The sequence below is a fragment of the Henckelia pumila genome, chromosome 1 (genome assembly GCF_033568475.1).
Source record: "Henckelia pumila isolate YLH828 chromosome 1, ASM3356847v2, whole genome shotgun sequence".
NCBI lineage: Eukaryota > Viridiplantae > Streptophyta > Magnoliopsida > Lamiales > Gesneriaceae > Henckelia > Henckelia pumila.
In genome coordinates, this window is record NC_133120.1 from 165747382 (window position 1) to 165819470 (window position 72089).

General features: G+C 35.3%; 2 protein-coding genes and 1 long non-coding RNA gene across 4 annotated transcripts; all 3 read left to right on the forward strand.

The window, feature by feature from the left end:
• Positions 1 to 10836: 10836 nt before the first annotated feature.
• LOC140874879 (QWRF motif-containing protein 7) lies at positions 10837 to 29955 on the forward strand. Of its 2 annotated transcripts, XM_073278343.1 has the most exons (5): positions 10837 to 11557; positions 12923 to 13159; positions 19125 to 19217; positions 29401 to 29511; positions 29803 to 29955. In XM_073278343.1, the coding sequence occupies exons 1-5, from the start codon at positions 10940 to 10942 to the stop codon at positions 29866 to 29868; spliced, it is 1125 nt and encodes a 374-aa protein (XP_073134444.1). In that variant the 5' UTR covers positions 10837 to 10939; the 3' UTR covers positions 29869 to 29955. The 2 variants fall into 2 exon arrangements, with proteins under 2 accessions (XP_073134444.1, XP_073134445.1); XM_073278344.1 differs by lacking the exon at positions 19125 to 19217.
• Positions 29956 to 31549: 1594 nt separating this feature from the next.
• On the forward strand, positions 31550 to 33572 carry LOC140876306 (uncharacterized). The gene is made up of 3 exons (XR_012148738.1): positions 31550 to 31714; positions 32605 to 33010; positions 33299 to 33572. It is a non-coding gene; the product is annotated as an uncharacterized lncRNA (long non-coding RNA).
• A 28165-nt stretch (positions 33573 to 61737) lies between these two features.
• On the forward strand, positions 61738 to 69977 carry LOC140879259 (cysteine-tryptophan domain-containing zinc finger protein 3-like). The gene is made up of 11 exons (XM_073282942.1): positions 61738 to 62283; positions 62921 to 62993; positions 63084 to 63217; positions 63306 to 63707; positions 63919 to 65192; positions 65660 to 66096; positions 66185 to 67491; positions 67719 to 67876; positions 68387 to 68547; positions 69027 to 69181; positions 69447 to 69977. Exons 1-11 carry the CDS (start codon positions 62152 to 62154, stop codon positions 69663 to 69665), a joined length of 4452 nt encoding a protein of 1483 aa, XP_073139043.1. The 5' UTR covers positions 61738 to 62151; the 3' UTR covers positions 69666 to 69977.
• Positions 69978 to 72089: the final 2112 nt, after the last annotated feature.

Consider the following 72089-nt stretch of genomic DNA (forward strand, 5'->3'; position numbering starts at 1 on the left):
AGGGCTTGACAACTCCAAACGAATCTGTTCAGATACAAGAGATTGATCAACAACAAAGACCAACTTACAATCCAAGTTTAACAACTCAAAAACGGTTCGAAACCCTCAAAACTCAAACCGACGGCATAACGGCTATAAACTGAACAAACCGGCAACGCAGACAGCAGTTCAATACTGATATCAACTCAATTCAATGCTAAAACCACAACAACAAGACAAACCCAACAAATCTCAAAACCCACATTTTCGAATAATACTTCCAAAAATCATAACAATTCCGAACGTCGCTCTAATTCAAAACCGACAGATAATAAACGATCAGAACTCTGTAGAGAACAACATACTCGAATCTCAAACGATTCTAACAACATCCAAAAACTAGAATGTATCCGATCGTAGAAAAACTTACGATATAACGGAGCTCTCGCTGCAGTGATCGATAATCTGCCTTCAGAATTAATTTCTAACGGACGGATCGAGCTCGGACTGGACTTTGAAAGCTCAAAAGCTCCAAGAGGCGTCTTCAATGGAGGCTCACGGTTGGGAGGAGGAAGGAGGTGACTTGTGAAATAAAAATCAAGAGTAGATAATATATAAAATCAACTATTTGCGTTTTAGTCCCTGAAATTTCCAAAATTTGCAAAAAGGACCCTGATCAAAATCAAACCGGCTCGAGAACTCTGTAATCTCTGATTAACTCAAATAAACTCATTTAAGATAAAAACGGGGCGTTACACCAATTCATTCTCTCAAACCCTTTTGATAATTATCTTATTAAATTATTCCCTTTTCTCTTGCGTGAATACTTCATTAAATTGAGCATTGGAGTGGCCAAACCGAAAATCTTTCGAGCACCTCACTAACTTTTCCTATTTGATGGTGTACGGAGACCACCTTTCTAGGGAGAACACTTACTCTATCCGGGAGCTGAGGTTGTCTATACTAACCTACACACTTTTCCGAGGTGACATCAAAGTTGATTTTATTCTTGGGATATATAGAATATTATGCTTATGAAGTTTGTTGCATCTTTGGAGGTTGCTCACACACAGGATATGCTACCTAAATTTTATGTAGCTTATAATAAATTACATCCGTTACAATTATATATAGTATTTCCTTATTATTATTTTTTTGTCCCAAATATAGTTCATATTCTACATTTACAATTACATTTTTTGGGTTTTACCAATGCACCTCTATTAATTATCTTTTGAATAATTAAAATAGAGATAAAATAATAAATTTGTTTTTGCGATTATTCTTTAATATGTGTGGAAAAACAAACAAGTCCGTAATTCTAAGGTGAATGTACACTACAACAAAAACTATCTTTCGCAACGCGCAAATTGGCTTTCCGCAGCGTGCAGTGCATCCTGCACAATTCAAAGCTGTTGAAATTCAAAACTATTGACAGCGTACATTGTACACTGCAAAAAATAAAATCAAAAGCGCCCATTGTGCGCTGCGGAAAGTTTCATCCGCAGCTCGTATTGCACGTTGCGGAAAATAGCATACGCAGTGAGCAGTGCGCGATGCGAAAAGTAGCTTCAATAGCGCGTAATGCACGCTGCGGAAAGTCGTGTCCATAGCGTGCATTGCTCGCTGCAAAAAATTGCATCAATAGCGCGCAATGCGTGCTGTGGAAAATAACATCAACAACGCATTGAAAAAAGATGTCGACAACTCAATATTTCATCATAAATAGCCTAATATAATGCAAAGGTAACAAAAAAATCAATAAATTAAACGAATAAATGAAAAAAATTTCAATTTCATTCACGAAAATAAAAGAACCAAATCTTTACAACAAACTAAGCATAATTTCAACTATAATTCACTCGCAGAGTTAATACAAGTGTTTCTTCATCATACTACCCAAAACACGATGCAAAATATCTCAACAAACTAGTGACACATAACAATAAAGATCACTAGAATCTATATCAATCACACAAAACTAAAAATTTGGATAACCATGCGACGGTGCTTCCTAATGTGTCATCAAGAACTCGCATTTCATCATTTGGTCGAATTAGGTCCACTTTCTCCACCAAATCTTATCAACCCAAACTTTCCAACAAGATCCACCAAGAACAACGTGGTGCACCTACAAAGCAAGTGGTTTCAATGAAATTGTAAGTAAAAATTATTAGTACTATGAAATAAAATATACATAAAAAACAACATTAAAAAATGTGACCTTGGAGTCGATTATGTGTGTGTGTGTGTCCAATTTATTAACGATTCACAAATTTCACCCAAACCAAAAATCTCGGGAAACTTAACTTTCATATTCTTTTTCTGTTAGGAATCAATCCGGAAAATTGAGAATTCACCACACAAACGATCACACAACAAACAAGAACAATAATCCCAGAAAGCAGATGAACCCAACACATACAAATCAAACACACCACTCACGCGAAAGAGATTAAAGAACACAAGTATTTACGTGGTTCGGAGAGCAACACAACCACTTTTATTAATCACCAACAGAACAATCCAAGCTCAATCAACAGAGCTTATTACAGAGATGAACTAAGATAAACTCTCAAGCTAGATACAGACACAACCGCACAATCTTTGCTTAGTTTTCTCCTCTGAAATCTCTCTTTCTTCTCTCTCAATATATTCTGAAGAATTTTGATTTTTTGTTATTCTTGTTGCGGCCAACTTCCATCTGTATTTATAGAGAATTACACCGACTTTTTTCTTGGGCTTAGGTCAACAGTAACTTACGGCCCAGTTATAAAGTCAACATGATCCAACCCGATAAGTCTTCTCACATCAGTCTGATCTGCTCTTGTACTACGTTCTGCGTTGATCTGCCTTCAAGCTCACAGCTTCTCGGACACTTCATCTGACTTCTAACCAAGTCACAGTACTTGAGCAATAGATCTGCATTAACTCATCCGAAGACTCATCTGACCATCACTTCGATCGGATCCCAGTATTCGATCTGCACCATGAGTTCATCTGATCACTGAACTCATCTGATCTGTACTATTTGATCTCATCTCATCTCTATTCTTATTCAATCTGATAGAAGCATACATCAACAATCTCCACCTTGATTCTTTCAGGTTGAATGCTTCTCTCCATCCTAGCCTCCTTGGCTAATTTCCAATCACCGCATTGACTAAGTCCAAATATTTCTTGAACTTAGCATACGGCAGTGACTTTGTCATAATATCTATAGGGTTTTATTTTGATGCTATCTTCACAAGGATAACATCTCCTTTTTCAATCACATCTCTGACGAAATGCATTTTCACATCTGTGTTTCGATCATTCATGATAAACTTGGTGTTTCGTCAAGTGTATTGCACTTTGGTTGTCACAGTGTACTACAATTTGATCTTGTTTTACACCCAACTCCGCTATCATTCTTTTTAACCACAATCCTTCCTTTATGGCCTCAGTAACATCTATGAATTCTGCCTCAGTGGTAGAAAGGGCAACCACTGACTATAGATTTGACTTCCAGGTGATCGATGTGCCATAAAAGGTAAACACATATCCAGTCAACGAATTTATCGTGTTAAGTTCCCAGCAAAATCTGAATCCACATATCCAACTATCGGATCAATCCCAACTTGTTATTTTTCAAACTTCAACCCCAGCACAGTAGTATTTATGAGATATCGGAGAATCCACTTTAGAGCTTCCCAATGATATGTACCCGGAGTAGCCATAAATCTTGACACAACACTGATTGTGCATGCCAGATCAGGCCTACTACACACCATTCCATATATGAGAATCCCCACTCCACTAGCATATGGAATACCAGCCATCTTCGTCTTGTCTTCCTCACTTTCAAGTGACTGATTCGCAGATAGCTTCAAATGTTGTCCCAGATGGGTCAAGACAGATTTTGCTTGATTCATGTTATATTTTAGAACAACCTTCTTCAAATAGTTCTTCTGACTCAAATGAATCTCCTGCCTTTTCCTGTTTTTCATTATGTCCATGCCCAAAATTATCTTCGCTTCTCCCAGATCTTTCATCTCAAACTCTGAGTTGAGCTATTGTTTCAAGGATGATATTTCTGTCTTACTTTTACTTGCAATCAATATATCATCAACGTAAATCAGTAGATACAAGACAACCTGCTCCTCATCCTTCTTCAAATAGACATATCTATCATATCGGCTTCTCACAAAACCAATACCAATCATGAACTCATCAAACCTCATGTTCTACTGCCTCGGACTTTGCTTGAGCCCATACAATGATTTACTCAATAAGCAGACCTTGTTCTGTGTTTTCTGATGTATGAAGCCCTTTGGTTGTTCCATATAAATGGTTTCTTCCAGGTCATCGTGTAGAAATGCAGTTTTCACATCCATCTGCTCAAGCTCCAAGTTGAGCTGGTTCATCAGTGCTAACATAATCCGGATTGAAAAATGTTTGACCACTGGAGAATAGACCTCATTAAAATCTATCACTTCTACTTGACCAAAACCCTTTGCAACCAATCTTACTTAATACTTGATCTGAACTGTACCAGGAGTTCCTTCCTTCTGTTTATAGATCCACTTGCATCCCAATGTCTTCTGAGCTTCCGTCTGTCTACTAACGTCCAGGTTTGATTCTTCTCAAGTGAGTTCATCTCTTCATTCATAGCTTCAATCCACTTGTTTTTATGTTTACTCGCCATAACTTCATCATATGTATTCGGCTATGTATACTCCACCTCCTCAGCTACTGTAAGTGCATACCAAGCCAGATCAGCTTCACCAAACCTCTTAGGAGCTCTGATCTCCCTTCTGGTTCTGTCCCTTGCAAGATTATAAGTACTCAAATCCTCTGTTTGATCAATCGCTGTCACATTCTCATCTTGCATTTCTTCTGACCCTTCATCTGACACAGAAGACTCCACCTCAAATGGTAGTTTAACATTCTCACTTATCTGACTGTCCTTTCCATCTGTATTCATTTTATATCCCAGTTTGGATTCATCAAATTTCACATCCCTGGTGTTGAAGCACTTTGGACCTTTTGACTCCAGGTTCCAAACCTTATAACCCTTCACACCATCCGGATACCCAATGAATATAAATCTGGCTGACCTTGCTTCCAACTTGTCCTGTTTCAGATGAGCATATGCAAGACATCAGAATACCCTCAAGTTTGAATAGTCTGCAGGTGTTCCACTCCACTTTTTCATTGGTGTCTTGAAACCAATCGCGCTGGATGGATATCTATTGATCAAATAGCACGCAGTAGATAATGCTTCTCCCCAAAAGGACTTAGGTAGAGAAGCATTGATCAACATACATCTGACCCTTTCCAGAAGATTTCTGTTCATTCTCTCTGCCAGGCCATTCTGCTATGGCGTTCCTGCCACTGTTCTGTGTCTGGTAATGTCTTTCTCCTTACATAGCTTGACAAACTTATCTGATAAGTATTCCAGCCCATTATCTGTTCTCAGGTGTTTAACTATTCGATCACTCTTGTTCTCAACTGCCAGAAGTCATTCTCTGAACTTGTCATAAGCTTCATCCTTAGTCTTTAAGATGAATATCCATACTCTCCTTGAGTAATCATCTATCAAAGACATGAAGTATCTGCCTCCTCCATGAGTTTCTGTCCGAGAAGGACCCCATAGATCTGAATTAATGTAGGCCAATGGTTGCTCAGTTGTGTGACTTCCTTGACCAAACGATACTCTTTTTGATTTCCCAAGAGCACAACTATCACACAACTCCAGTGATTCGATCTTATCTCCACCTCACAGACCATGTTTAGATAGCTCATGTAATCCCTTCTCACTTACATGTCCAAGTCTCAGATGCCATAACTTGGTTCTGTTCTGCTGTTCCTGAATACTTGCTGTACTTCCAATAATCGTGTCACCTTGTAGTACATACAGAAGGTTTCTCTTGACAGCCTTCATAACAACCAGAGATCCTTTATACACTGAGATACTACATGCTCCTGATTTGAATGAGTATCCTTGAGCATCAAGTGTTCCCAGTGATATCAAGTTTCTCTTCAACTCGGGCACATACATCCCCTTGGTGAGTACTCTGGCAATCCCATCATGCATCCTTATTCTGATATTTCCAGAGCCCTTTATTTTGCATGACTAATTATTCCCTAACAGTACCGTGCCCTGATCGGCTTCTTCCAGCTTTTCAAACCAAGATCTTATAGGACACATGTGAAATGAGCATCCTGAATCCAGTATCCACTCGTGGTTTTGATCATCTCTAGAAACCACCAATACTGTTGCTGAGTCATATCCATCTGTAACTACGGCCAGTGTACCATTATCCTTGGGTTTTTCCTGTTGCTTCCCTTTCCTTTTCGGAAAATCTCTTCACAGATGTCCAACCTTCTGACAAGCATAGCACTTCATATTACCCAAGTTTCTGTTCTGGTATCTTCCTTGACTCTTCGATCTGGATTTTGGCATGTATTTCCCACTGTATGTCCTCTTATCACTTCTGCCTCTCGCCATAAGACCTTCTCCATGTGATTCAGTGTTTGTGTTTGAATTTCTCTGAAGTTCCTTGGATTGATAGCAGACATAACTTCTTCTAATGTTATCGTCTGTTCTCTTCCATATAGCAAAGCATCTCTGAAATTTTCATATGCTTTTGGAAGAGCATTCAGAAGTATCAAAGCTCGATCTTCGTCCACAAGATTTACTTCAATATTCTCCAAGTCATCCAATATTTTGGTGAATTATTTGATCTGGTCTTCAAGGTTCTTCTCATCCTTGATCACAAAGGAGTACAACCTCTGTTTCATGTACAGACGGTTAGCCAGGGATTTCTTCATGTATAGATTCTCAAGTTTAAGCCACACAGCCGCTGCAGATTCTTCTCTGGCCACCTCCCGAAGAGGTCTATCTCCCATACAGAGAATAATTGAACTGTGTGCTTTCTCGAGCAATTCATCCTTGTTCTTTATATCATCAGACATCTCCTCCTTCTTCTTAAGAGCTTCCACCATTCCTTCTTGTATCAGGATTGCCCGCATTTTAATTATCTAGAGCGAGAAATCGTTCTTGCCCGTAAACTTCTCAATATCAAACTTCATTGATCCCACCATCTTTGCTTAGTTTTCCACGGACGGCGCCACTTGTTAGGAACCAATCCGGAAATTTAATATTCGAGAATTCACCACGCAAACGATCACACAGCAAACAAGAACAATAATCTCAGAAAGCAGATGAACCCAACGCACACAGATCAAACACACCACTCACGCGAAAGCGATTAAAGAACACAAGTATTTACGTGGTTCGACAATGAATTTTTCTACGTCCACGGGAGAGCATCACAACCACTTTTATTAATCACCAACAGAACAATCCAAGCTCAATCAACAGAGCTTATTTGATGGACTAAGATAAACTCTCAAGCTAGATACAGACACAACCGTCACAATCTTCGCTTAGTTTTCTCCTTCGAAATCTCTCCTTCTTCTCTCTCAATATATTCTGAAGAATTTTGATTTTCTGTTATTCTCGTTGCGGCCAGCTTCCATCTGTATTTATAGAGAATTACACCGATTTTCTTATTGGGCTTTAGGTCAACAGTAACTTACGGCCCAATTATAAAGTTACCATGATCCAACCCGATAAGTCTTCTCACATCAGTCTGATCTGCTCTTGTAATTCGTTCTGCGTTGATCTGCCTTCAAGCTCACAGCTTCTCGGACACTTCATCTGAATTCTAACCAAGTCACAGTACTTGAGCAATCGATCTGGATGAACTCATTCGAAAAATCATCTGACCATCACTTCGATTTGATCCCAGTATTCGATCTCCACCATGAGTTCATCTGATTACTGAACTCATCTGATCTGTACTATTTGATCTGATCTATTCTCTATTCTCTATTCTTATTCAATCTGATAGAAGCATACTTCAACAATTGATTGTTAGGAATGATCAACCAAAGTCCCACATTGAAAATTTAAGAGAAAGATCATGGATTAATATATAGAATGATATCTCCATTGGTATGAGGCCTTTTGGGTGGTTCCAAAAACAAAACCATGAGGGTTTATGCCCAAAGTGGACAATATCATATCATTGTGGAGATATCCAGATTTCATTGATCTAGCAAATGGCGCCGTCTGTGGGAACAGAGTCATGGTCTGATGGAACCAATGTTGGGTGGAATCCTCGGAAACTCAAGGAGAAAAAGTTTTAGGCTCCGATTAAGATCCGTGAAAAAGCTCTCGAGGGGACGCTCCTGGTAATTCATGTAAGGCGTGTGCTGCAACGCATTGAAGGTGAGTAGGCTCGATTGGAGGGACGGATTGAGGGGAGGCCTGGTGAGACTTCGTTTGAGGGGAGGATTGTTAGGAATGATCAACCAAAGTCCCACATTGGAAATTTAAGAGAAAGATCATGGATTAATATATGGAATGATATCTCCATTGGTATGAGACCTTTTGGGTGGTTCCAAAATCAAAATCATGAGGATTTATGCCCAAAGTGGACAATATCATATCATTGTGGAGATATCCAGATTCCATTGATCTAACATTTTCGGAAGAGGACTATGAACCTGTGGTCTAATAAAATCTCTCTTCAGTTTCATGTACATCATGCCTGGACTTATACTTTTATTGGTTAAGATTTGTGGAATACATATAGGAATTCGAAAATTTTGTGAAAATAAAACTCGAAATCATGAGATAAAAGAATGAAAATAAAAATCGAAATCATTTTGTGAAAATTTCCCAACATTACATGAGAACGGAAATGATCATGAGATAAAAGAATGGAATCAGATTTTTTTAAAAAACATCATTTACTTTCCTGCTGCACACACACATATGCATGCATAATCAAGTGCAAGTCGAGTACAATAATAACTAAAAAGTCTCAAAATTTTCTTTGATTTCTTTGCGTTAAATTAAATAACTTCAACTAAAATTACATAGTACATCGCAAAACAACAATCCAAGTGCTACTGCACACTCACTAATCGTGCTATAATTTGTACATAACAGGTACCCTAAAGAACAAATTAAACTAGATTAGAGAAGGGGTTATTCAACAAAACAAGAACCCAAAAAAAAAAAGATTACATGTAAATTAGTACATAAATATTTTCCAACGATACTTCTCTTCCCAGCAAAGAAGCATAGTAATGCACATTCTCATTATGTAAAGCTTTCCTCTCATCTGTCTCACCATTCTTTTCCATTTTCCAAATCCCTTTGCCATAATTTATATCTTCTGATATGCAATTCTTGATCTCTGCTAAATATGACCCTTTACTATTTTGTGTGTGTATGTATAGAAGAAAATTTCATGGCTTTGAATTGGATCCAAGCATGTTTCAACAATTTTGGGGACACCTTGTACCCTTGCAGTGCAGGAACATTGTGTTTCGGACCAGTGAGTCTTCTTTTCCCATTAATTATATATTTCCAAGTTCAAACTTGATTCAAACAGTACAACTTATTATATCAATTAATACTCACAAATATTATTACATTTCCAGCTAGTGCAATTGTGATATTTGTTATGTTTTCTAGCTTGAACATAATTATTACATTTCCAGGTTTTCAAGATACTAGATAGATATATGTAGGGCCTTGTAAATTTTGGGACAATTTTACATTTAACCAGAGCCTAAAATGAGATGTTCTAGGGTCCAAAAATTTAGAAACAAGATTTTATTATTACCAATCAGGTAAATACATAAGCCCGAGAGACGAACAAAGCCCGACAGAAGCACAAAGTACACTACTGTAGCTGCCGTAGAATTCTTCCTCAACACCACAAAATTCTTGTCATATCGATAACCAAAAAAACTGAGAACTGACCTGCTTCTTCGTAGTGCTCTTTGTGGCTTCTCAACATGAAGAACAATTGGTGAAGGCTGGCCTGCAGCAATAGGGTTACCGAAATTAAAACAAAAATTAGGGAGAAAAGAGAGGGTTTCGAACAATAAGAAAAAATTGGGGAAAACAAAAGCTATGTGCGAGATGACTTCTCGATTTCTTCTCTAACAAAAGCCATGTGCGAGACGATGGATATGACTTCTTGATTTCTTCTCTATCGCGCTCAGAAGAGATTTATCAGAAGGTGAGATAGATTTCTTAAAATCACGTCCCCCGCAAAAGAGAGAATATGAGAGCATTTGGCGCCTTATGAGATTTGGGAATTATAATTTATACGGGGGAAATGTCCAAAGACGGAGTACAAAACGCTGTAGAAATTATATTCTATTTCACAACTATTGATGGTGTGCCGCGCACTGTAAATTTTCTAATTTTACATCATAAAGACAGCGCGTTGCCCGCTGTAGATATTAAATTATATTTCATCACTATATATGGTGCGTTGCACCTGTAGATACTAAAATTTTACAGCTCACAAAGTGGCATGCCGTAAATAATAGTATTGACAACGTGCTATTAATTTACTATGTTAATACCATGCTGCGAAAAGTAGATATTTTTGTAGAGGTAGTATCATGATTTTGAGTTGGGATGTTAAAAATGTGTGTACATATAAACAAAACTTCTAAAAAAGGGTGACCCCGTAAGGGATCCTATTCCACATGAGTGAGAGACTCATTGGCTCATGCGAGGGTTAAATCGAGAGATGTGCACGAGCGGCAGGGATCTGAAAGAGGGAGCAATTAACATGGCCAACCCCTAGAGCATACCCCACAATATTTCAGCAGAAAATATGCTCTCTACGAGAATCGAACCCACGACGCACATATAAACAAAACTTGAATAAAGAAAGAGTGTGTCGGAACCTAACACAAACCAATAGTCTCTAGTTAGTGGAGAAGCAAAGCCCTTGATAACGTGCTCCCAACTTCTTTTTATTTAGATTTGACTTTAATTTGGTTCGGTATATGTATTACTCAAATCACTTTCACATACATATGTACTAATATACATGCGTGCTTTATTCTTCTGACGAAGACTTCTATTAAAACAATGGACAACGCACAACGGCGGAGGCAGCAACTCGCCGCCGTAGCCGGTGGAACCTCCTCCCCTAAGCTTGTCCGAAGCAAAAGCGGAGGCACTGTGGTCCAAGTCGAAACCTTTATTTCCAAATTTTCCAGAACCAATAAAGGAGAAGAAAACTCCAACACCTCAGTGAAAAAGAAGAATAAACCACCGGAAACCGCCGCAGGCGAAGGTGGGTTCGTAAAGTTTCTGCCACGGGCCAAGAGCAAGAGCGAAGCGCCGCCACCGAGGAAGACGAGATCAGCTTCCACTTCTCCTTCCGCGTGGGCCTTGTCCCCCGGCCGATCTTTGACCGGTTCTTCAATAGCTGCGGTGGCTGCGGCTGCGGCTGCGGTCGTGGTTCATCAAAACTCTCCGGCAGCGGCAGGAGCTTTGGCTCTGTTCAAATCTCCGGCGAAGGGGCCGGGATCGAAAAGCGGGGGTGTTGCCGGGGTGTTGAAGTACTTGAGACACAAGAAAGTTTCGCCGGTATTGGAACAAGGGTACCATCAGTTTAGCGTGATGTACAACAGGTTGCTGCAGTGGAGGTTTGCCAATGCTCGAGCTGAGTCGTCGATGGCTGCTGTCAAGAAAATTTCTCAGGTACTCTGTTATATCTTATCCAACTCAAATATTATTTGTACCTACCATAATTCAATGTTATCTAATAAACTTATCATAAATTTTAAAATTTGATCAGTTTGAATTGTTGAAAGAAAACATATATAAGAGTAATGTAACATCAACGAAATAAATCTTTCTAAATTATCCAATTGGAAAAGGTGTATTTCTGGTTAAGTAACTAATTTTCTTATGTTGGGATTTTGATCCTTTTGTCAAATTTGATCATTTTTTTCCGCATAATTTTTATATTTATAATTTTAGTCATTTTTTATTGAAAGTAATGATATAACACCATATGCATAGCGCCACATTAGCACATATCACAAAAATTATTATATTTTGGTTTCAAAGTAATTTTGTCATGTTGCGATTTTTATTCTCTATATTATCAAATTTCAGCTTTTTCCATATAATTTTTATTTTTAGCAATTTTAGTCATTTTTTTTTTATTGAAAGTGCTGACATAACACTATATGCATCAACGTGATCACATCAGCACTAAATACATTTCATGTCAACGCCAAGTCGAAAGAAAAAAAAAGACTAAAATTGCAAAAAAAATAAAAATAAAAATAAAAACAAACAAACAAAGATAATCAACTAGAATTGAAATTTGATTACATGGAGAACTTAAATCGCAAAATAATAAATATATGATTTAAAACAATTTTCACTTAAGTTATTCTTGGATATAGAAGAATTTTAAATTCATGAATTTTAAAATATAGTAAAAAGTAAATTTTGTTATTTAGAAAAATAATATCATAAACTTGAAGTCCACTATTTTTATGTTTGCGTAGTACTTCATGTTAATTAGAATGAATTTCAAGTTCCTCAATTAATATTGTTGTCATCTAAAATAAATTCTACTTTATATAAATAATATGTAAATAAAATTTATGGATTTAGAATATAATCTATTATTTTACTTTTGAGCATAAAATACAATCAAAATCAATGAATGTAAAATGTTTCTATTCAAGCACAACCTTAGCTTATTTAATACTAGTATATCATCTACCATTATTCTCCTGAGCTTTCACATCCTTGGATGGAGTGGAGATCACATATTCGGGGTAGGACCAAACATTGGGTTTTAATATAAGAAATTTGACCCAACATGATTAAACGGCTTCAAGAGTCGATTTTTGTGATACAATCACCGATCTTACGTACCCAACTCATGAAAATATATATTAGTGTTTACCGCGGATATAGAATCGTAAGAAGACCTACTCTTGAGCCGAATATCAATTGAATATGGTTATATCAAAAAACATCGTATAAGTTTAAAAAAGAATAAAGTTTAGTGTTATTAATTTGTGAGATATGTTTTTGTGGCAGAGAAAGGTGTACAGTGGGTACGCAAGAATTTCAAGAATCCGGAACGTAATCGCGGAGAAGAGAAGCCAAATCCAAAAGCTGAAGCAAGAGATCAAATTGAATCATATTCTGAACTCGGAGATGAGTTTGCTGAACGAATGGTCCAGATTACAAGCTAAAAACGCAGAAGCAATTGCTAGGGTTTCACGAAAAATGTCAGCCGCGTCAGTTTGCCTCCCTCTCCTCCATGATTCTAAAGTAAGTGAAAATGAAATATATATACATATATATATAGATATATATGCTTTTTTATAAATACTAACCACGGTACACACACATGTCGTGTGTATCGTAATATTTGAATTTTATGATGTGTTAGTAAGATATAAGATAAATGATCTTCATGAGTTTCTGAAAAATAATAATAATAATAAAAAGATAAATGTTGGAGTTACATAAGTTCAGATCCGATCTCCAGCACCCTACGGTGCAGGAAAACTGTGTGCGACCACTAAAACCCGGTAGTGGGTTTTAGTGGATTTTTTTTTTTTTTTTTTTTGCACCACTAGAACCCACTACCGGGTTTTAGTGGTCGCACACAGCTTTCCTGCACCCTAGGGTGCACGTGATCAAAATTATACATAAGTTTATGTGAAATAAGAAAAAAGAAGACAAATGTTGGAGTAGTGGGGAAGCCGGAAGACGTAGGAGAAAGGAAATGGGTTGTGCCTTGTTGGTAAGGTTTGGGATGACGTGGAAAGATATTTCTCAGCGTTGTAGGTTCGATTCTCGTGTGAAGCATATTCGCTGCTGAAATATTGTGGGGGTATGCTCTCGAGGTTGGTCATATTGCTCCCTCGGTCTCTGCCACTCGTGCACATCCCTCGATTTAACCTTCGCATGAGTTAATGGACCTCTGACTCATGTGGAATGAGTCTCTTTCGGGGTCAATCCTTTTTTTTTTTTTAAGGAAATGGGTTGTTGTCTTTCTGAGTTAGTTTTTTTAATGTTAAATTTCTATTATACCCTTTTTATTTCAAGAACACGACAAAACAAATAATGGCATTTTTGTCCACCCACATTTTGGACCAAATTCAATTAGTCTAATGGATTCGTGTATTATAAAATAGTAAATATAGTAAAAATAAATTCTAATCTCTTACTATTTATTAAAGCTAAGCATCATATAAAAACTAATTGGTGTCATTGTCTGTTTTTCTATTTACCAAAAATACTTCTCTACCACTTTCTTTTAATTCTTCTCACGTTACTATATCTGCAAACACATCAATTTCTTAATAAGAAGATTTTTCTTCTTCTTTTTATGTTTTCAAGATAAACAAACATAATAAATATTAATTTTTTTATTACGTGTTCTAATTAGTTCTATTGCTATGGTTAGGATTCCCCGAAGCTTCTTATAGGTTGGTTTTATTTTTTTTTAATTTTTTCTAGGCTAGAGTTGACGCGGAATTTGAGCGCAAAAATCAAACTAAATGTTCAAAAAATCAAAGATTATAGCGTTAAGACCATTCTTTTTAACCAATTAGATGATAAAAAATTATATATAGGTGAAGTCATATGATCAATTTTTTCTTTCTAAAGTTATAATAATAAGCAAGGGTGTCAATAGACTCAATACCATATGTGTGTAGGGCTGGGAAAAATACAGAAATGTCGTCATACCGTCTATATTGTACCAAAAAAAAATCGTATATATCGAAAATTTCGGTACGATATCAGTATAGGATTTTCAAAATTTTGGTATTTCGGTATACCCAAAAAAAGTCGGTATAAACGTTATCGGTATGATACCGCGTATACCGACATTTTAAAAAAAAACAGTTTAAAAAAATTGGTATATACGATATCATATCGATACCGTATCGAATTTCGATATTCGGTACGGTATCGGTATCGGTATCATTTTATGTCATATCAAAATTTCGGTATACCGACCGAAATTTTCGGTACGATATGTGGTATTCGTTGAATACCACGATATACCATACTGAACCACCCTATGTGTGTCGCATATACGACATTTTATAGTTTAAATTCTTCTTCCGCTTCCTTTGAATCTAATCACTACCACAATTACGAGAATTTTAAAGCATGGTCAAAAAAATATATAATAATAATATTATTTTTCGAATTTTGTTTACAGTGAACAAAAAATTGTATAGGAAAGCTATATCTTTTTAAAAATAAAAAAAAAATTCGGGATAAACAGTCATCCTTTCTCACATGCACTCAAGTTCCACTCTTGCTACAATATGTATAATTAAATAAGAAATAATATAAAACATAGAACCATATATAAAATCATAACAATATATATATATGACATATATATATATATATAATGCATGTTTATGAAACCTTTTGATTATCTATTCTAATTTATCACAACCATATGATACTATTAATATTAATTGTGTTTATTTGTTTTAATAAATGAAGGATAACATAATTAATAATGACTAATCATATGTTTAGTTGCAAAATTAAAAATAATTATAAAATTAACTTTAAGCTCGTTACTAATGCAATTTACAAATGATTTTTAATCTTAAAATTTAGAAGGAATTATAAATCTGTACATGGTGAAAAAAAAATTATTCTTAAATTTAATTCATCAAACTAAGCATATTATTATTTTTTTCATAACCATTTTATATCCTATCAAATTATATTAATAATCACATTTTAATTTATCCTTGCGCAATCTCATCTCTCGAAATAAACGCAAGTGTAACTAATGAAACTACATGATATTCAAAGTGTATATTTGTGACTAATCAAATAATAAAACTACAACAATCGAAATAATCATCACTTAAATATCACTCTTCATGTCATTTTAGTTGCAAAAAATTTAACTAAGTTTATGTAATTTTAATTAGGAAAACTGAAATTTTAGTCATATATGTTTGTCACTTTACGATTTTAGTTCTCTGTGTTTTCATATTTCAATTTTTGTCCTGCATGTTCTAATTTTTGACAATTTTAATCTTTTTTTCTTCGAAAATGCTTACGTGGCACTATACACGTGAGCAGGGGCGGAGCCAGGAATTAATCAAAGGGTGGCTAAAAGTTATGAAAAGTCAATATATAAATAAAATTCATAGAACATGTAAAAAAAATAATAAATCAAAAATAAGATGTTAAGTTTTTTCCTCTTTTCGAAATAGGTTGATGGTTTTCCATTCTCTACAAAATAACTCGTATTAAGCAACTAATTAAATTACTAGTAGCTACATAATCTCAAACACTGCTAGAAATAAGTAATACAATTATAAAGAGAATGAAGATTCAACCAAATTTTTTATAATTATGTAAATAACAAATAGTCATAAAAATTTAAAGTCATACAAATATTCATCTTTATAGGAGTAATCTACTAGTTTATCTACAGATTTATATTACCCTCCTTGAAAAATAACAGAAACACAGAGTAAATGGTTAGTTTCTTTATGTACAAAGTGGACCATATCAAAGTTCAAGTTTGAGACTTCATATTACAGGGGACGACAAGACTCAACAAGCAGAGGAGTCTCATATCAATTTACAATATTTACTCATATCAATTTAGTGATTTACAATATTTATAAAATATGAATCATATCTAATACACAATTGAATACACTATACACATTACACAATTACGCACAGAAAATGAGAATCCAACATCAATTCATCAAAATAAAATATTTACCGAAAACTAGCAACATAAATTATTAAATTAGCAATTTAGTATAGTAAGCTGTAATAGGATACAATTGATATTGATTATTGAAAACAACAACATAAACTAGCATAATACACAATTGAAAACAATACCTCTTAACCTCTTAAAACAGAAAATTGGAAGTCAAAGAAACAAGAAAATTGGGAGCAATAAATCTAATTTTAGTTATATTTAATTTCTTAATCTTATAATTAGTATTTTATTACCTTATAATATGAAGTACTACAACTCCTCAATTCATGAAACCCACTGGCACCTTCCGATTTGTGAAAGAAATAAGGGGGAAAAGCAGATCAGGTCTTCGTGGCCGTGAGGGAGAAATAAGAAAGAAAAAAAAAAAGAAAAGATAGTGACTAGCTTTTGTCGTAGTGTTGTAGTGGAGTGGAATTGTGAAAAAATGGTATTGGGCTGGGCTACAATTTATTTGGGCTAGGGCATAATTTTTTTTAAAACATATATATAATGTATATATAGACTCTGGGCCAAGGCAGGCCTGGGCCTTGTATCCGCTCCTGCACGTGATCTCCACATCAACACTATCTTGGTGTCACATCGAAAAAAAACTAAAATTACAAAAACAAAAACAAATGTTGCGAACTAAAACTGAAATCTAAAAATATAAAGTAATGAAATCGCAAAGTGACAAACATACAGGACAAAAAAAAAACAATTTATACTTAAAAATTATTATATTCAACTAACTTTTCTCAACTGTTAACTACACTAATCTATTAAATCTTTCTTGCATGGTTGATCAACGATAAATATATGTTAAAACATCAACTAATTAAACAAACTTCTTTACTTTGAAACTATGTTGACAGAAATTTGAAACCCACTTCTGGCATCATATTTTACGTACCAAATATTTAATTTTTTTTGGGAGATCCAATCAAAATCGACTCCGAGGCGGATACCTGTTGCAACCCATCTTAGGTCAAGCCTGATATGAATCTTTATGAGAATGATAAACAAACACGATTGTAATTAAATCGCACCCTCAAATCAATAATCAAAAGATTCAAAATATTTTCTTCATCTTTGAAACAAGTAAAAACTGGCAGACAATCACAGAAAATAAAACAAAGGATAAAATTTGGATGTCCACCTTTAATCGAAAAACTATTAACAATAGAGATCACGAAACAATTGAAGCCAAAGAAAACCTTTAGATAACTTGTATCTGACAATCTTCAATGAAAATCAACTGACAAACGTTTCAAAGTGATTAAACTTTGAGAAAGTTTGATTTGAAAACTCAAAGCAAAACTTTAAAGAAAATTCTTGAGAGAATTTCAATATTTTTGTATAAATTGATCTCAATCCTTATTAATAAAAATAAACAATGTATTTATAGTTTACAATCAAAAATAAAAGATATAACAAAATATATCAAAAAATATCTTATAGAAAGTTTTCTAGTATACCTAGAAGACTCAAAAATAGGAAAATAAAGCCAAATTATAAAAATATCGCGCACACATACAACATGCTGAGTTGTGTGAGAGAGTGCAAGCGCGGGCGCGCGACAAGCATGTGCGGGCACACATAAAGTTTTGTCCTGCTCCTTCAAAAATTAACTCAACGCACGGGCGCGCATGAGCGCACGCGAAGTAGCACGCGTGGTAGTGCAAGACGCACTGTTTTCTCGATTTGCTTTGATATTTTTTTCACTTTTTTGTCTTCTTTGGACTTCAATAATATTATAACATTCTCCAAAACGATCTTCAAGAATTCCAATGCTTTTTTGATAATCCATCATCAATAATTGAAGTTCTTCCTTAAAATTCTTAGCTTGACCCCTATTAGTTGGTCCTCTCGGCATCTCAAATGGATCCTTAGCTACTTGATCAACATGCGAGTCATTCATGATCACATCACAGCCCCTACGCATTTGCGCTGTGCATATATGCATTTATACGTATTTGATCATAAAACTCTTCATTATTGAATTATACTTTAATTTGACATGAACTTTGATACAATTTATCATGAACACAAGATTAATTTTACGAAATCAAGCAAATTAAAGTTCATTATATATATGTGTGTGCGTTTATCTATTACTATTTAATAAAGTAAGATGGTGGTATATAGTAACTAACCTTATCCAATAAATAAATAAACAATTTAGCAATTTCAATTTATTTTCATACAACTTTCGCACCATTTCATACTTCACGTTTGACATATTTTAATTTCAAAATTAAAAAAACTAATTTTCACATATGTTAATTACCTACTTGAGATTGGTTTCTTAATAACTTTTTTTTAAAAAATAATAACTTTTATTCATAAATTATTTTTTAATCTGATAATTTGATAAACATGCATTTCATGCGCAAGATGCTAATATATATATAAACACACACGAAGAGGAGTTGGTTTACTTTAAGTGATTTTATTTAAATTTTAAAAAAAACATGTAATGATTATTATTATTTTCAAAAAATCATTTATTGTTTTCAATAGGCAGATGCGATGACTCTGTGCGATGCCATGTCAAAGGCCGTGAGAGTGATGGATAACATAGAAGCAACGATTTCTGGCAGCATGCATCTGCAGGTATAATTTAGTTAATTACGACATTTACCTTAAAACTAGTACAAAAAATATAAATAAAAATAATTTTTTTAGAAATTAATTAATATAAATTCGATTTCAGGACATTTAAATTTTTTCCACACGGTACGTAAAAAAAAATTAAAAATTCCGCACGGTAATTTTATATGTCTCATAATTTAAGATTTAGTGTATTAGACTTTATAATTTAGTGATCCATGCAGAAATTTAGCTACGTCACTTACGATGTTTAAATATAATTCAAGTTTATATACCTTATAGGCTATTATAGTATTTTATAAACGGTATGTAATAGCTCATTTCAAGAATAAGATGGTAAGATGCTCCCAATGGGTTATTCAAGTTGGTGGAGGCTATTGCGTTAGTCCGTGAGTTTACTCAGTGCACACCGAAAGGTAGCGACTGCAGTTTCCCACGTCATTAAAAAAAAAATAAGATGGTAAGATATTAGAAGAAAATCAGATACTTAAAGAAGTTGATATACTTCTATCACAGTTATGAGTAGGTTTTTTGTGGAATGAATTCGAGATAATTTCCAATAAGGTTTTAAAGAGACTGGCTTCGAAAATTTTGAAATTGTGGTTTGTGTGATAAATGTTGGAAATTTTGAATCTTAATAAACTGAAACTAAGTATAGAGAAGCTCGAAAAAGGAAAATAAAAAATTTTAAAAAAATGGGTGGCGCCTAGGCGCATGAAGCACTTCTTCACGAAAAGTTGAATTCTTTTTCGAGTTTTTCTGATGTCATTTCATCTGAATGACTTATTTTGATGGTTCTTGTCAGTTATTTGAATCAAGAGACATACTACATGATAAAATGTCTTGTCTCTGTAGACAAACAACTTAAATATGAGAATCAAACAGCATTTTCACATAGAGATTCTCAGATTTTCAAAGCATATTTCTGCATTCATCTTGCTTCTAATTTCCTTTCTACAAAGAGAGTTTATAATTTTTTTGGTTTTGGAACTTGTGATTTATTATGCTATTATCACAAGTTAAAATTTGTTGTATCTTGGGATTTGCCATATTCCGCCAGCACCAAGAGCGGGATAAATCTTCTTAAGAAAATCGTGTTTAACACGAGCCTAAACTTGTTGAATCCATTTCTGTTTCTCTACCATATTCAAATTTTCCTAACACCCACAACCTTTAGAAGATTTTTATGAAATTTGAAAATGGCATAATCGTCAACAACTAACGTTCTTGCGACGCATGGTGAAAAACTAAAAAAATTTAACTGTGTAGACCTCAAAAGATGGCAACAGAGAATGTTGTTCTATCTCACAACTTTGAGTTTGGCCAGATTCTTGAAAGAAGACCCCCTTCCATTCCTGAAGATGAAGTCGGTCCTCATAGGGTCTTAAAAAACACTTGGAACCAGATTGAATTCCTTTGAATGAACTACATCCTGAATGGTCTTGAAAATGCGTTATACAATGTGTATTGTCAGGTCAAAATCGTAATGGAATTATGGGAGACGCTTGAAAGGAAATACAAAACAGAGGATGTTGGACTTAAAATTCATCATGGAAAATTTTCTGGACTTCAAGACGGTAGACTCCAAATTTTTGGTGAGTCAATTACATGAAATACAAGTACTACTGTACAAGATCCATGCAAAGGGGATGAGTCTGAGCGAGTCATTTCAAGTTGTTGTATTGATTGAGAAATTCTCTAATCTGTGGAAGGATTTCAAAAACTACTTAAAACACGAGAGGAAGGAAATCATGAAACTCGAAAATTTGATCACTAGACAGAGAATTGAGGAAGATAATCGGGATACTACGAGAAAGACCAACAAGATGGATGCAAAAGTTAACATTGTGGAGTCAAGTAACAAATGGAAGAAGAGAAAGTTTTTGAGTGAACAACAAGTACCAAAAATCGAAGAAATTCAAGGAAAACAGTTACAACTACGGAAAGCCAAAAAATATGGCAAAGTAGTGCAGATGCCTAAATAAGGAAAATGAACAAACGAATATGGTTCAAACAAGGTTAGTACCTTTTGATTTATCTGAACTTGTCTTAAATGCGTGATCTTCGAGACGAATTTGGTGGACAACCCAAACAAAAGGTGGGTTGATACGGGTGTTACCCGCCACATATGCTCTGACAAAGAAATGTCTCTACATATACTCCAATATTTGGGAGAAATATTTTCATGGGAAACTCTGCTATATCAGTGACCGCTTGAATCGATTGGGACTAGCAAGTGCACTAAGTCAAGTTATAATAAACTGGGTTTTGAGTCTGGGTATTCTCACAGAGACCGATATTTGATTAATAAATTCAATTATTATACTTAATCTAGAAAATGTAATAAAAAGGGATGTGATGAATTTAATAGAGATTAAATTAATGTGTAACTTATATTTTAAATGAATAAATAATTAAGAAAATATTGTCCAAGTAGAGTTCTAAGGGAGAATTCAATTCAAATAAAATGGCGAAAACACACGAAGGTACCAAGCTAATGTATCCATGCACGTGGCACAAGTTAGGATGTATGTCTGTTCTTATCACGGTGCATTTTCCTATTCTATTCAACAATCTATTTTCTAGACTTATTAAACCTATTCAAGTTGGAAGGATTAATTGTTTCTATTTAGTTCTAATCAAATTTTTTTTTTGAAACAAAATATTCATAATTAAACACCATAAACTTTTACATCGGAAATTAACGAAATTGAGGGAATAACTCGACCTTCCTGACTAGTCATAGAACCAGCTGCCCTAGCGAGACTATGGGCTGCATAATTTGCTGATCTACGAACAAAAGCAAAGGAACAAAAGGAAAGTTCTGTTGCCAAAAATAAAAAATCATCCACAATAAATCCCAAACTCGAGACATCAAAGTTTGGTTTCTTCAAAGAATCGAAAATCACCTTAGAATCCGACTCAACAATAATATTTGGAAGATGTAGCTCTTTTAGCTAGATTAGTGCTTCTCTTATGGACAAAGATTTTGCAGAAGTCGGGTTGAAATCACCTGGAATGCATCCATGTACAGCCGCTAGAACCAAGCCAGATTCATTCCGGACTAAGCAGCCAAACCCCACATGAGGAGGATCCTTGAAAATTGCCGCATCAACATTAAATTTAAAACAACCAGGTGGCAGATTAATCCAAGAGACGATAGCTTACTGCTGCTCCAAAGCAGGATGATGGGCAGAGCTTGGATGAGAATTAAGCCATTGAGAACGAAGGTCCATAGCTCATTGGAATATAAAAATTAGTGTTTTCGATCTCCAATTCCAGACCACGTCGTTTCGGTTCGTCCAAATACTCCAAAAGAGCACTGTCACAATCTCAACATCTTCATAGTCCTGGCACTTAACCATTGTATTCCACCAATTTATGAACGAAGATGTTGAACCCACAAAGCTACCAATGGTAGTGAGCTGCCAAACACCTCGAGCCATTGGGCATTGCACTAGAGCATGGAAATCCGATTCCGGGGCATGGTGAAAAAGTGGGCACTATTCAAGGATATCCACTCGCTTACGCTATAAAGCTATCATCGTGGGTAGACAATTGGAGAGGAATCTCCAAAGAAAATTCCGTACTTTTGCGGGAGTATTTAAACGCCAGATTTTGAGCCGGTCAATATCCAAGACGCTGGGGTTAGCCAATTGCCGAGAATGAATCAGATTATAACCACTTTTCACATTTTATAAACCTTTCTTATCACCCATCCAAATCCATGTCTTCACAAGTCCTCACACTTAAAGGGATAGAAAGGATTAACTTTTTATCCCTCTCATAAAAAAAACTCGTCCAATAGATCCAAATCTCAACTCCCGGTATCCGATAGCCGCAAGGAGCTTACCTTGGTTGTCTGCAGCTCCACATGATGGTCCGAAACAACAATGGATTATCTCTATCTGGTAACCATGGGTCACCCCAAACATTGACAGAATGTCTTGTCCCAATACACAATCTTGCCTCTTGTTTTAATAAAGGTTGTGAAGTCATAATACTGCGCCAAGCATAACTTGGATTGGCACCAACTTTAGCATCGAGGAATGTACTAGGAGGAAAATATCTTGCCTTGACAGATTTAGACACCAGGTAATGAGGCTCTGAGTAAAGTTTCAACACTTGTTTTGCTAAGAGGGCCAAATTATAGGAATGCAGATTGCGAAATCCTAAACCACCCTTGGTCTTATGATAGGTCAGCTTTTCCCACCTAAGCCAACGTAAACCTCCTCGACCATTACTCGAATATTCATCATCCTTTCTAACTCCACAAACAACATTAAAGGCAGCAGAAAAACCCTCATCACATAATAGGGAAGAGCCTGGATCTCTGTTTTAAGAAGTAATTCTTTACCCTCTCGAGACAATAATTTATGTCGCCAACCTTGCATACGACTCCATGTTTTTTCTTTAATAAATGAAAAAACTTTTGTCTTGCGTCGACCAATAATAGAGTGGAGTCCGAGGTAAGCACCATGATCATTCATGTATCTCACACCAAGTGAATCATATGTAAGAGACTTTAACTCATTCAGAACGTTTATGCTTAAGGACAGAGAAGATTTGGCAAGATTAATCTACTGTCCTGATGCTAATTCATACTGCCGGAAATGGTATTTAATATGTGCACCTTCCTCCACTGTTCCTCTGAAATAGAAAGCTATCGTCCGCAAAAAAGAGATGGGAAATCAACGGAGCAGAACGAGCCAACCTTAACACCATGGATGAATCCTCTCCTAGAATCAGCTTGGAGAAGGGATGAGAGTCCCTCTACACGAAAAAAAAAAAAAGAAGAGAAAGGGTGACAAAGGATCACCTTGACGCAGAACACTTTGCGGTAAATATGTCCTATATCGTGACCATTATGCACCACTGAGTATCTAACCATAGAAACATCACAAACTCAATTCATAGGCTATTAGAACCCAGCTTCGTCACCATATTACGTAAAAAAGTCCACTCCATACGATCACAAACACAATCCATCGGCTAATCAAACTTAAATGCATTCAATAACTATGAAAATTTAGTTTTTCAATCGAAACCGCACAATGAAATTGAATACTATTTCTAGTCGATTTAACCTTGTTTTAATTGTTGAAGTGAGGTTATAATCAATTCTTAATCTTTAGAGGCAGAATCAATCAACAAATCATGAAAATAATTATCCAAATCATTCACAAAAACAAAATAAACAATCAATGATTCGATGATAAACAAAATATCTTAAACATAAAACCACGCATCAAACATAAATTAGTCTCGGCTCAATCTCGTGGCCTTAGTCAAAGGAAAATATACTCCATAAACATGAACATAGTTATTGCGATCATTTTTAATATCAAAAGAATAATTAAAGCACAAAATTTAAGAAAATCGCACCGTGAAGTCCGTTCTTCAGAAGTGTTTTCTCCTCTTCGCTGCCCTAGCAGCCCAAAATTTCTGAAAACGTGAAGAAGAATATGCTCCTTTCTTTCTTGTGCCCTTTTTTATTTATTTCCCTAAAAAATCCATTTAAATTGTGTATATATGGGGCCTTATATTTTTGGATGGAATAAATTTTAATTAAAAAAATAATAGAACCAACAAAATCCGAGTTTCAATATTTCGCGTAAGTGCAAAGGGAGGCACGCTTAGGGGCACACTAGTCTGGGTCCTAGTGTGTGTGCTCAAGTGATTATTTTTAAATGAAATTTCTTCAATCTAACTCCCATGTAACTTCACATATCTTCTTTGGCCTTCTTGCTCAACTTTGAAAATTCTTCTTTCGACTCTTCCGGAACTTTCACGGGCATTGCTCATGCGGCAACCAATTTTTGACATGTTGTGGTGTTTTCATCATATTTTTTAGTTTTAATCATAACTACACAAAAAATAAGAATTTTCATTAATTACCATAAAACTAGGATGCATAAAGGCCAAATAAGCACAAAAACAACACAATTTCAAGTGCAAAATGACATTACTTTTTGTGCTTATCACTCAGACACACGTAGTATTAAAGATAACATCGGGAATGGAAGTGACACTCGTGGATGTGCTTCATGTTCCTTAAAAAAATAAAGAATTTGGTTTCAGGATAGTCTTTGGTCAAACATGGTGTATTTGAGTCTAAGAAGTTTGTATTGACAAAGAATAGTCATTTAGTTGGAAAAATATCTCTCGATGAGATCTTTTTCAAGTTGAATGTAATTGTGGTTTACTGCCACTCTAAAAGCAATAATATTAAAGATTCTATTTATTTGCTTGATTGTTTTAATTTATGGCATGCTTGTTTAGAACATATAAATTTTAATACTTTGCGACGTTTAATGAATTTGGATTTATTCCCTAAGTATAAAAATATTGATCCAAGACATAAATTCGAAGTATGTGTTGAAGCAAAAATGACCAAAGTGTCTTTCCATTCTATTGAAATATGTACAACTCATGTAGAATTGATTCACACCGATATTGGTGACTTACAGTTTCTGCAAACTAGAGGAGGTAAGAAGTACTACATCTCATTCATTGATGATTGCACGAGGTATTGTTATGTATATCTTTTCAAGGGTAAAGATGAAGCACTTGATGCATTCAAACCTATAAAACCGAAGTTGAAAATCAACTTGATAAGCGAATAAAAAGGTATTCATGGTGATAAAGGAGAATACAAAACTCTATTTGATGAGTTTTGCTCATCCTTGGGCATTATACATCAAATTATTGCTCCATATTCGCCTCAATCTAATGGGATTTCCGAAAGGAAGAATCGAACTTTGAAAGAAATGATGACGCTGTGTTGATAAGTTCGGGTTACCCCAAAACTCGTGGGAGAAAGCAATATTATCGGCTAATCACATATTAAACTAGATTCTCGACAAGAAAAATGACAAGTTGCCATATGAATTGTGAAAAGGTCACAAACCTTCCTACAAATACCTGAAAGTGTGGGGGTGCTTGGCCAAGGTTTACATGCCAAATCCAAAACAACTGAGAATAGGACCAAAGACGGTCAACTACATATTCAATGGTTATGCACATAATAGTAGTGCCTATAAATTTATAGTGCACAAATCTGAAATTTTTGAAATGAATAAATGAATGACTATTGAGTCAAGAAATGTAGAATTTTTTGAAAACATATTTCACTGCAAATAGAGGAAGCAAGAAAATGATATCCAAAGAACAGTAGAAGTGCAAAATAAAGATTCCTCTCGAAGATATGAACCAATTAATAATTAACACTTAATTGAATTGGCAAGTAAAAGCATTTTTCATGCAGAATTTTTTGGTCAAAAGAAAGACGATTTTGAAAATAATGATCCTAGTCCTAGTAAAAGAACTAGAGAAATTTTGAACGAGAGTTTTTCACAGAAGAAAGAACATTGATGATGTAAAAGGGCTAGAACCGTGAAGTTTTTTGGTTCATATTTTCTTACTTATATATTGGAAAATGAACCAAAGATCTTATAATATGCAGTGTCTAGCCCCAAAGCGTCATATTGAAAGAAACCATCAATGCTAAAATGGAGTCTGTTATACAGAATCACACTTGGGAACTGGTGGATCTTCCACCAGGAACCAATACATTGGGATGCAAAAAGGTCCTTAAAAAAATAAATCGATGGAACAATCGAAAAATACAAAACTAGATTGGTGACTAAAGGATACAGACAAAAGAAAGCCTTGACTTTTTTGATACATATTCACTAGTCTCTAGAAGAACTTACATTCATGTACTCATTGCAATCGCAATATTGCATAACCTTGAGATACACCAAATGGATGTCAAAACTGCATTCTTGAATAGTGAGATAGAATAAAATATCTAAATGGATCAACCCAAAGAATTTGTTGTCGGTGTAAAGAAAATAAAGTGTGCTGACTCGTTAAGTATTTATATGTGCTGAAACAAGCGCCTAAGCAATGACATAAAAATTTTGGTAAATTCATGTTTTCAAATGGATTTAAGATTAACGAGTGTGATAAATGCATCTATATTAGGGGCACGAGAGATTCTTATGTGATAGTATGCTTATATGTTGATGACATGCTAATAATGGGAAGTAATGAATATGTTACAAATGCAACAAATAAAATGTTAACCAAACATTTTGACATAAAGGATTTGAGCATTGGAAATGTCATACTAGGGATTAAATCTCTAGAACTTCAGAGGCAGTTTTCCTATTTCAATATCATTATGTTGAACTGTCTTGACGAATTTTAAGTCATTTGATTATACTCATGCAAAAACACCCCTGGAGATGAGTGTATACTTAAGTAAGAAACATGGAGAACCAGTTTTCCAATTGGAATACTCCAGAATTATTGTAAGTCTCGTGTACATCATGAACTGTACTTGATCGGATATTGCTTGTGTGTTTAATAAGTTGATTCGGTTCACGAGTAATTAAAATGAGGTTCATTGGAAAGCTTTGACACAGGTGCTTAGATATCTAAAGCACACCTTGGAGTATAGATTGTATTACACAAGATATCCTACGGTTCTTGAGGGATACAACGATGAAATTTTAATTTTCGATACAAAAGACTATAAATCCACCAGTTGCTATGTTTTTAGCATTGGTGGTGGAGCGGTCTCTTGGAGGTCATCAAAACAAACTTTCATCATTAGATCTACAATGGAAACTAAATTCATAGTACTTGATAAAGCCGCAAAAGAAGCAGAATGGCTTAAGATTTTTCTAGAGGAAATAAATGTTGGTCAAAACCACTTCCTCCAATTATGATACACTATGATAGTCAATCCGCAATTTTAAGGGCATATAATACTATGTATAATGGTAAGTCTCGACATATTCATCTAATAAATAATTTTGTGCGACAATTGATCTCAATTGGAGTTATCACAATTGATTATGTAAAATCAAAAGATAACTTGGCGGATCCACATACAAAAGCATCGAATAAATATCAATTGTATAGCTTGTAAAGTGGAATTAGCTTAAATTCTACAAAATAAAGGTCTCATATTAGTAACACAACCTTGTTGATTGGAGATCCAAAAATCTTGTTTCAATGGAACAACTAAATTATCAGAACTTGAGTAAACACTCAGAAAATTCTTCCAACCAATTCCTAGTATGAAGAGTTTTGAAGCCTACCTATGTAGTGAGGTTTAGTTTTGAGCATTTAATGGTTCCTTTCTTGGAAAAGGCAAAGTATGGTAGAATACTCTTATAAGAAGACCAACTATGTAAGTGTGAGAACGGGTCATCTCGAAGAAATACTTATGAAGACTAGATGTGTTTCATGGACAAAACAAATACAACCGGATAAAACAAATTGAAATGAAGGGAAGTTTTTGTATAGGTATTGTTGTATGGTTTTACACAAACCACTGCACCAAAAAGTTCAAGACATGCATCATGTTCACTTCGTGACCTAGTAATTTCAATAGTATTCTAATAAGAAAAATTTTGAAGCTTATAAAAATAAGGGTGGCGCCTAGGCACCAGAAAGTGGCATCTAGGCTGCTGGCTTCGGAAGGGTGGCGCCTAGGCGCCTTAAGCATTTTTTTAACAAAAAATTGTTTTAGAGTTTTTCTTATGTAATTTCATCTAAATGACTTATTTTAATGGTTCTTGTCAGTTATTTGAACCAAAAAACACTTCACATGAGAAAATATCTTGTCTTTACAGACAAACAACTTAAATATGAAAATCAAACATCATTTTTATATAGAGATTCTAATATTTTTCAAATCATATTTTTGCATTAATCTAGCTTCTCCTTCTTCTTTCTACAAAGAGAGTTTATAACTTTATTGGTTTCAGAACTTGTGATTTATTGTGCTATTATCACAATTTAAAGTTGTTGTATCTTGTGAGAATATTTTCGTATTCCATCAGCACCAAGATCGAGGCAAAATCTTCTTAAAAAATCATGTTCACGACGAGCTTCAACTTGTTGAATCAAATTTATGTTTCTCTGTCATATTCAAAATTTTCTAACACCCACTCACACGATAAGATGCTTGGATTTATATTACGGTAATAATAAATTGAAATTTATGGATAATATGATTATTTTTAACTATAATTGTTATAAAACTCAAGAAAAAGCAAGATAGAGAAAGGATGTAGAGTCGTATATTTTGCACTAAAGGGTGTGTTAGTACCGATACGTATTGTGTTATGCTGATTTCAAACCTAATTCTTATATTTTGTTTTTCAAGGCTGAGAAAGCATGTTTTATGCTACTGGAACTTGCGGTGTTGGTGAAAGAACAGAAGCAATTATCTGAGGAATTGGGAAACATTATTAATGCTGTGGTTGCATCACTAGAGGTAATTCAGAATCAATTTTTGTGGGACTTTAATTGATTTAAATTATATTTTCTAAGTTTTGGTTTGATCTTGCACTAAAAATTTGATTTATTGTCATGTCAGCAAGAAATTTGATGTCATATATATCAGAAATTATTTTTCTCATCTCATTTTGAAAAAAATATAGGCTAAATTGAATCAAATATATGCTAAGAATACACGAACCATCAAAGCTTAATGCATTAAGATCAAATTTTGACAATATTTTTAAAAAATAATCACAACAATTGATTATTTAACATTGATGTGCAGGTTCAGGAGAAAAGTTTGAGAGCTCACCGTATTCAACTAGCGAAGGAAGTGAATGAAATTAATTAACTAGGTACAAAAAAGATTAATACACCTTAACCATAGTATTGATACATTAAAACTATTACACGTTTTGTTTTGTTTTGTTTTGTATCTGATTGGGTTCATCACATTTAGTTCATGATGATGTTTTTTTGATATCCCAACTATGGTGTATGTTTCTTTTGATTTGACCGAGACAATTTTGAATTTTTGAACCATTATGTACCCAAAAAAATAGGTAAATTTTGGATTTGTTTTGACCCACGAATTTTGACAATTGGGCCTCACATCGAAAGGGCCCTATATTTGAAGAGGTTAGACAAGGTTTAAGCTCAATCGAGACAAGTATTGGAAAAAGTAAATAAATAGATAAGGCTCGAAAAAAATTTGTTAGAATTTAAGATGGGTGTATTTGGTTCTTTAGCCCCTTTAGCAATTTTAAATTGAATTTTCAAATTTGTAAAAATCGCAAGCAGAAGACTTGTTGGATAATCAATTGAAATGTAAAAGTAAAGCAATTAAAAAGACATAAAATAAATAAAGCAATAAAGAAGAAGAGATTTGTTAAGGAAGTTTGACAATAAAACTTTACCTTTCTGGTTAAAATCGATTAACCTAGATATCACTAGAAATTTTCTTGACATTGATGGCTCCAATCTAGCCTTTACAACAACACTCTCGTCGCGTCTACTTGACCTTGAGGGCTCCAAGGAGACCCACAAAAATGACTACGACTTTTAAAAGATACAACGATCATGATCACAACACTATGACTGCTTTTTACAAGAATATTGAAAGGCACAAGAGAGAAGGATTTGAAAGAAAATTGTGTGTCTTCATATGACTTTGGAATGACCTACTTATAAGGTGAGAGTAGAGCTAGTAAAGACCTTCCGAACCATCCTGTTTAGATATTCCGATCAGCACTTCAGATCTTCCGATCTGGGCTTCTCGGTTAGATTCAAAAATTCAAACTATGCATCTGTCTACATGTTCGGACCCACCAATCCACTTTGGAGTTTCTGATCTTCACCTTAGTATCTTCCATTCCACAAAAATATGAACTGTTGATTTTCCAAAATCGGACCATCCGATCCCATCTTCGGTGCTTCCAATCAGTGATAATTTCTTGAACTTTATATCTCTGTTTATGGTTAAGAAAGTTTGGATCTTCCGATCCCTAATTAGAATTTCCAAACTCATGCCCTTTGTTGCCTCCGAACATCTTCGGCTGGACAAGTTCTGACCTTCCAAACTGTCTTTGGATGTTCCGAACATTTTTACTTCAATGCATCCATAATTACTTCGACAGGGCTTTAAGTTGGTGTTGTTCGGACATTCCGAACTCAAATGGACAAAATCCTAAATTCTGCATTTCTCAACTTAAAATATTAGTAACAATCGACCCAGTTTTGTAATCATTAAAATATAATTTTTGAGATATGTTAATGCATTAAATCAGTAGTCTCACCTCTTCATATTTGTATAGGTTTAAGGCGTAACAATCTCTTCTTTTTTGATGAATGCAAAACATGGTTAAATAAAATATAAAATAACCGTGCATCTTTTATTATTATATTATTAAAGGTGAGGGTCTCTTACCATTTTTTGGTACGTTAGTATGGCTTTTTACTGTTCTCCAATAAAAAAATCTTTCACTCGCTTGAGGAAAAAAAAAACTTCCCTCCTACTCTATCGCGAAGTGGGTTAAAAACTGTCCCTACTATGCCCTATAACCAACCGTCAATCAGTTTTCTTTTTCTTCTCCAAGACCTCTTAACTTCCATGCTTTGGGATATCACAGACGCATCTATCCATTTGTATTTCATCGGATCTTCGGGTGATATAAGACATTTCCGCTACATAATTTGAGGTATGATTAAGAACCCAATTTTTACTCTCTTTTATGGATTTAGAATTTTATAATCTTTAAGAACCCCAATTCCTACTTTGTTTGCGGACACACAGTGTTAATCTTTAGGAAGTAGAGTATTGGAGAGTCGAAAATCCCAATTTTCTACTCTGTTTATGCTTATTTGTTAGTGGATTTTAAGTTGAGTTTTAATAATGATTAAATTCTTACATTTCAATTTCGAAACGTGTTTTCAAAAGCCATGTTAATTTGAACAGATCACTTTGAGCTCATCTTTCGTTTAGGCAAATAAAATATTAAGTGTTAAAGATGCTCTATTTCTCATCCTAAGCTACATCACCACGACGCCAATAGAACGCCACCATTGTGAGTAGACTATTTTACAATTAGTCTAAGTTTTGAAATTTTTAATTATTTTTGTTAAGTTTTAAAACTTGATAATTTTACGTTTCTAAGCTATATAATTTTGGAATTTCGGTTCACGCTATCAAAATTTTAATCTTTTATAGGATTTAATTCTTAACCGTTTTTGTAGATTTCATCATCAAACTTAATTGATTTGATAAATGGATGACATAGCTATTAGCTTTTTAGTTTATTGATAAATCGACTCTTCCAGATTGTGGATTATTTTTTTTCAAAATATGTTTAATTTAGTGCAGTTGGAGACAACATGAATTCAGAGAATTTGTTGAAAAATAACTCAATCTTCGGTACAATAAATATTTAAGCTAGCGTATAAATAAAAATTTTATTAGTATGTGTCAGAATTGGTAAGTACTATAAATATTATTTAGTTTAAAATGAAATTTTTATTGTTTTATAGTTTTTCATGGATTTGACTACATCTACAAATTTTATCAGTTTTGCTTTTCAACATCTATAAATAGGACCTCATAATGAAGACTGGGGCAAAAACCAATTGGTCAGAAGAAGGTCCACTTCCCATTGATGCTGATTTACTTTCTGGAGTTATTCTTGGTTTTCAGCCTCCCTTTAGATTACTTCCTTATGGTGTGAGATCGACTGTTGGAACGAAAGAAAGAACTGTTATACGGAGGCTTGCCAGAGTTTTGCCACCACATTTTGCACTAGGTATGCAAGTTTTCTTATAAACAGGACATTTAGTGAGCAAGAACCTTTACGTAAAGGTTGGCATCTTCAAGAAGAGGCAGGCAACTTCAAAGATTGGCTGTAGCCATAATAAAGTTATGGGAATGAAGTTCAATTGCAAAAATTGCATTAAAACAAGGAGTCCAGCTGGCAACAAGTGAAAGAATGGCAGAAGATCTCAAGGTAACATGTGATGCCCATTTTGAGACCTAACATGGAAATTAAACTCAAAGAGTGAAACCATCAATGCATAAAAGTGAAGGTTGTTAGTGTATGGGAGTATTTATTCTCAAGAATGTAACGGTATATGAGTTGTAATGCAAGAATACTCAAATTTGAAATTAATTAATGGTCTTCTGCTTATTGTGATTGAAGATATGATCTCTAATATTTGATTCACCGTATGTAAGAACTGAAATAATGTATGTAAACTTAAAATACCTGAATATGCTCGATATTAACTTGATGCAGAAATTAACCGGTGGCATGCTACTGTCAAGAAACAAGGACTTCCTGGTATTTTATAAAGGAAAAAATTTTTTGACACCAGATGTTGCCGAGGCATTACTGGAACAAGAGAGATTGGCGAAGACTACACAAGATGAAGAAGAGAAAGCTCGGTTTAGAGCATTACCCTTAGTTTCACCAGTTTAGAGAGAACCTAATAAACTTGGAACGGTACACTAAAAAAAACTTTAGATTTATATTTTACTGAGTTGTAGTCATTGTCTTTAAATCATGTATTTTTCACTAACTCCCACTTTCATATCATTAATATTATATTAGTTTACGACGTACGATCTAGCATATTAACAACATTATTATTGTATGTTGCAATTTGCAAGGTGTGCTGTTGAACTTTGTAAATGAAATTCTTTGGTAGTCAATCACAGAAGATGGTTGATGCTTGATGGAGTTATAAATAAAAAAATTATATTCAATGATTTAGTTTAACCTTTTTGGATCTCTCAATCGAAAAATAATCAAATTGTTGTGTTAAAACAGATTGTGATGAATTCACATATGAAACTGAAGTATTTATTTATAAGTTATCTTTTCAAAAAGAATAATAAACTTAAAAAATTATTTTGCACACGCAACGCGTGTGCGTCAGTAACTATATTAATTAGTTTTCCCTTTTTTTGTCTTTCTATTGAAATAGAAAGACAGATGAAAATCTAAATAATGAGAACTTGAAAAAAAAAAGCTTTGTGAATTGAAATGGCTTCCACATCTTTGTATAATTAATTTATAGTCTCTAGCTCTAAATTTTTTAACAAATTTTGTTGGCTTAATCGACAAGAAGAATCTTAATTTGGCCAAGAATGTAAGACAAGATTCACAAGGATCAATTTGAATGAAAGAAGAGTAGGCTTCTTCAATTTCTCATGCTCCTCTTCAATTTCTAATGCTCAGAGTCGATTGAAACAAAGAAAAAAATGTCTTTTATTTCCTTTTAATCAAAATTGATACTTCTAACATGTTTTTGAAGATTATGTTCAAAACGCTGCATAAAAAAACAAGTCAGTAAGGTCTAATTTTCAATTTGTTTTGTTGAATCTTAGGCTAGGATTTTAATGATATGCATGTATTTTTATGTCTTTTATTTCAATTTTAATCGAAATTTATACTTTTAACAGGTTTTGAAGAATGTGTTCAAAATGGTATATAAAAAAACAAGCAAGTAACGTCTATTCTTTAAGTTCCCGTGTCCACCAAATTGGGAGAAATACTCTCTTTTAATTGCATTTTCAAGTTTATTTTATTTGTTAGGGTATATATATAGGTATATAAATTTGTTCTCATTTCAAATTAACTTACGATAGGAACCGAAATGTCTATTATGATGGAATTGATATTGGGCATTATATGTTAAAATTAATAACAACTATAGCTCAAATTTGAATAATTATAATTAACTTAACTTTTTTATTTTGGCATTCACTGTTCTTATATACATAATTCTTTCTTACTCAAAAGAGTGCATTATTGATTTTTAAAAAGAATTTTTCTTAATTCTATGTTTAAAGATACGCGATATGGTGCATTTTTTTGTCCTAATCTATCTTGATGTGTGAAGATACTATCAAGGTTTTGGGCAATGAGTACTGGCATCCAAATTATTAAAGTTTTTTACATGTTTCAACGATGGAGTTTAGTAACAAATCTCTTTTGTCGAGTTTGATGTGCAACATTTTCAAAAAACTTGAATGCCACATTTTTTTCGTTACACACGCAACGCGTGTGCCATGATTTCTAGTATAAATTAAAATGCAAACAACAAAAAAAATTATTAGAACATAAATTACTCCCCATGATCAAAATTTTTTATTTTAAAAGTTTAATATTTAACCATTAATTCTACTATTTTTATGATAATAAAAAAGTGCAAATAAATAAGTAATAACATAAGATAGAATAATCACCAAATGCAATAAAGATGATTTCATTAATAATATCAATTGATTACAATAGGTACAAAAAATAAAGAAAAAAATACATAAAGATATAAAAGTATACTAGTGATCTTCATTCCTAGGTTGATGATTGCTCAAAAAGTGGTCAAACCGCGACTCCAAATTGTCATCACGGGAATTCAAATGTACAAGAGTAGCAGTAGTCTCGACATGGTTCTTGACAATGATATTTTGGATATTTGTAAAAGAGGAGTCAAGGCAGTTGAAGTGATCAACGAATCGATCAAAGGAGAATCGATCCATCAGAGTTGGTGGGAACCTCAGGAGTGAAGGAAGGGAAATCGTCAATTTTGATATTTGAAAGAGGAGAATGAGGGCTAGAGGAGGACGGAATGTCTTGGGATGGAGGTCCGGATGGAAATCCCTTGGCTTGGATAGAGTGAGTGAGTTAAGTCAGAGAAAGGGATAAAAAAATGATCGACTGGGTTGAATTTTTTTTAAAAAAAATGACTAGGATCTTCAACGCATCAAGAAAGAGCAGCATTCCAAGATATTTCCATTTTGCTGATCGAGACGTGATCAATCATATCAAAAGTTGAGATTGACATTTTTTCTTTATCGTCGAAGAGTGTGTCAAAGTGAGTCAAAATACGGTTGATAAAACGAGCAAAAGGAAGAACTACTTGTTTAGAATATTTTGCATTATTATGCATGACTTTCATAACAAAGTAAGTAAGTTTGAAAGGATGGTTGGAGATGATAAGAAAAAGGACGTACAAGTTCAAATATTTTCAAGTGGAGAGGTTTCCACTACAAGGAATGATTACTCGTGATTTATTTTTGGACGATTTGGAATTCAGAGAGAAGTTATTGAGAGTGAGGCGGTCATCTGTGGCAGTAGGTGTGAGACCAATTATAGCCCTCAACGCTTTCTCGCTGTCAAAATTTGGTTAAATTTGAGGCCAGCCTCAGGAGAAAAATTTGCTTGGTCCATTCTTTGGAAGTTGGAACCAATCATAAAATTCAGTAGAGGAGAAGAGAATGTGCTTACTTTGAACAAATGTGGAAAAATGGATATCATCTCTGCCAAGTTCAAGTGTTGTCGTAGAACTCGTAGATGATAGAGGTAAAAAAAATCAAGACAGAAAGGCAGGAAAAAAGATTCCAATTATTGATTTTGGATAAAAATCAAGTATATAAAGATGAGAGTTTGCAAGATATTTAGTGTTGAGAATTTTTTCAAGTATAATAGGAAGTGCTGAATAGTCATTTGGAATTGGACAAGATATGGCGGGTTGAGTAGAATCATGGGCTTGGGTTTTGATACGAGGTCTAGTTCGAAGAATCAAACTACTGGATTCAATATTACAACTAGGACCCATAGGAATAAGATGGAGAGTCTTAGAACGTGAGGAAGTTAGAGAGAAATAAGAGATGGTGTGATTTGAAATCGAAAAAACTAAATTGTATTTATATACAAAGGTTCAGAAGGTTTGAACATTATTCAAAAGCTCCGACCATGGATGAATGTATAAGTTTTTCTAGCTAGCAGACGATTTGAGGGCTCGGAAGGTCGAACACTTGTTCGGATCTTTCAAACCCTTATGAAAGGTCCGAGAACCAATGCAGAAGTGAATGAGAAATAAATATCCATGGGACTAGTTCGGAAGGTCCAAATTATATGGGAAGCTTTGAACTCACTTTGGAGGTAAATTTTGAAAGAAAAAAATGAGAATTTTTCGCAATAAAGGTTTGGAAATTCCGAGCGCAGTTCGGAGGTTCCAAATTGTGCAGGAACAAAAATAAATAGAGACCCTTTATTTATAAATATATATATGCACAGTGTAAAAATATGTAAAAATAATAAATATTTATGAGTTTTATAATATTAAATAAATAAAATTAATTTGTATCATCCAATATTAAATTTCTCAATTTTTGTTGCTCCCACTCAATGTGACATTAATTACAACATGTTTGTTGCTCCCACTCATTGTAACATTATTTTACAAGTATTTACAATTCAATCATACCAAATTCACCACGAAAATGAGTAAAAGTATTTTCATCTAGTGGTTATGTAAAAGTATAAGAAATTTGATTTTTGTTGTCAACATAAAGAAGTTCATCTTCATTTTGTTCAATATGATCATGAATAAAATAATGTCGAATATAAATATGCTTTTTTTTTAGAATGTTGAATTGGATTCTTTGTTAGACATGTGGTACTAGTGTTATCATAAAAAATGGGGATTTTTGAAAAACATACATCATAGTCAAATAATTGATGCTTCATCCAAAAAATTTGTGCACAAAAACTACCGACGACCATATATTCAGCCTCGATCGTTGATAACACAAAACAATTTTGTTTCTTAAAAAAAACGCCAAACAGTTTCCCAAAAGAAACAAGTATCACAAGTGTCTTTTCTATCCATCCTATAACCACCAAAGTCGGCATAAAAGTATGCTTTTAAATCATAAAATGAATTTTTGGAATAACATAAACTAAGATTTAGAGTATTTGAAAGATATTTTAAAAATGCGTTTTAAGGCGAATAAATGTGACTTTTTTGGATATGATTGAAATCGTGTACTTAGACAAACACTAAACATAATGTCAGGGCTACTTTAAGTTACATAAAGTATGGAGTTGATAAGTTCAATTTATTACACTTCTATTATATGTCTTTAACTGGGCTTCTGGTTATTTCTCGAGCAATATTATGCTTGTTTTGTGTTGTTTGTGTCATTTGCAAGATATTGAGCGTCAACCATTCCTATGACATAAAATGACATGTAATTAGATGAAATATGGAAGAAAAGAACCCAAGAAGACAATAAAAGAGGATGCAAAATAGTACATGAAGTGCACATGCTCCCATCTTCAGGTGCCCCAGCGCCCAAAGGCAGGTTCCCCGACGCCTCTCCAGCACCAAGGAGGGTTCAAAATCAGTAGTGCAGGAGCACCTGTGCCTTTACCTAAGCGCCCCCCATTCCAGAAGTGATGCATAATTGTAAAAGAACGGACTCTAGAATTAAAAGGGGATTATGGAGCCTATTCAAGGGTTACAGAGAAGGAGAAGACGAGATGGCGGAGAACGCAGAGAACTCTTGGACAACACCGAAAGGCGGAAGATTTTGAACGACGAGGAAAATGCAGCAATCCGAGAATGGAGAACGTTTCTTCAATCAACATTCTAGTTTCTTATCTTTAATAAATTCTTACTTTTGATGAATTATTTTCAAAACATGTTTGATTATTTTATCGAATTCATCATGAACTAATCTTCTTATCTAGAATAACAACGTAGCTTGAATGATACCATGTTTTTTATCTTTTGATTTATATATTAGAAATCTTCCTTGGTTTAATTATTTTTCCTGATTTTATTTTCTTAGATTAACTGATCATTAATTGTATCGTTATATTTATTTGAAATCTGAAACTCGGAGAGGAGATTTTGAATAGGACCGTATGAAAATATATCATTGTTGTTTATACAGTTCGGAAGGCCTATAACACATGTGAGGACATTAGAGAATTTATACGCTATTTATCGGATTTGATATTTGATTTTAGATATGAATATTGAAATCAATATTAGATTCAAATGCTCTATTTATCACTTGGAAAAGGGAATATAAAATATTAAGAATTCTTGGCAAGTAAACTAGAAGAACTTATGATTTAGAAGTCTAAGAAATTGAACATGGTTGATACTTAAGTGAAATCGAACCTCTAGAACTTATCTCCATTTGATCTTCTCCTGCAAATTCGTATTTATTTTATTATAAATTTTAGTAATTAAAGAATCACTCCAATTTCATAGCTCTAAATAGGATTAAGATTATATTAGTTTTATATATTTAGTACAATATCAATTATTCATTTTCTGTGAGAATGATACTTTACTCATTCTATATTAAACTTGACATCATGTGTTTGCGAGTGAATAAAACACGCAACAAATTTTTGGTGTCGTTGCTGAGGAATGAATTTAATTTATTTATACTAAATCGTTACTAATTATTATTCTTTTTTTATTTAGAGCAAATATTTTTAATTTTCATCTTTGTGTATGTAATTTCGCAAAAAAAACCAAAGCTCTGATTCACTATTTTTCGATCAAGAGATTGAAAAAATTGTCAAACCATTGAGAAAAATGAGAAGATAATAATGGAAACAAATGACTGAGAACCAAAAAACTTGGGAACAGAGAGGAGAATACCGACTTAGTATCCATCAGAAACCACTTCAAATCGGTCATCAATATTAACTTAGGCCTGGCCAAGGGTTGGGTCAAACCCAGAATCGGCCCGTGGTCAACGGGCTGATTAACCGGTTCAAATGGTTTTACCTTATGAAAATCACGAACCCGATGGTCCGACCCGGTGGGTTGGCCGGGTCCGACCCTACGGGTTCAACGATCACAATAAAGTAACTGTTGTATCAACTCACCGAGTCAACCCATCGGTTCGACCCTACAAGTCATATTTAAAATCAATGTCCACAATTTTGTGGTCGTTGATCACGTTGACATGGAAATTGTGCAACGGTCGACCCGACGGGTTGGCCCAACGACCCTTTGGGTCAACGGGTGTTTTTTTCAATGGAATCTTTGCCTATAAATACCCCCACCCCTTTATTTTTTACAAAATTTTCTCTCAATTATTTCTTGATTATCAAAAATATCAAGTCTTGACGATTGATTTATTGACAATTGTTGATTTATTTTCATAATCACACAAATTTCATATTTTTCAATTTCATATTTATATTTTATACAAATGTCCGGAGCCTGTGATCTTTATTTTTTCGATGAAAAAAATCAAGAACGTCAACAAGAGACTCAACCAACACAACAAACATGTCATCATGAAAGTCAATAAAGTATGAGCAATCCAACGACGTCTCAAAGAAAAACTCGAGTGGTGCGGTGCCTCGCCCGACATCCGATATCTTCACCAAAAATTTTGAAAAAGGTGACGATTCCCTCAATTACATATGCAAGCCAAACGCAAATATTGTTCGAAATGCTACAAATTTCAACAAGGAGATGGTTATGAAACTTTGACACGACATATTGAGAAAAAGCATTCGGTGGAAATTGGTAATGATCGTGCTCAAACTCAAATTCCGTCATTCTTGTGGGGCCTCGGTTTGCCAATCTCATTTTAGGGCAATAACTAGAATTTAAACAATAACATCCAAGATCATTTGAAACAACTAAGTTTTTTTAAAAAAAATATATACACGGACCCCGTGCCTAGGTCTGGACCCAGGTCCGTGTATTAATATGTAGCGGAAGATTCAAAGTTTCAATATGCACGGACCCCGTGCCCCCATCCATGCACATCATTTCAAATTCTGGATGTTACTGCCTCACTTTGACACCACACGGACCCATGCACGGATGCATGTCCGGGGTCCATTGTAGTAACCCAGATTCTATTTTAAGAAAATAATATGTTAAACATGATTAAGGGTTGGTGATTAACCAATTCCGGGGTTTAATCGGACTTCAGAATCAAGAATTGAATTTTCATTTTATGAGCCAGTTCGGACGGTCCGAATAGGACTTCGGACGGCCCGAACTCAGGACACCGGGGGCTCCGAAGGTAAGCTTGTTGACTTCGGAGTTAAGGCAAGTTCGAACAATCCGAAGTAGGATCGGACGGCCCAAACTTCACCTGTGCCAAGTAGGCAGGATTACTCAGCCATGATTTTTGACAAGTGTCGAATTTAGGACACTTCGGACGACTCAAAGTAGTGATCGGATGGTCCGAACTCGACGTGTTTCGCATTCAGGCAGTGAGTTGGATCGGACGATCCGAACCCTAGATCGGAGGGCCCAAACTCATCCAAAAATTTTCCTATAAATAGGACTCATTCGATTTCAATTTGAAATACGAATTCTCGAGTTTTCTTCTTCAGTTATATAGTGTGAGTTATACACTTGAGGGCCCTATCAGTTATAATAGAGGTTTTGGAATAACCAAGGTGTGGTTATAGTCATTCGGGACTAGCAACTCCAAAGGGCTATTACGGACGAAGGTATGGTCCGGAAATCTATTTAAGTTTTGGGAGTACTTATTAGCTTAGTTAAGGCTTATAGAACTTGTGTAGTGATACGATGAACTTCTGAATATAGGCTTGGAACCTAGGATCTTACTATACTTGAACTAGCTTAGAGGTACATACACATTGACTGAGATTGCCAGCGAGTATACATGTTTATATGTTGCATTTATTTGGCATTATTATATGGCATGATATATGATTTATCGCTTTCTATATTCATATGTCATGTGCATATACACGTTGAGCCTATACCTTGATATACCTGATTATAGAGCCGCTCAGCTCTATACTCGATAGTCTGTCACTGAGAGTACCGCGACGGCGGAGACATTTATGTCTGACTACTCTGGTATACTAGACGAGTGTGGTTTCACCCAGAGGTTGATCCGTGAGGTGGCAGCACTCATGTGGCGCCGGTACTGAGCATGACTTTTCAGATGACCCTTTACCAGTCATCATGTTGCATGCATTATATACATATGTTTACTCATGTTTATGTACTGGGCGTTAGCGCTCACGTCCTAGTTGTTATCTTGGACATCCGATTCCACGGGGCAGGTCGCAGGATGGACGGAGTTGGTAGTTCAAGGCAGGACTAGGGAGTAGGAGCCTTGAGGAGTTTATTATACAGCAGGATTTGATATAGCTGTATAATATTTACTTTTAAATTTTTAGATATGGTTGTATCACTATAGTATTAAGCCTGGATTTATTACTAAGATGATATGTAAATTATGGATTTTGTTTCCGCACGTTTAACTTTGTTAAGCATTTTGCTTTATTAAGTTATTTCATGCTATTATTTGCCAGTTAGTAGGTGATTCCATGCAGGGTCACTACATCCGTGCATAGCCAAAACCATTTCATTTCAAAATAAGAGAGCACACAGACCCATGCACGGAGGCATGCACAGGTTCCGTGCCCTGCTAAAAATCAAAAGTTTTGCAAAGGCTGTACAGTTTAGAAAATGCAAGAAAACTCAAACGTTTACCATCTCAAAACATGATATATCAATGCTGGAAAATACACATATCCATGTATCAAGTCTCAAGCATAACTACATGCATTTCTTACATCAAACGGATAGTTCAAAAGGCATTAAAGAAACGAAACTACACAAAGTATCATAAGTGTACATCAACTACATCAAGCCATAAGTTTTCTAACATGTTTGATGCTATCTAAAATACATAACTTCAGCTACAAACCGAGTTTCCACATCTAAAACTCTCTCACGAGCTACCCACGTCGCCTCTGACCAGCTCCTGGCATATCTGTTGCCATGCACATATACAAAACAAGACAACAGCCGGAAACATTCTGTTGAGAATATAATTCTCAGTATAATCAACATATACATACGTTAAAGTAACATCATCTCAACTTTAAACATATCGACTCAAGAATAGAGTAATATAACACATATATATATATAAATATCAAGAATTGATTTGTATCAAATCTCTGCCATCAAGATTTGTATCCGATCTTGACATGGTAGTCACATCCGACTCGAAAATAATGTCGTATCAGACCTTGGCAATAGAATCAATTCATTTATCATATCATATAAAAATCAAAGATCCACTATCCGAAATAGATCAACAACAACAATTCTAAATCAAGAACAATAATCAACAAGTATGTGATTTGCGGAACAACTCAAGAATCATCATTTACGAGTATCAAATCCCTGACTCTCGATGTCATCTTATACCTTCTTATTTCTTGTTCTTGAAATGATTCAAATCTGAAATATATCATCAAGAACACACATCAAAATCTATTCAAGTTTCCAACTCAATCTTCAATACAAAACAACTTCAAACCTCGCTCAAAGCTTCACCGATCGAAGTAGAAGTTCTCGAGTCGATAACTTCAACACAATTCTGAAAATGAAGGATACATATGCTACAAATATCAGCAACAATTCAAATAATACTCAACTCAATCACAAGCTATCAAAACGGCTTCAAATCATAAACCGACGGCGTAACGATACAAAATCGGTAACCGAAACGATATCACATCCAATATACCAAGAACTTCAATTAAAATCCTTAACATATCAGCAATATATACTCACGTTCACCACAGTTCAGAAGTGGAAGGGTTTTGAATAAAACTTCTAAAATTCATGTATAATCCGAACGACAGTCTATTTCCGATCCAACTTCACATATGCAATCGATGCTAGCTCGTATACATGTATAACCAAGAATAAGAAAATTCCATCATTCACTTCGAAATCAAATATGAAAGAATTCAATAAAATATATACTAGAACGAAGTTTTCGGAGCGATGATCACATATATATATTCAATACTAAATTCTGACGGCCGAATCAAGAAATATCGGAGTTTGAAAGTCTTGAAAATGGCGTTCTCTTCAATTATGATCTCTCCTTCTTTTCCTCTATTTTGCACGTGAAGATGCTATGAAATATGTGTAATTTAAGATATATATTAGCCTATTTGCAGTTTAGTCCTTGAACTTTGGCATATTTGCAATTCAATCCCCGGACAAGCGTTTTAATTCAATTTCAATCCTAAATAATTTAATAATATTAGAATTTAAATATAAACTCCAAAATTCTCAAATTAAATATCATCGGATTAAAATTAAATATTTGCAGATTAAATCAAATAATCTCGGGCCTTACAATTTTCTTCTCAATCGGGTAATGAATCTCAAATTTTTAAATTTAACGAAGCTATATTAAGAGATAAAACGACTAAATTTTGTGCGATTGAACAATTTTTTTTTAGTTTTAGTGATAACTTATCTTTTAAAAATTGGTTTTCTACAAGTGCAAATCTTTCTATTAAACTTATCCCAATAAATAGTCTCAAACTCACAATTAGAAAATTAGTTCTTGATAAAAAAAAAAGAATTAATTAAATAATTTTAAGTTTAAATAATAAAGTTTCTTTATATTCCAATATTTGGAGTGATCATTGGCAAAGTTATTCATATATGAGTATTACATGTCATTGGATTGATAATAATTGGAACATTCAAAAAAGATTGCTTGCATATATGTTTTAACAAAGTACACATGACACAAAATATTTCTCGATTTATATTTGTTATTTTAGAATAATATTGTCTAACTTCTCAAGTTTTTTTAAATTTATTAAGATAATGCTAGTGTAATACTTCTAGTATTGGTGAGCTTATTGAAATATGTAAACCTCACTAGATGTCATATTTTTTTCATATTAGGTGCACATGTAATATTTCAAATTTTTGTGTTCAAAATGGACTAAAAAATTTAGGAATACATATTTAACCAATTATGAACGTAATTCATTATTTATGGAAACATCCCCTAGTTATGAGCAATGACAAAATTTTTTTAGAGTAAATGATATGAAACCTAAACAATTTTCACGAGACTTTCCAACTCATTGGAATTCAATATAATTTTTATTATCATCTTTTCAATATAAATATTTATTATGTGCATTTTTTCATCAATATGTTCAAGCTCGTGATATTTATTTGTTTTCAAATCAATGAAACATATGCACTAGTATTTGTGAAATTTTAAAAGTTTTTAATGATGCTAGTAAAAAATTATCCGGTGTTTATTATCCTACTTCACTTTTAGTTCTATCACGTTATTTCAACATTGCATGTATTTTTAATGAACATATTAAATCTAATAATATTTCTTTATCTCAATATATTCAAGTTATGAAAGAAAAATGGAAAAAATGTTTTTTACACATTCCTGAAATATTTTTATGTGCTTTTGTTTTAGATTCTAGATTTAAATTAGATGGTTCACTATACATGTTAACATTATATTATGAATCTTTAGACCCTATTATGAAAACAGTTCCTAATATCTCATTGATTTTATTTAATATCAAAACTCATTTATATGATATATATAATGAATATAACATCAAATATGATGGACAAATTGTTTAACATGAAACACAATCTACTGCAACTAGTAATATTACTTTTAAAATTACTAAAGCACAACCTTTATTAAGGGAACGGACGAAACGTCCGCGAGGATTCTCAAGTTTCAGCAATTTGAGAATTATTTTACCACTAATTTTGATTTTAGTGATACAGATGAGAAAAATTTTGACATTTTTGAGATGGTGGTTGAAACGCCTACTACTAATAAATGCGGAATTTTTTTTTTTTTAAAATAATACTACTATACATACATGCCCATACATATATGTATGTAAAAATAAAATACTTAATATTAAATAACCTGAAAAATTATTGAATAAATAAATTCTTAAAAATATTTCATGCATCAATTTAAAATAAAAAATAACGCTACTGAAAAATCTCATATGCGAAATAACAATAAAATAAAACATGTTTCAAAATTCAATCATAATAAACTAAATAACTGCGACGGTCACGGGGTCCACTGCTCCGTGAGCTCATACGTCCTCACCACCGGTAGGAGCTACATAGATGTCATCATGCTCACCTGCACCATATAAGCGTAGTGAGCCTAGGGGCTCAACATGTTTAATCCTTTATAACGAGGTTAAAAATAATGCATCACGTAAATACTAATACATATACATGTACATGAGCATGCATGGAAAAATTCTTCATAATATAAATACTGAATCATAAATCTTAAACATAACATAACTTTCTTCATCATACATAACATAATTGAGCAATGCATTTGAAACCTGAAGATGGTCCTATCCATAAGTGTGACGCTCATGTGTCGACTAATCAGTCTCCTGAACCAACGTACGATGGCGGTGATAAATCACCTCCTACGGTAGTAAACTACCGAATCATATGGTGGATAACCACCCCTATGGTAGTAAAACTACCGAATCATATGGTGGAAGACCACCCCTATGTCACACATACCACAATTTCCATCAAAAATATATTTTATTGCTCATCATTTACATAAAAAATTTCATGAATGCATGCACTGAAAATTTGTCCGTAATATATATTTAATTTATTTTCATAAGAAATATACTTATACTTAAAATATGAATTTCATGCATAAAATAATTAAATATATATTCGGACTTAGTTATTTTTCATGGGTTGGTCCAGACTGCTGGTCACTCACTCTAAGCCCATTAAACTTAAATAAAAGCCCAATAATCATATCTTAGCCCAAATAACTTAATTAAACTTAATTGGGCCTAAATAAAAATATTTAAGCCCATTAACTTAATTAAACCGAATAAAATTTTAGACTGGCCCATAAATCCACTGACTGGCCCAAAAATTTTCATGGGCTCCCAAGCCCATAAAAATCATTGGCTAACTTAAATAAATTATTTAAGGCCCAAATAAAATTATTTGGAGGCCCAAATAATTTTCTAACTAATTTTAAAAGCCCAAAAACCAATTAAACTCTTAATTAATTAAAAATTAAAATACCTGAACCCGGCCCACCTAACCCAGACCTGGACCACTTGACCCAACCCTAGACCTACCAGACCCGACCCGGACCCCAAGACCCGGCCCAAACCCAGCCAAAACCCCAAAACCCGTTTCCCCCTCCCTCTTCCCTTCTTGGCCGCGAGCAGCTCCCATTCAGAGCCGACGACCGCCATTCTCCAGCCACCATCGGCCGGACCACCACCACCTAAACTTAGCCCACATCCAGACGCTTCCATCAAGCCAAGAACCAGACCAAACCATCATCCATAGAGTGAGAACGAAGTTCTGCCATCTCGACCATGTGCAGCTCGCGCGCAGACGCGAGCAGTTGCAACGTTTTCCCTCGTGTCGCCTACTCAGACCACCAATGACCATGAAACCAGTTCCTAGACCTAGCCAACATCCATGAGTTTCTAACCCTTCAACCCTTATACCAAGCCGTGACCAGAGGAGGGAGGACGAAGCTCTCTTCCCCGAAACCCTAATCTGCGATCCTGGGCAGAAAACTCCATCTTCGATTTTAGCCTACCCCAGCCTCAAATCCCAACTTAGCTCGACCCTAGGGACCCTTACTCACACTCTGACCCATGGACCAGCAGTTGGTTCGAACCCATACCATAAAAACGTGATAAACATGCATCAAACAAGAGCAAACTCATAAATCAAAGGAAAAACAATTAAATTCTTGCATGAACGCATAAAGATCAGTGCCAAACTCATATATTCTGATAAAAACATGAGTAGTAGCTTATATGGTGGTAAAGGAAAATAATTAAACATGCCTTTGATTTTTCTTTCGAAGCTTTCACGCGTGTACGGCTCCGGGACGACGAAACGACGAAAAACTCTATAATTCCTTGAAGAAATCGGCTATGGGAGAGGAGTTTTATGAAGAAAGCGTGAAGAAGGTTTGGAGAAGATGAAGGAGGCGGCTTATAGGTTTTTTTTTGATCGGCTAAAGAATTGATTTTTAGGTTTTAAATTTGAGTAGATATTGGTTAATAATTAAAATAATAAGTTTCTAGATAATATACCTACAAATATAATTAGAACTCTCTTATAATAATAGCAATCTGATAAAAATAACCCAAATCCCGAAATATTAAAATATGCTATTTTTAAAATTTAATAAAAGTCATTAAAATGACTTATTTTGGCTAAAAATCAACCCTTAATTAAATATATAAATAAATACTAAAATTTTCTTGACAAAATACCTTAAAATATTATTTTAAGGCTCATAAAACTCATAAAATATTTTTGGCTAAATATTTTGGTATCTCGTCCGTCCACGGTCCCGTCTACGCGATCAAAACAATTAATTCCTTAAAAAATCTAAAAATACCATAATTGCGGGTTAAATGCTAAAATAAATTTAAATCATGCATATCATTCACATAATAACACATAAATGTCATTTAACACAAATATAAATTTTAAATAATTATTTTCCCTAATTATGCATACAAATTTACGTATTAAAATTTTCGGGTGTTACAATTCTCCCCCCCCCTTAAATTGAATTTCGTCCTCGAAATTAAAGTGCTTACTCGAATAACTCCGGGTAGCGAGTCCTCATGTCTGCCTCGGTCTCTCAAGTGGCTTCCTCCTCGAAATGATTATGCCACTGGACTTTGACCATCGGTATGACCTGCGTCCTCAATCTCCGCTCCTCTCTGGCTAAGACCCGAACAGGCCTCTCCTCAAATGCTAGATCTGGTTCTAACTGCAAAGGCTCGTAATCCAACACATGCGTCGGATTAGAGATGTATCTCCGAAGAATGGATACATGGAATACGTTGTGCACTGCTGCAAGCCCTGGCGGTAGTGCTAAACGGTATGCCAAAGTGCCAACTCTCTCCAAGATCTCAAATGGCCCAATATATCTCGGATTCAACTTGCCTCTGCGACCAAATCTCATCACCCCTTTCATAGGTGATACTTTCAAAAACACATGATCACCTACTACAAACCCAAGATCTCGTCGTCGAGTATCAGCATAACTCTTCTGACGACTCTGAGCTGTCCTCATACGATCCCGTATCTGTGTCACAATATCGGCAGTCTGCTGCACAATCTCGGGACCGAGTAAAATCCTCTCGCCAACCTCATCCCAATGCACTGGCGATCTACATCTCCTCCCGTAGAGAGCTGCATAAGGAGTCATACCTATAGACGACTGAAAACTGTTGTTATAAGTAAACTCCACTAATGGCAGTCTAGTCTCCCAAGAGCCCTGAAAATCAATGACACAAGCTCTCAGTAGATCCTCAAGAATCTGGATCACCCTCTTCGACTGACCATCAATCTGGGGATGGAATGTTGTACTGAATAATAGCCGAGTCCCCAAAGTTGTGTGCAAACTCTTCCAGAATGCAGACGTAAATCTCGAATCTCTGTCCGATACTATCGACACTGGTATGCCATGCAGTCTAACAATCTCCTTGATGTAAAGCTCTGCATACTGCGTCAATGAGTAAGTAGTCCTCACCGGCAAGAAATGAGCTGACTTGGTAAGTCTATCCACGATCACCCAAATAGCTGTACATCCTCTAGTACTCCTCGGAAGGCCAACTACAAAGTCCATCGTGATGTTCTCCCACTTCCACTCCGGAATGGGTAGAGGCTTAAGTAAACCTGCAGGACGTTGATGATCTGTCTTGACCTGCTGACAAGTCAAGCACTCTGATACAAATCGGCCAATATCTTTCTTCATGCCGGGCCACCAATACAATGACTGCAAATCTCTATACATCTTCGTACTTCCAGGGTGAATGGAATACGGAGATGTATGAGCCTCTGTCAAGATCTCAATCCTCAACTGATCAACGTTTGGTACCCACATACGATCACGGTACTGAACGATACCATCAACAACTGTATAGAGAAGCCCGCCCTTGACTTCATCTCTCTGCCTCAATCACTGCAACTCCTCATCTGCAGGCTGTCCAACTCTGATACGATTCCGAAGATTCGGCTATACCACTAACACTGCCAAACTCGGTGCATGACCGCTCGATTACAACTCCATCTCGAATCTCTGAATCTCCTCCTGAAGTGGCAACTGAACTGTCACACAAGATACCACTGAAGTCTTCCGACTCAACGCATCAGCCACTACATTAGCCTTACCCGGATGTTAGCTAATGTCATAGTCATAATCCTTAACTAATTCCAACCATCGGCGATGTCTCATGTTCAACTCCTCCTGTGTGAAGAAGTACTTGAGACTCTTGTGGTCTGTGAAAATCTTGCACTTCTCACCATACAGATAGTGCCTCCAGATTTTCAAAGCAAAAACCACTGCTGCTAACTCCAAGTCATGCGTCGGATAGTTCTGCTTGTGAATCTTCAACTGTCTCGACGCATAGGCAATGACTCGGTCACTCTGCATCAATACGGCGCCCAACCCTAGCTTAGACGCGTCCGTGTAAACCACTAACTCCTCATGTGGAACAGGCATCGCCAACACTGGCGCAGATGTGAGTGCTTCCTTAAGCCGATCGAAGCTCCTCTGACAGTCTGAACTCCATATAAACTTCACATTTTTCTTGGTCAAGGAAGTCAAGGGTACTACAATAGAAGAAAAACCCTTGATGAACTTTCGGTAGTAGCCTGCTAAACCCAAGAAACTGCGAATCTCTGAAGCATTCTTCGGAATTCCCCAATCCTGCACTGCCTGCACTTTCGTCTGATCCACCGCTATCCCATATTTCGAAACTATATGGCCAAGAAACGCCACCTGCTCTAGCCAAAACTCGCACTTACTGAATTTCACAAACAGTCGATGCTCCCTCAAAGTCTGCAATGATATCTGCAAGTGCTGTCTATGCTCCTCAATGCTCCTCGAGTAGATCAAGATATTATCAATAAAGAATATGATAAACTGATCTAAGTATGGCTGAAATACGCGGTTCATGAGATCCATGAAGACCGCTGGAGCATTGGTCAATCCAAATGGCATTACTAAGAACTCGTAATGCCCATAGCTTGTCCGGAATGCAATCTTGGACACATCTGCATCTCTGACCCTCAACTGATGATAGCCAGATCGCAGATCAATCTTAGAGAAAACCGAAGCTCCCTACAACTGATCGAACAAATCCTCAATCCTCGGCAGTGGATACTTGTTCTTCACAGTGACCCTGTTAAGCTCTCGGTAATCGATACAAAGTCTCATGCTACCATCCTTTTTCTTCACAAACAACACTGGAGCTCCCCAAGGAGAAAAACTAGGACGAATAAAGCCCTTCTCCAACAACTCTTGAATCTGCTCCTTCAACTCTTTCATCTCGGTAGGAGCAGTCGATACGGTGCCTTAGAGATAGGCACAGTACCTGGTATCAGATCAATACTAAACTCCACCTCTCTAGCTGGTGGGACTCCCGAAACATCCTTCGAAAAGACATCTGAAAAGTCACAAACCACCTCTATATCTGACAATGATCTGCTAGGTGGTTCTGATGAAGTGACTACACTGGCGAGAAACCCCTGGAAACCACGTCTCAATAACTTCCTCGCACGTGTATAAGAGATAACAGGCGAGATCTCACTGCTCGGAGATGCATAGAAAACAAACTGGTCGCCTATCACTGGTTTCACTGCCACTGTCCTCTGCCGAAAATCAATCACTGCTCCGTTGATTGACAACCAATCCATACCCAAAATCAGATCGAATCCAGTCAACGGTAAAACCACAAAATCTGCTCTGATAGTATGTCCCTGTAACTCCATCTCCAAATCTCTGCAGATGCTAGTGGTAGTAAGAATCTGACCAGACGGCATAGTGACATCGTAACCTGTAACAGCAACCTCAGGCTTGATGCCTACCTGCCTGATAAACTCTAGGGAGATGAACGAATGCGTGTCTTCTGAATCTAGCAACGCAAACGTGGAATTTCCTCCCACTAGAATTCTCCCTGCACGCAGAAAATCCCAACAATCGCATACTAAACTTACTTTTCTCCCAATACAAGTTACAAAATTATTTCTCTTAATTAAACACGAATAAAATGAACATCCTACTCTAACCAAACAAACAGATAATTCATGCAATTTAAAATCATGAAGTAAATTCCCAAAAATTTCTTAAAAGAAGAAGTTTAGGAAATACCGATGATTAAGGAGGTATCTGGGTCTGCCTCCTCAGCCTGCATGACGAACACCCGCCCAGTGGTGTTCTTCCTCTTCGGGCAGTTATATGAAACATGCCCTGGCTCCTTGCAAACATAGCATACATTGGACCCCACTAGACACTTCCCGGTGTGCGGCTTCTGACACTGTGGGTAGATCGGAACTCCTCCAGTATTAGGGGCCCCGCCCCTCTGCTGCTGCTGTAGCTGACGCCCCTGAGGCCTCTACTGCTGTCCCTGCTGATTCGGGACCTTAGACGGCCCAGTATACGGCTTCTTCGCAGGAGGCTGCGAAGTCGCCCTCTGATACCCTGGCTGAAACTGCCTCTTACTCTACTGCTCTCGCTGCATCTCTCGCCTCCCTTCCTCAGAACGTAATGCTTTACTAACTGCCGCCTCATAAGTAGTGACGTCCAACATGCGAACGTCATGTTTGATGTCAGCCCGCAAACCATCCACAAATTGCCTCAACTTATCCGGCGCACTGTCAGCAATAAGAGGCACGAAATGACACCCTCTCTTGAATTGGGTGATGTAATCCACCACAGACTTGTCTCCCTGGCGGAGACTCATAAACTCCCGAATCATGCGATTGCGCACATCCTCAGTGAAATACTTGGCATAAAACATGCGTCGGAACTCTATCCAAGTCAATGTAGGTAGATTCACACCTCGAACCGCACCTTCCCACCAAGAGGCTGCATCACCTCTCATCATATACACTGCACACTTCACCCTGTCAGCATCAGTGATCCCCATGTAGTCAATTATGGACTCCAGTGATCGAATCTATCCCTCAGCAATGAGTGGATCCGTGGTGCCGACAAACTCCTTAGGTCCCTTCTTCTGGAACCGCTCGGCAACATCCTCATCATGTGTGAGCCTAGGACGTGCCGCCTGCTGCTCCAACAGAGCAGTAATCCCAGCCATCATATTCGCATTGGCCTGCTCCAATGCTGCAAGCGGATTCTGCGGAGGTGGAGGTGGAGGTCCCCCTCGCCTATTCATCTGTCTCGGAGGCATTCTGCACCACCACATATTTCTTTACGTAAATCGCAATGCATAACTTAAGGGTTCTAAAACTTTTCTAACATGAAAATCTTAAATCATTACATATGCTCCTTATAAATCATAAGAAAACAATTTAAAACTTACAGACCGGTAGTAGGATTTCAGAGCTTCACGTGACAGTAGACACCCTCCAAGGACCGCGCTCTGATACCAAATTGAAACGCCTACTACTAATAAATGCGAAATTTTTTTTTTTTAAAATAATACTACTATACATACATGCCCATACATATATGTATGTAAAAATAAAATACTTAATATTAAATAACCTGAAAAATTATTGAATAAATAAATTCTTAAAAATATTTCATGCATCAATTTAAAATAATAAATAACGCTACTGAAAAATCTCATATGCGGAATAACAATAAAATAAAACATGTTTCAAAATTCAATCATAATAAACTAAATAACTGCGACGGTCACGGGGTCCACTGCTCCGTGAGCTCATACGTCCTCACCACCGGTAGGAGCTACATAGATGTCATCATGCTCACCTGCACCATATAAGCGTAGTGAGCCTAGGGGCTCAACATGTCTAATCCTTTATAACGAGGTTAAAAATAATGCATCACGTAAATACTAATACATATACATGTACATGAGCATGCATGGAAAAATTCTTCATAACATAAATGCTGAATCATAAATCTTAAACATAACATAACTTTCTTCATCATACATAACATAATTAAGCAATGCATTTGAAACCTGAAGATGGTCCTATCCATAAGTGTGACGCTCATGTGTCGACTGATCAGTCTCCTGAACCAACGTACGATGGCGGTGATAAATCACCTCCTATAGTAGTAAACTACCGAATCATATGGTGGATAACCACCCCTATGGTAGTAAAACTATCGAATCATATGGTGGAAGACCACCCCTATGTCACACATACTTCAATTTCCATCAAAAATATATTTTATTGCTCATCATTTACATAATCATATACATAAGAAATTTCATGAATGTATGCACTGAAAATTTGTCCGTAATATATATTTAATTTATTTTCATAATAAATATACTTATACTTAAAATATGAATTTCATGCATAAAATAATTAAATATATATTCCGGACTTAGTTATTTTTCATGGGTTGGTCCAGACTGCTGGTCACTCACTCTAAGCCCATTAAACTTAAATAAAAGCCCAATAATTATATCTTAGCCCAAATAACTTAATTAAACTTAATTGGGCCTAAATAAAAATATTTAAGCCCATTAACTTAATTAAACCCAATAAAATTTTAGACTGGCCCATAAATCCACTGACTGACCCAAAAATTCTCATGGGCTCCCAAGCCCATAAAAATCATTGGGCTAACTTAAATAAATTATTTAAGGCCCAAATAAAATTATTTGGAATAAAATTATTTGGAGGCCCAAATAATTTTTCAACTAATTTTAAAAGCCCAAAAACCAATTAAACTCTTAATTAATTAAAAATTAAAATACCCGAGCCTGGCCCACCTAACCCGAACCCGGACCACCTGACCCGACCCTAGACCTACCGGACCCGACCCGGACCCCAAGACCCGGCCCAAACCCAGCCAAAACCCCAAAACCCTTTTCCCCCTCCCTCTTCCTTTCTTGGCCGCGAGCAGCTCCTATTCAGAGCCGACGACCGCCATTCTTCGGCCACCATCGGCCGGAGCACCACCACCTAAACTTAGCCCACATCCAGACGCTTCCATCAAGCCAAGAACCAGACCAAACCATCGTCCATAGAGGGAGAACGAAGCTCTGCCATCTCGACCATGTGCAGCTCGCGTGCAGACGCGAGCAGTTGCAGCGTTTTCCCTCGTGTCGCCTACTCAGACCACCAATGACCATGAAACCAGTTCCTAGACCTAGCCAACATCCATGAGTTTCTAACCCTTCAACCCTTATACCAAGCCGTGACCAGAGGAGGGAGGACGAAGCTCTCTTCCCCGAAACCCTAATCTGCGATCCTGGGCAGAAAACTCCATCTTCGATTTTAGCCTACCCCAGCCTCAAATCCCAACTTAGCTCGACCCTAGGGACCCTTAATCACACTCTGACCCATGGACCAGCAGTTGGTTCGAACCCATACCATAAAAACGTGATGAACATGCATCAAACAAGAGCAAACTCATGAATCAAAGGAAAAACCATTAAATTCTTGCATGAACGCATAAAGATCAGTGCCAAACTCATATATTCTGATAAAAACGTGAGTAGTAGCTTATATGGTGGTAAAGGAAAGGAATTAAACATGCCTTTGATTTTTCTTTCGAAGCTTTCACGCGTGTACGGCTCCGGGACGACGAAACGACGAAAAACTCTATAATTTCTTGAAGAAATCGGCTATGGGAGAGGAGTTTTCTGAAGAAAGCGTGAAGAAGTTTTGGAGAAGATGAAGGAGGCGGCTGATAGGTTTTTTTTTTTTTTTTATCGGCTAAAGAATTGATTTTTAGGTTTTAAATTTGAGTAGATATTGGTTAATAATTAAAATAATAAGTTTCTAGATAATATACCTAAAAATATAATTAGAACTCTCTTATAATAATAACAATCTGATAAAAATAACCCAAATCCCGAAATATTAAAATATGCTATTTTTAAAATTTAATAAAAGTCATTAAAATGACTTATTTTGGCTAAAAATCAATCCTTAATTAAATATATAAATAAATACTAAAATTTTCTTGACAAAATACCTTAAAATATTATTTTAAGTCTCATAAAACTCATAAAATATTTTTGGCTAAATATTTTGGTATCTCGTCCGTCCACGGTCCCGTCTACGCGATCAAAACAATTAATTCCTTAAAAAATCTAAAAATACCATAATTGCGGGTTAAATGCTAAAATAAATTTAAATCATGTATATCATTCACATAATAACACATAAATGTCATTTAACCCAAATATAAATTTTACATAATTATTTTCCCTAATTATGCATGCAAATTTACGTATTAAAATTTTCGGGTGTTACAGTGGTCGCAAGCACAAATATATCCAATTTTTATCTATAATGACAAAAGAAATTCTAGATTGTCCGGTTTCAACAGTTACAGTTAAAAATCTAAAGTTCGGCCCGTAACTGGCGGTGACTCGGACTGTAGTAATCCTGCATTGAATCACCTACTAACTGGCAACTATGACATGCATTAATCTTAATTAAATCATAAGCACTTAACAGAGTAAAACATGCAAAAACATAACCCATAATTTACATATCAACTTAATACAATAGTTCAAAGCTTAAATTCAATAGTGATACAATCATATCGAAATAACTTAAAATAAAATGTTATGAAATATTATACATCTATATCGAATCCTACTGTATAAAATGACTACTGATCTCCTGCTCTCTAGTCCTGCCTCGAACTCCTAGCTCCGTCTATCCTACGACCTGCCCCATGGAATGGGGAGTCCAAGATAAAAACTAGGACGTGAGCGACTAACGCCCAGTATATAAACATGAGTAAACATATGTATATGATGCATGCAATTGTGATGACTGGTAATGGGTCATCTGATAAGTCATGCTTGGTACAAGCGCCACATGAATGTTGCAACCTCGCGGATCAACCTCTGGGTACAACCACACGCGTCTAGTACACCAGATTAATCAGACATACATGTCCCCGCCATCGTGGTACTCCCAATGGTAGATCATATACAAATATAGAGCTGAGCGGCTCTATAATCATGGTTTAAAAAGGTATAGGCTTAACGTGTATGTGCACATTACATATGAATATAGAAAGCAGTAAAACATACATCATGCCACATAATAATGCCAAGTAAATGCAACATATAAACAGGTATACTCGCTGGCAATCTCAGTCAATGTGTAAGTACCTTTAAGCTAGTTCGAGTCTAGTAGGATCTAGGTTCCAAGCCTATAATAAAAAATTCATCGTATTACTACTCAAGTTTTATAAGCCTTAACTAAGCTAATAAATATTCCCAAAACTTAATAAGATTCTCGGACCATACCTTCGTCCGTAGTAAGCTCTTTGGAGTCGCTTGTTCTGAAGGACAATAACAACACCTTTGTTATTCCAGAACCTATAACAATGTGAGGGATACACTTGAGGGCCCTATCGGTTATTAGCGAGGTTCTGGAATAACAAAGGTGTTAGATGTGACAGAGTTTCTCATAAACAACTTTTTCCTAGAAGTTGGAGTGTATGTGGAAAACATCTCTTTATCGGAACATATGTGGCGGATAGCACTAGGGGTGTTCATTCGGTCCGAACCGAACCAAACCGAGCCGAGCCAAAATTTCGGTTAACCAAACCGAAATTCACCGAAAATCCGAACCGAAAATGAACCGAATTTAACGGTTTGGTTCGGTTAAAAATCGAGATTTTTTGGTTTTTCGGTTCGGTTTTCGGTTTAACCGAATTTATATATATTAATTATTTTATTTATTTTATATTTATTTATTAATAAAAACAAATTAAAAAAATAATTAAAATACTTAAAAATAATAAAAAATCAAAAAAAATCAAAAAATCGGTTTTGGGTTCGGTTCGGTGAACCGATCGAAAAAAACCGAACCGAACCGAAAATAAAAAATCCAAAAACCGAAAACCAAACTAAATTTTCTGTTCGGTTTTCGGTTCAAACCAAATTTTTGGTTTCGGGTCGGTTCGGATGGTTAACCAAACCGTGAACACTCCTAGATAACACCCATTCATTTGGGTTGTACACCATATTCGTTTCGAATACAACTGCAATTAAATCAAAATAAGATAGATCCAATGATACTGATCTTTCTTGAACAACATTGACTTGTTCCTTTCCTCTCTTTGGAAGCCTACAAGCTTTTTCCTTGTGGTTTGGTTTTTCCACAGTTATAGCAGTTCATTTAAAATTCTTGTAACTTGGTTGCCACCTTTGTGGTTCTTTTACAGACATAACTTTGTTGGATCAAATATGTGTGTATAGGGGGGTTGAATATATTATATATTTTAAAATATATTTCAAGCTGTCATATATTATAATACATGTACTCGATTGTTTATATTGAAGACTCAAGAGAAGTTATCAACAGGTCTCAAACAACTAAGAGTTCTCAACCATTTTAAACTACAAGAAGATCTACTTGCGCATTCCAATAACAGACAGCCTACTCGACGGTTCATCCGTTTGAATATTATTTGAAAATGGTCGTAAAGACATGCACAACTAACAAAGTTTCATAAAATCAGAATTTTTCCCCGAAATGCACACTGCAAAGTTTGCGCACATGAGCTGTCTGTGATAGTTGATTTCTACATTTGAAAATGTCCAAATCTTGCATTTAATGAAGCATACATCGTATTAAGAAAAGACGGCAATAACAGTGCTTAATGAGCTTACAGTCGAACGTTGAATGGTCCCATGAAAAAGTCATTATAAATAGAGGATGCATCAAAGAGAGAACTTGTAGTGACCCGTACCGTGATCACCTACTAAACAAGAGCTTACACATACATTTAACTTAATTAAACAGTAATAAAAAATATCAGCGGAAACTAAATAACATAATACAATCCCAAGGAAAGAAATCTGTAAATACTGTTATACAACCATATCGAATCAACTGTATAAATACATCAACACTGAAAGCTTAGACAAATAACTCTGCTGGAAACCTGTAGCCTAAGCCCTCCTGGAATCACCCGCCTCATCCAACCGCAAACATGCCCCATGGAATAGGATGTCCAGAAACAACAGTACGAGGACGTGAGCATAAAATGCTCAGTATGAGAGTATGAGTATATAATATAATATGTGCATGAATGTAAGTGTTCGGGTACCAAGACACGAGGTCAATAATATCTGATCAAGAACATACTAGGGCCCTGGGTAGGTAGCACGATGTGCCGTCGCTTTAGGAAGTGACCTACATACGCAACTGATGGTGACCTGACACAAGTCCATGTGTCCAACCATCCACTAACAAGATAGGATAAACACCCTACTATAGAATATCACAAGGATACAAGCTCAAGATGATATATATGCATGCAACATAATAACATGTCCTAATATATGCAGATAAAATCATGTCATATAAATAATGCAATACATAATACATGCATACTCATTTAGGGTATCTCGAACAGTACTTTCATAGCTCTGATAACTAGGCAAGCTATACCAGCTCTACTGTCCAAGCCTATTGTGAGACCCCTGTCCCACATAAAAAAAATGAAATGTTTAAAATGGATTTAAAATGGGCTACAATGGACTTCTATAGCAACTTGGGTTAATCATTTTCGTAAATCGAAGATGAATACGAAGTAGTTGCTATAGGGGCCCATTGTGCAGTCGCGCAGGTGCAGGCCTGAGCCCGGGGCGTGACATAATGGTATCAGAGATGGTCACCAGCCGAAAGGACCTGGGAAATAAGTGCTATGCGGGACACAGGGCTACGTACATGGGAGCCACCTCTTGAACCTGTGAGGCAAAGTGCTACATGACGGGAGTCACCTCTTGAACCCGTAGGAGCCACCTCTAGATTCCCGGTGCTGGTGGATCGAGAGAGTTCAGGTCACGATGAGGACGTCGCGTTCTGAAGGAGTGGTGATTGTGAGACCCCTATCCAACATGAAAAAAAATAAAATGTTTAAAATGGATTTAAAATGGGCTACAATGGACTTCTATAACAACTTGGGTTAATCATTTTCGTAAAGAGAAGACGAATACGAAGTAGTTGCTATAGGGGCCCATTGTGCAGTCGCGCAGGCGCGGGCCTGAGCCCGAGGCGTGACACCTATAGTCAGCACTACAATGCAAAATACTCATGCATCATAATCTTATTTTAAAAGCCTTAACTAAGCTATAACATACTCTCTATTTTCTATAAGGAGCCAAAGCTATACATTCGTTCGTCGTTAGCCCGTTAATGACGACTGCCCCAGACCTTGGTCACCACTCCGCTGTAGCTCCAGAGCACCTTGCCAACTTTTGGGTCAAGCCTAGGAAGGCTGGAAATAACCCCAAAACACCTAGAATACTCTAAAACTGAGAGAGAGAAGAATGATTTTGGTGTGAAAATGTGATCCTCGGAGGGCCTATTTATTGGCGAAGATCGGACGCTCCAATCGGGAGTTCAGACGCTCCGATCTCTGCATGCCAGTTCAGACGCTATGATCTCGACTTCGGAAGCTCCGAACTGCTACGTGTCCAATCGGCAATGACACCTCACCAACTACATGACCTAACTGAGATCGGATGCTCCGATCCTGGTTGGACGCTCCGAACTTACTGTAGCCTCCAATCCTTGAATTGTGCTTCCGAAGGGTTCGGACCCTCCAATCTTGGGTTCGGACCCTCCGATCTTGTCCTTGGCCAAAATTTATAAATTGTTCAATTAAATTCAAATTAAGCCTCTAATTCATGATTAACTATTTTATTCAATTAATCTTGTAAAAATGGAACCGGATCATTACAGAACTTAACCCTCTCTCTCCCCCTCCCTCCCCCCTCTTGTATTCTAAGATATTTTGAACACTCAAGAAAGTAATATCATCTTCTGCTCAAACCAACTCTCGCTTACCAAAAATATATCAAATTTTCAAGGATCAACCAAGGGTTCATCAAAGCTTCTCGATCGTTTCAGGCATAAAGCTTTCGTAGAAGAGTTTGATTGTTTGAATTTAAGGATTCAAACATTTGTATTGTTCTCGTGGTGTTTAGTTGATAAGGCTTGTTGTCTTATATTTGTGATGTACTAAGAGTTTTGATTCAGTTAGTGAATAAGTTCTAAAGTTGGGATCAAAATCTTTTGTTGTGGAGAGAGAAACAACACATGATACTATGCATTGAAATAATCTTCTTTAATTCATATCACATGATTAAATAATAATTTATTTAATTAATTACACACATGAAATATTGCAAATCGTGTTTATTTCAATGCACATCACCAATGTTATTTCTCTCTCCACATAAGAATTATTATTTAATTAATTACACACATGAAATATTGCAAATCGTGTTTATTTCAATGCACATCACCAATGTTATTTCTCTCTCCACATAAGAAGATCATTTTTCAAGTTGGAGTGAGTTGTTGCAAAGTGTTGTAGAACAAAAATCTTCTAGTGTATTTTTTCTAAGTGGAAGAAGGGGATGTAGAAAGATTTTACATTCGAACTTCCATATATCTTGTCTTATTTTCTTTTCTGCACTTTATTATTTTGTTGATATATTTTGAGTTAAGTATAAAGATTCATTGAAAACTTTCGAACCGTCTTTCACATTATTTTTGGTTCGATCGATTTTAAGTGTTGAGAATTTTGGTCTAGTTTGATTAACACCTTTCTCGATCTGCTATGTTTTTAATAAAAATTTAATTTTTTTTTTAAGTATGTGTTCAGCCCCTCTACACAAACGATCCCTACAAAATTAATATTGATACAAAGCTCCAACATCACCAATATTGACTATTGAGTACAAGTCTACAAAATCAATGAAAATGAAATCAATTGACAAGATAAATTTTATTTTCCAATCATTATCAGTGCAACATATAAAAAAAAAACTATACGACGAAAATTCAGAGAATCACAAATTAATTTTTGGGATATCACTGTTTTTTAGGGTAATAATAATAACAATAACCTTATTATTATTATTGATAAAATAATTTTGAAACCACCCTCAAATTTGATACGGGAAAATCTTTATAATGAAAATCTCAATTTAAGAAATTTATAAAATTTTGACACGGGATTTTACTTATGTAAAATCTTTATCTCAAGATTTTAATCATTAAAAAAAAAATATATAAGGAAATAAAGAAAAAGAAACCTCTTCTCTCTCAAACTCGAATGTGTATGCACATATACACACACTTCAACAAACAAAAATAATTAAAAAAATATATTCAGAATTGCATTCGGATTCCATACGATCGTCACTTCAAGGGAGAAAAGAGAGAAAATCGGTTCTGTGTTATTGCATTCGCTCGCCGTGGAATTGACAGTTTCCTATTCGCGTACAATTCAGATATACACGTTTGTTTTATATATATATATTTTAGGTGATCAAGTAGGGTTTGGATTGGGTTTCCGAATTTTTGGAATCAGGGGATCAAAGGGTGTGTCTGTTGGTGGGCTCTTGGAGTATTTTATTTGGTTGAACTTTGAATTTTTTTATTGAAGAGTGATACGCTGGATTTCAAAATTTGGGGATGAATTAGGGTTTTAAGCTTTTGGTGTAGGATTGGGATGAGTTTTTCTGATATGGGGAGTTGGGCAAGTGGGCCTGGAATGATCCAAGCGCCAGAGCTTGAAGAAGGAGAGGCTTGCTACTACAAGGACGACAAAAGAACAAACCCTGACATTGCTCTCTCGTACATTGTAAGAATTCATTCTCTGCTGTTGACAATTAATACTATTATTACGACAGAAAGGAGTTATCTTTGGTTGAATTGGGAATTTGGAACGCATATGGATGATGGCTGAGCCTGATCCTATAGCGACTGATGATTTTATAATTAACTGGGATAGGGGTTGTCTCTGAAGTACTTATTTGAAGTATAACTAGTGCTATTGAATAGTTGAATCACTTAAACCTCCAGGGCTCAAAATAACTTTTTAACTTTTACTTTCGGAGTGGATTGAATGTTCTGTTCTTATGAAGTGAAAAGTTATGAGGTGGAAGTTGAAAATTATGATTCTTATGATCCTATTGGCACTGCTAAATATCAATTATCATTTGAAAAGAAACCCTTGTTTGATGTAACTTTTGACAGTGTGAACCGACCAAATTGCAGTTAAATGAGTTTATCTCCTAGGTTTTCATTTCAGTGCAAGCTCAATTTTCTTTGATTCTCTGCTAATGCGTGTTTTGACAGTGTCATGAGCTACCTTACACCTTTGCAGACTGCATTCCGTGTCACTTAGATCAATGCAACCTCTTATGATCTTGATATCTTGCTCCTGTAATCATGCCCACTGAAAACAATACTTACTCTTTTGAACTCTATTATTTTAGGGAGACAGGGTTCAAAGTTTACTGGGCCATTTTCAGAAAGATTTTGAGGGAGGGGTTTCAGCTGAAAATTTGGGTAAGTGTTGTTTCTATGAGATGTTTGTTACTTTGTTTCTTCTGTTTCCTATGGGAAAATATTGACCTTGAACTTTTGGTGCATTTCTAGGGGCAAAGTTTGGTGGATATGGTTCATTTTTACCCATGCACCAACGTTCTCCTTTAGTACCGTCACAGCCAAAATCCCCCCACAAGGATCAAAATTCCCGTGGGCCTAGATTTCCTGATAATTGCCTTCAAGAGGTATACTAATTACAAACATATTGCAATACTTCTTGCTTTTCTGTTTGGTACGTATTTAGTCAGCTTTGTGGGTTGCATAACCTGTCAGGTTTCTGCCCCTAATTCTGCCCAACTAAGTGATGCTCCTGCCACTCAGAGGAATGGTTTTTCTTCTTCTTCCCCAAGTATTGCTCCGTCCAAAAACTTTAAACTTTCCTCTAAGGATCCATCAATCAAAGAAAACACATCTTTTTCTTCTCATAAAGCTGCTGAGGCTTTTACTGGAAAAGCTGAACTTCTTCCAAGTCAGTCAGATAATCCAACTGAGCAGAGAACACTGAAGGTTCGTCTTAAATTGGGTTCAGAGATGGTGGCACAATATAATGCTGAAATACACAGTCTCGGGCTTACATCTCCATCTTCGTCGTTGGAAGATAGTCCTGAGGAGAGTGCCAGATTAAAGCTTGAACATTGTGAGACTCCTTACGAATCTCCTGCAAAGATTCTTGAGGTACTATTCCTTTTCCCCACTGCGGTTATTAATGCGACCACTTTCTCATTTATATCCCTTCTTGTTTTTCAACTTTTGCTATTTAAAGATTGTTTAACAGTTATCATCATATACCTAAGCTTTTCCCCGATTGTCATGAATTATTTATATAATTTTGTTCTAGTTGATATGTTTTGTCACTTAACGTCATTTTCTGAATCTTTTCGAACAGATAATGACTTCGTTCCTAGTTTCTGGTGGTTCTCTTCTTTCACCTCTTTGTGAAGATTTTCTGAGCTTGGGCAGAGATTCTGAATTTTCTGCAAGAAGTGGATATAAAACTAACCCTAGGAGTTCTGCCATCTCCCTTGGGTTTGAGAACAAAGATATGCAAAAGGAGAAAAAAGCAGAATCTGCTGATAAATCTGAAATTTTTGAGAAGTCTGAAAAAGAGTGTATACCAGACCTGAATGATTTGAAGAAGAAAACTCTGGGATGTGAAACCCTGGGATGGAGACTTCAGCCTCTCAATGGCTTGAACTCAAGACCTTTATCTGATGCAGTCTGCAGCACTAATGAGCCTCTGAAAGAAGCTGTTAGGCCAACTGATGTTGTCAGGGAGTCTGATATGGATGTCCCACCTGATAGCGTTAGGAGCTTTGAGAAGGATGTTCCATTGAAGAAGAGGAAAGGAAGTAAAAATAGGTTGAATGGAAGATCAGTGGCAAGTGATTTGATCGAGAATGCTTCCGTAGGCTGTACACCAACCCAAAGTTATGGTAAATCTGATCGGAAAGAATCCAGATGTGGTGATGGACACAAGTTTGGTGAAGATCAAAGAAGAGTTTCTGAGAATGTTATTTCAGTTAATTATGGGCAGGATGTCAAGAACAGAGTTAAATCTTACTCTGATGTTTCTGATGGTGAAAGTGTTAAAGTGGCCATGACTAAGTTGAGTTTAAAAGTTGGTATGAAAGTTAAATCTGGCGAACAGGAGCCAAAAGCCACTCAAAATAGTGCGAAGTTAGTTTCAAAATCAGCTGATATTTTGAGGGATGGTGGTTGTGCGGCACCAAAAGTTAAGAACAGTGGAAAGAAAAGGAACTTGGTGAATTTCAACCAGAAGGATATTCTATATACCAGTACTGAACATATGGTTAACCCTAATAATGTGCTGGAAAGGTCTTCTGGTGACAGGTCAAAGAACCGTAATCTTGATGCAGTGAAGGAAGAAACTGGATATCCCGATAAATTTAAGGGGAGATCAAGTAATAAAAAGTACACAGACAAGATTACATCTGAAACTCACGTGATTGAGCCTCCTGCCGAAGCCATACCTTCTAAAGAAGGTATCATCACTGGGACAGAGGGGACAGCGGTGGATCCTGTGGTAATAAATGAAGAGTGGGTTTGTTGTGACCGTTGTGAGACGTGGCGTCTTCTACCATATGGTACAAAGTCCGACCAACTGCCAGACAAGTGGGTTTGCAGCATGCTTAACTGGCTGTAAGCTTCTTTCTCAATTTGGTAGCTCATGTTTGGACTTTTTGTGTGTGCATTTTATTTTCATTTGTGTAGCAGATTCATTTGCTTCAAATGGAAAACTTAAATGGCTTAGATTGAACTCTGGTGCAGTAGCTCATATCACATATAATTAAATGTACACAAAAGTTCATCGTCTGGAAAAACTAGGCATAAAATACAGTCAATAGAAAACATTAAGTAATCAATTTAAATTTACACAGCTGTCGCGTCATTAAAGAGTCAAACAGGATGTGCATTTTTGGGATGATGCATTATGTTTCTGTTGCCACTTGTGTCCGGTCCGTAGGTGCCTTTGGAACTTTATCCTTTTTTAATGCTCAGCACATGCATATGACCAAATTCTCTTTCTCATCATGCTTTTTATACAGTCTGTTCTAAAATCAACAGTGACAAAGCCTAACCTTGAGTTAATTTGTATTGATCTTCAGTCCAGGAATGAACAGTTGTGACTTTAGTGAAGACGAAACTACAAATGCTGTACGTGCTTCATTATCAGTTCCTATCCTGGAAAATCACTATAATGCTGAAGCTCATGCTGACACACCTGTGCCCGCAGTGGCTTCAGTTGGTGCCTATAATTTTACTCCCAACCATGAGAGCTTTGCTTCTGATAAAGTGGCTTATCAAGCTAAGAGGCTAAATTTGAAAGAAAGTTCAAACACCATTAGCATGAGCTATCCGGTCCCTTCTGGTGATGTTCAAAAGAACTTCCAACACCATTCCATGAATAGCACCAATTTGAAGGAGGTGAACCAGCCTCTTGCAGGACCAGAGGCAGCTGAAGAATTTAAATTGCGACATCCAAAAAAGTCAGCAATTAGTTTAGGCAAATTGAACAAAAGAAAAGATCAGAATATGTATGAAGGTATGCAATTTGTTCAAACTGTCAATTTTTTTGTTTCTGTCTTAATTATGAATTTGTTTCTTTAATTTTCGAATATTAATTCATGCAGATTCTACAAACCCGAAAAAAAAAATCAAGAAAGAATCTTCTCAACATGTTCAAGGGACGGTGAAAAAGAGTAAAAGTAAGGGTGCTCTTAACATGGACAACTTGCAGGTTTCTGGTGGAAACCTAGATTGGGTTGACCAAAATTTGAATTCTGATTCGCCACGTAAGGAACCTGTAAAGAAGGAGAAGAAATTAAGTTTACGAAAGGATTCAAGCTTTAGAGAAAAAGGCAGTCTTCATATTCATGTGAAGAAACAGAAAGACCAGATGCAGGAATTGCCAGATGGTGAGCTCTTTAACTTAAATGCAAGTAAGAGAAAAGAAGTATCTACAAAGAAAAGAAAATTCATGGATTCTGACGCCAGAGTGCATCTAGAAGAGGCACAACAGTCGATAAAAAAGGAGGAAAAGGATATTGATTCTCAGAGAGTGCAAAAGTTTAAAATGTTGCAGACTGACGATGATATCAAAAGAAGCAAGGGAGGTGACTCATCAAAAAGAAAGGTTACAACTGCTAGAGTTATTTTGTCAAGAAGTAATGAAAAATCAAAGAACAGTGTTGTCAAGGAAAAACAACAGTCGAAGAATCTTAAAGTGAAGTTACCACTGACCAAGGAGGATATAGATGAGCTGAGGAAGGATTTGGGGTGTGGAGAGTTTTTGATGGCTGCGACTTCAAGCTGCTCCAAGATTTCTGACTCCCGTAAAAATAGAGTTGGTTTCACAGAGGTCAAAGGCTCACCTGAGGAGTCAGTTTCTTCATCTCCTATGAGGATGTCCTATCTGAATCAGGTCTTACCAATTACATTGGAGAGTGCAAGTAAGGTTGGTTCTAGAGTAAATGAATTTTCTGCAATGGGCAGTGGGAAGAAATCTTTGTGCATGAATAAAAATTCTGAGTTGGGGACAATGCGGAAAGAGAGAACCTCCGGCGCACCTTGTGGTGAACATGTATCAAGTGGCAACCTTCCTTGTGAATTTTCAGAGAGGTCTTCGGTTGATAACAAAAGCAGTATCTTGGAACAATGTGGCCAGTGTCCTCCTAACTTACTCGTTAATTGTATTCATAGAAAGGAGGGAATGAGCATGGACTTATCCAAAGCATTGTCACCTCAACAGAACTCTGTAAAGAGGAATAGGGCAAATGGTGTTAGGTTGGCAGAGAAGGTTTCTGATCCATCTACTGGCTCAGAAATTTTGGATTTAAAGGAAAATTTCTCCAGTCTTCCTTTATCTACCGCCTTAAAAGAAGCTCAGGATGCTTTGAAAAAAGCTGAAGAACTTAAATCTCATGCCAATCTGATCAAGGTCTTTTTGGATTGCTTCTTAAGATGTGGTTATTTGTTCATGGTTTCTCCAGATCGCTTGTTAATTTTGTTTGCGCCTCCTTTTTATTATTTATTTATTTCTTAAATATTGGAAGTGCCAATTTTTTGATTTGTTGTATACAATATCCTCATGCTTGTGTGAGTTGTATGCTAATTCAGGATCTGCCTTGTAAGCGCTCTTACCTTTTCTCTCAATAACTTTTGCAGACCTCTGGTTTTGGCTCTGAAAGCAACTACGAATATTTAAAAGCTGCCCTTAAGTTTCTTCACGGTGCTTCACTTTTAGAGGCCTACAACGTTGAGAGCATAAAAAATGTGGAGACAAATCTTATTCAAGTCTATGGTACTGCTGCCAAACTTTGCGAGTAAGTATATGGGTTAATCGTAAGTTACTTCCAACTGAAGATATTGTTTGATCAAATTTTTTTTGTGTGTTTTGTTTCTTTCTCTCTCACTTTTTTAATATTGCCCTTGAACTTGGAGTACTAGTGTTCCATCTCCAAACTTGCATGGCCAAATTAGAAGTGAACATTTGTTATAATCTACTTGTATCCCTAGACCTGCTTGCATGTCTTAGAGGTGTGAAGAGTTGATTTGAATTTTCAAATTGTGGTAATCAGGTGTCAAATGTAAGGGGACTGCTCTTTAAGTTTTATGCTGGGAAGGAGAGTATGAGAATATGGAGTTAATTATTAGCTTTCTGATTATACTCTAGAGTTGAAGTACGGCATCGTGTTTATTAAAAAATGTATAACAAATTTACCGTGGAAGAAGATCTTCATTACATGTTTAAAGCATTGATTTTAGAATCATTCGATATCTTTCACCTTAAGGACCATTTTCTAGCGTCACAATAAGCTTCATATAATTTTCAGAACCTGTGCCTATGAATATGAAAAAAGCTGTGAAATGGCTGCTGCTGCTTTGGCCTATAAATGTGTGGAAGTGGCTTATCTGAAGATACTATACTGCAAAAGCAGTAGTACACACCGAATTTGGCGTGATTTGCAATCAAATGTGCAGATGCTTCCACAAGGTATTGTATTTTTACAATTTCAAGTGTAAAGTTTCATAAAATTGGCATCAAGGGGTGTGTGACATATGCATCTAAGTTCCATTAAGCACTGAAAAAGTATGATGAGTAACACAATTGTCTTCTATTTCTTTGCGTGTTTAATGTTTGGTCTCGTTACATGAATACAAGCATGGGCATTGTGGGTCTACTGAATTATTTAGTGGTTCATGGCTCTCTATTCATGTAATATCCCACCTGTGACAATTATCTTCAATAGCCTCCATAGAAATTCCTTACTAATATCACACTTTATTCACATTCAGGTAACAAGTGTTGTATGATAAAGCTTCACTCATACTCACTTTTTTGATCTGAAGACCAATGAAATAGTTTTACTTAATAACTAATTTTTCCCTCTCTATTCTGATTGATTTTTTTTTCTTGGTGTCTTAATCGATTCTATGCGACACTTGTGGACATTAATCTTGGCTTGTCATCAGGTGAATCTCCATCATCTTCGGCATCTGATGTTGATAACTTAAACAATTTAGTGGTGGTGGATCAGGTTGCATCATCTAAGGGCCATGATTCTCATGCTTTGAATCATGTTATGGTTCCCCGCAACCACACTAAATTTGCTCGTCTGCTGGACTTCGTAAGTGCGTTGACCCTGGTTATTATGCCATATGCCTCTATTTTTTCCAGCACTTGTTTTGATTTGAATGTGATGATGATGTGCTAGGGTACTCGGCTGAACTTTGTCATTACTAGTCTAACATTGCGATGTTAAACTATCAAATATTTATAGATAGTATAATTTAATTTATATTTCTTCTAATTTCAGAAAACCATCAAATCACAATTGTTGTATAGTTTGTTACTAGTTACCCTTCACATATTTATATTATTATGTTTTGCAGACGAAAGATGCAAATTCTGCTATGGAAGCTGCCAAAAAATCGCTAGATATGTTTAAAGCTGCTCATGTAAAGTTTGAGGAGTCACAGAATAAAGAGGTCATCTCTTCTATCAAGAGAGTCATTGACTTCAGCTTCCATGATATTGGGGAGCTTATAAATTCCGTATGGCTTGCATTCAATGCCATCAACCGCCAAGCTCTCAGTCGCGCCAGAGAATAATCAACTGTACAGACATGCTTCATACCAGTTACCAGTTACCAGTTCAGTTTTGATATTTGAGGTTAACGGAACATATCGTAGCTAGAGAAGAGAGAGAGAGAGAGTATCATAGAGAAGTTGGGCGTATAACCGATCCATTCTAATGGAGGCTTATCTACGCTGTCATCGTTTTCTTCTGTATACTAGGATTCGACGTTTTACAAGAGTCGTCCCTTATAACTGTAAATTGAATTTTTGTCTTCGATCCTTTCTTTTTCAATGTATAGAAATAATCAAGTGATAATCTAAGGCTATCTGCATTACATTGTTGAACAGTGAATGTTATTTTATGTCTGCGGATAATAGTCGGAATGTTTACAGTAGCAATATGAGATGTGATATGCAAAATTTTCTGCAGTTGCAGCTTTTTCATCTTTGTTATGGATGTGAAAAACTGTTGATTCCATTTTTTGCTGTATTTTCAGTTTTAAAAATAATATATTTTTAGGCTTGACTTCTCTCTTTTTGGCTATTTGCTATCAGATTAGGGTGGGATGGTTCTAAAATCAATGTTTCCGATTTTACAACTCACAAGATCATTAAAATTAGCTAAAACTAGTGCCTTCGTTGCATTCTTATATAATTTTTTTAATAATTAATTTAATTTATATTCAAATAAAAGTAATATAATAATAATAATAATAATAATAATAATAATAATAATAATAATAATAATACATTATAGTATAATGTATACATCAAATACAAAACTTATCTCCAACTAATCAACACTAAACTCTACACTAAAAAGAATATTCTCATAATATTTCCCTATTATTTTATTTATAACTAATAATTGGTTCCACAAAATATTTATTAACTTAATTAAATATCAATAAATTAATTATATATTTAATTAATTTCTATAAGGATAATGATTTAAACAATTAATTAATTTAAATTACTAATTAGATATTAAAAAATGTTACTTAAAGAAATTTATATAATAAATTTAAAAATTACATGGTATGTATAATTTTTTATAGTTTATTTTTATATAACATATTAACTAATTAAAATTTGATTATTTTAAGCAAATAAATATGCAATTATAAATCAATAATTTATTAAATAAATAAATAAAATTAATCTAAATAAAAGGTTAAATTTACGAAATAAAATAATGAAATTATTATAAGAAAATCATTATTAAACTTAAAATAAATGACATTAAACAAATTACAATTAAATAAATAAAACAAAATCGTAGGGTAATTTATAATTGATCTAGTTTATAACAATTATATTATTAATTCCTCTAAAAAAACAATTATATTATTAATTAATAAATTAAAAAAATTAAAAAAACTTTAAGATAGTGTTAAGCTACAGTGCTGCACAAAATATGGTGCAACACTTCAATGCTAGAGCAAAAAATCCAACACCAGTTTGGTGTAATATCAAATTGTTGTTAGATTAATGGAGATGCTCTAAATACAAGCTAAATGATATGGGAAAAAAAATGGAAGAAGAATAAGAAGAAATAATAAGAAGAAGAGAGGCAAAAAGATAAAACACCAAATCATGAACCATGTCCATGTTTGACTTTATTAGGCTTAAACTTAATAATAGTAACCTATAATTATTGGAAAATGGAATTAGAGTGTTTAGTTTGTTTGTTTATTTGTTTTGACTAAGATATAAATAAAAATAAGTGTCAAATTTATTTATTTATGTCTTCCAATAGATTAGGTCAAAATTAAGCTATATAAACTCTACGTATTTTATGGAATCAAAACTGGAAAACGGTTGGAGATAGTTCTCGTTTTAATTTACGATTTCACGAGAACTGTGTTCGATTGTACATGAGTTTAAGTTAAAATATAAAAATTCATAACTTTCCAACAAGATTAATAAAATAATTACCTTATTTGTAGTATAATTTTTTTTCCTTCTCTAAAATACATTACAAATTAATAGCCATTTTTTCAAAATAAAATAAAATAAAATAAATGAAGGAATCATTATTCATCATTAATGAGGACAGAAGGGTTATGACAGCATCACTTGATTTGGTCTGTTGAAATGGAGACATATATACTTGCAAATGGAGAATTAATGGCCCCCATTCTACTAAGTACTACTATCACACCACTTGCTCTCAACTCACAAACAAACAAAAGAATATGTACTTTTCATTTTATAAATAAAAAAGATTCCAATTTTAATACTCAAACCAATACTCACCATTCAATATATTCTTTTCAAATTATGCACCAACCTTAAGTGGATGGTCATGGTGCATCAATAGATTGTTAAACTTTCTATATTTAATAAATGTAATAACAAAAATGAGGCATTCATCAAATAGTTTGCCTATTTTCCTGCAATATCATATACGGAATTCCTTTCCGTGGCCGGAAACATGAGTGAAATTAATAATTT

Bases quoted from the DNA above. Each gene is read 5' to 3' on its own strand.
- LOC140879259 (XM_073282942.1), top strand. From the start codon at position 62,152: ATGAGTTTTTCTGATATGGGGAGTTGGGCAAGTGGGCCTGGAATGATC. The intron at 62,994-63,083 runs GTAAGTGTTGTT...GTGCATTTCTAG, and splicing joins GGTTTCAGCTGAAAATTTGG to GGGCAAAGTTTGGTGGATAT. The intron at 69,182-69,446 runs GTAAGTGCGTTG...TATGTTTTGCAG, and splicing joins TTGCTCGTCTGCTGGACTTC to ACGAAAGATGCAAATTCTGC.
- LOC140874879 (XM_073278343.1), top strand. From the start codon at position 10,940: ATGGACAACGCACAACGGCGGAGGCAGCAACTCGCCGCCGTAGCCGGT. The intron at 13,160-19,124 runs GTAAGTGAAAAT...TGTTTTCAATAG, and splicing joins CTCTCCTCCATGATTCTAAA to GCAGATGCGATGACTCTGTG. The intron at 19,218-29,400 runs GTATAATTTAGT...TTGTTTTTCAAG, and splicing joins CTGGCAGCATGCATCTGCAG to GCTGAGAAAGCATGTTTTAT.